At 36.2% G+C, this 71288-nt stretch overlaps 6 protein-coding genes and 3 long non-coding RNA genes across 23 annotated transcripts in view; 3 read left to right on the top strand and 6 right to left on the bottom strand.

Annotated features, from left to right (window-relative positions):
* Positions 1 to 401, top strand: part of LOC103494414 (cytochrome c oxidase assembly protein COX11, mitochondrial) — a 9311-nt gene extending 8910 nt beyond the window's left edge. For all 14 annotated transcript variants that reach the window (XM_008455565.3, XM_051087220.1, XM_051087215.1 and 11 more), the window contains 2 exons: positions 1 to 8; positions 82 to 401. The exon at positions 1 to 8 is cut by the window's left edge and continues 73 nt beyond it. In XM_008455565.3, coding sequence (XP_008453787.2) covers positions 1 to 8; positions 82 to 183 — 110 coding nt within the window. In that variant the 3' untranslated portion in view covers positions 184 to 401. The remainder of the gene's footprint in view (positions 9 to 81) is intronic.
* Positions 402 to 1154: 753 nt separating this feature from the next.
* On the top strand, positions 1155 to 5038 carry LOC103494416 (acyl-coenzyme A oxidase, peroxisomal). The gene is made up of 7 exons (XM_008455576.3): positions 1155 to 1807; positions 2382 to 2497; positions 2749 to 3629; positions 3818 to 3997; positions 4090 to 4256; positions 4336 to 4459; positions 4566 to 5038. Exons 1-7 carry the CDS (start codon positions 1353 to 1355, stop codon positions 4719 to 4721), a joined length of 2079 nt encoding a protein of 692 aa, XP_008453798.2. The 5' UTR covers positions 1155 to 1352; the 3' UTR covers positions 4722 to 5038.
* Positions 5039 to 5511: 473 nt separating this feature from the next.
* Positions 5512 to 9466, bottom strand: LOC103494417 (protein ALTERED PHOSPHATE STARVATION RESPONSE 1). Its single transcript, XM_008455577.3, has 6 exons — positions 8778 to 9466; positions 7417 to 8586; positions 7214 to 7300; positions 6907 to 7106; positions 6395 to 6618; positions 5512 to 6277 (listed from the first exon to the last, which is right to left on the bottom strand). The coding sequence occupies exons 2-6, from the start codon at positions 8396 to 8398 to the stop codon at positions 5626 to 5628; spliced, it is 2145 nt and encodes a 714-aa protein (XP_008453799.2). The 5' UTR covers positions 8399 to 8586; positions 8778 to 9466; the 3' UTR covers positions 5512 to 5625.
* A 14837-nt stretch (positions 9467 to 24303) lies between these two features.
* LOC103494418 (putative ETHYLENE INSENSITIVE 3-like 4 protein) lies at positions 24304 to 26069 on the top strand. The gene has a single exon (XM_008455578.3). The coding sequence runs from the start codon at positions 24469 to 24471 to the stop codon at positions 25810 to 25812; it is 1344 nt and encodes a 447-aa protein (XP_008453800.3). The 5' UTR covers positions 24304 to 24468; the 3' UTR covers positions 25813 to 26069.
* An 862-nt stretch (positions 26070 to 26931) lies between these two features.
* On the bottom strand, positions 26932 to 28024 carry LOC103494419 (major pollen allergen Lol p 11-like). Its single transcript, XM_008455579.3, has 2 exons — positions 27749 to 28024; positions 26932 to 27665 (listed from the first exon to the last, which is right to left on the bottom strand). Exons 1-2 carry the CDS (start codon positions 27906 to 27908, stop codon positions 27334 to 27336), a joined length of 492 nt encoding a protein of 163 aa, XP_008453801.1. The 5' UTR covers positions 27909 to 28024; the 3' UTR covers positions 26932 to 27333.
* A 4595-nt stretch (positions 28025 to 32619) lies between these two features.
* On the bottom strand, positions 32620 to 41168 carry LOC127150174 (uncharacterized). Its single transcript, XR_007822208.1, has 3 exons — positions 41014 to 41168; positions 40878 to 40945; positions 32620 to 32819 (listed from the first exon to the last, which is right to left on the bottom strand). It is a non-coding gene; the product is annotated as an uncharacterized LOC127150174 (long non-coding RNA).
* A 3236-nt stretch (positions 41169 to 44404) lies between these two features.
* LOC127150185 (uncharacterized) lies at positions 44405 to 45288 on the bottom strand. The gene is made up of 2 exons (XR_007822224.1): positions 44986 to 45288; positions 44405 to 44662 (listed from the first exon to the last, which is right to left on the bottom strand). It is a non-coding gene; the product is annotated as an uncharacterized LOC127150185 (long non-coding RNA).
* A 13065-nt stretch (positions 45289 to 58353) lies between these two features.
* Positions 58354 to 59587, bottom strand: LOC127150179 (egg cell-secreted protein 1.2-like). Of its 2 annotated transcripts, none has more exons than XR_007822221.1 (2): positions 59305 to 59587; positions 58354 to 58864 (listed from the first exon to the last, which is right to left on the bottom strand). XR_007822221.1 is itself a non-coding variant. In XM_051087232.1 (2 exons), exons 1-2 carry the CDS (start codon positions 59255 to 59257, stop codon positions 58572 to 58574), a joined length of 363 nt encoding a protein of 120 aa, XP_050943189.1. In that variant the 5' UTR covers positions 59258 to 59514; the 3' UTR covers positions 58354 to 58571. The 2 variants fall into 2 exon arrangements, 1 of the variants encoding a protein (XP_050943189.1); XM_051087232.1 differs by having other exon boundaries at positions 59188 to 59514.
* A 10433-nt stretch (positions 59588 to 70020) lies between these two features.
* On the bottom strand, positions 70021 to 71051 carry LOC127150186 (uncharacterized). Its single transcript, XR_007822225.1, has 3 exons — positions 70899 to 71051; positions 70724 to 70800; positions 70021 to 70650 (listed from the first exon to the last, which is right to left on the bottom strand). It is a non-coding gene; the product is annotated as an uncharacterized LOC127150186 (long non-coding RNA).
* Between the last annotated feature and the right edge of the window lie 237 nt (positions 71052 to 71288).

Below are 71288 nucleotides of genomic sequence, written 5' to 3' on the forward strand. Positions count from 1 at the left end.
ACATGCCTGTAAGTTTATAAATTTCATTTTTCTAGTTGGAGTTCTTAGGGAAATCGTATGATTCATGACCTGATTCTGCAGGTGTTCTTCTACATTGATCCTGAGTTTGAAACTGACCCAAAAATGGACGGCATCAACAATTTGATTCTGTCCTACACTTTTTTCAAGGTTTCAGAAGAATAGGTGAATGAACACCGAACAGGGTCCAGAGATCCAAATTTTTGCCATTGATAAAGAATTGTCCAAGAAAATCATTATTGTGATTCTATCATACGCCATTACTTTAGATTATGGAAATAATAGAAATTCGAGATTGAGATATGCGAGGGACTGATGATTGATTATTGTCCATTGCACCACATTTTCATTAAGTAATTATCAGAATAATTTTAATGTGGAAATTGTCAATCTTATTCTTATTTGATTATAGTTTTCCATTCACGTCCTTTTGATTTGGAAATTTTGAAGAGTAAAACACGGTAAGGTCTTTCTAAAATTTTAAATTCCTAAGATTAAAATTATAATTTAGCCGGTAAGTTATAATAATAATTAATTGGATATATTGTATTATTCCTTTTATATTGCTTACCGTGTAATGTAATTTATAATCTAAATTAGTAATTTACTGATTTTGTTCACTACAGTTAGAAATCGTAATAGGAATTAAACATTGTAATTAATTGAATAACTTTGTCCTATGCTTAATTTATTAACCGAAAATACAATTTTAATTTATTTCACAGCAATATTTTTTATTCTAATTATTTATTTAATATTAACAGATAATAACTAATCAAAACGGGAAAATATCTAATTACAAAATAAATAAAATCATACCCATTTGGAGAAAGTATAATATGAAAGTAAAAGTGAACAACTATTTATTTTTGATTTATTAACTCTCAATAAGTCTTAAATATAAGTTAATTTTTGATTGAATAATAATAATAATAATAATAATAATAATAATAATAATAATAATAATAATAATAATAATAATAATTTTGATGTGAGATATATTTTTTAAAGAAAAAATTGAATGAAATTATTACAAGTTTGGATAAAAATGTTTATTTCTTTTGTTTTGTTTAATTTCTATGTGGTTATAAGTTAAAGATTGAAATTTGAAGTTTGGTAAAGATATGTTATAAAATGTCAATGTCCAAAGCTTCTCCTTTATCCAAAATGCTTTGAGAAACGCGCCAATTCAACTGCCAGCCACATACCCCAATCACATTTCGACACGTAACGCCACGTCTGCTCCCCTCCCTCTTTTAATCAATCGCCCAACCGCCCTCCGGTTGCTTACCTTCTATCTCCTTCTCTACGTGTTTGCGATCGTCGTCCGAGAGATGGCATCAGCAAGAGAATCGAATCGGACGGTGGATGATGAATCTCATGCAGCCTCCCGCCGGATCGAGCGGCTGTCCTTGCACCTGACTCCGATGATTCCCCTTCCCGTAGACGGTTCGTACAGAATGGAAATCGTAACGTGCGCGGGAAATTCGAAGGTGAAAATGGATGTCGACATGGGAAGTTTATCTATGTTTATGAGGGGGAAACATAGGGAAATTCAAGAGCGCGTTTTTGAGTTCTTCAATTCGAGGCCTGAATTGCAAACGCCGGTAGAGATCTCTATGAACGATCATCGGGAGCTTTGTATGAAGCAATTGATTGGTATGGTGAGAGAGGCCGGAATTAAGCCGTTTAGGTTTGTGAATCAAGATCCTGGTAAATATTTCGCCATTATGGAAGCTGTTGGAAGCGTCGATGTCTCTCTCGCCATTAAAATGGGTGTCCAGTTCAGGTATCTTTATTTTCATATCATCTCGTTCTTGAATGTTGAATCTTGAATCAATTTGGTTCGTTTCTTCCTTAATTAGGATTTAGCTGAACGAGTTAAAATATTGTTTGGAGTTATTCTATTTTTGTCCATATCTGTTTCTTTAGACCTTTTTACTATGGTTTTTTGTACCCAATATTTCATTAATATAAAATAAAACAGATTATCTAGATTCTCGCAAGAAACTTGGAGAACATATGAGAATAAGTTTCTCAATGTTGGAACTAATTTGAGAATTTATGTATTGGATGTAAGTTCTAACAACGAACTAGAGTTTCTTGGGTAGCGTGTTTTAAGTTTTAATCTTTAATTTTGATTAGTTTAATAAGGAAAATCCTTTTGCCCCAAAACATTTGCTCACCATGAATTTAACTGGACTCTCTTCCAAACTTTTGAGTTTTTCTTCTCTAGAGTGATGAAAATTTGCTGACCGTGAATTTGATTTAAGTTTAGTTATGTTATGTTGATCTGTTACTCAATAGGAACAATGATATTTTTTCTTAATTGAAATTTGGCATCTTTATGTTTCATCTTGCAGTCTTTGGGGCGGCTCTGTTCTCAATTTAGGAACCAAAAAGCACAGAGACAAATTCTTTGATGGTATTGACAATGTGGATTATCCTGGCTGTTTTGCTATGACTGAACTTCATCATGGTAAGTTTAGAGTGTAGATTTTTGTTGTTTATTTTGAATTTTTTAAGAAGTTTAGCCTTATCTGTAGCATAAACAACTTGTTTTCCACTATGTTCACAACTCATCTTATGTTGTATGCTATACAACTTGTATGGTAATTTATATGCTTAACTTTAGGGAATCTAATTAATCTTGTGAGCTTATTTTAGATCTTCTTCAGTACTATAGGTTTGCATTTTGATATAGAATCTTTTCCTTTTAATTCTTTGTAGGCTCAAACGTTCAGGGTCTACAAACAACAGCTACATTTGATCTGATCACTGATGAATTCATTATCAATACACCAAATGATGGAGCCATCAAATGGTGGATTGGCAATGCTGCAGTTCATGGAAAATTTGCCACTGTTTTCGCTAAGCTGGTGTTGCCAACTCACGGTTCTAAGAAGACTGCTGATATGGGTGTTCATGCATTCATTGTTCCAATAAGAGATCTTAAGACTCATAAAACTCTTCCTGGAATTGAAATACACGATTGTGGCCACAAGGTAGGCCTCAATGGGGTGGATAATGGAGCATTGAGATTCCGTTCAGTGAGAATTCCACGAGATAATCTCCTTGATCGATTTGGACAGGTTTCCCGAGATGGGAAGTATAAGAGTAGTCTACCATCGATCAATAAAAGATTTGCAGCCACGTTAGGAGAACTTGTGGGTGGAAGAGTTGGCCTGGCATATTCGTCAGCTAGTGTTCTTAAGATTGCTTCTACAATTGCAATTCGATATTCACTGTTACGTCAGCAGTTCGGTCCTCCAAAGCAGCCTGAAGTCAGTATTCTGGATTACCAATCTCAACAACACAAGCTAATGCCTATGCTGGCATCAACATACGCCTTCCAATTTGCTACTATACAACTAGTGGAGAAGTATGCACAGATGAAGAAGACTCATGATGAAGAACTAGTTGGAGATGTGCATGCATTATCAGCAGGGCTTAAGGCTTATATTACTTCATACACAGCGAAGTCATTGAGTACCTGCAGGGAAGCCTGTGGTGGCCATGGATATGCTGCTGTAAATCGCTTTGGTACTCTTAGGAACGATCATGATATTTTTCAGACTTTTGAAGGAGACAATACAGTTCTTCTACAACAGGTTTCGCTAACATAATCATTTGCTTGTTGGCCATTGGTTTTTCCTTAGATGATAGTATATTTATACTTCAATTCATTCATTCTGGGTTCTTGCTATTAGTTATTAGGCTCATCCCTATGATGTAAAAGAACTTCCAACAATTTTTAACCGTTGGATGATTAGAGCTGAACTTTTCTCTTTTTGTATAGGTCGCAGCATACCTCTTGAAGCAATACAAAGAGAAATTTCAAGGTGGGACACTTGCAGTTACATGGAACTACTTGCGAGAATCCATGAATACGTATCTGTCTCAGCCAAATCCTGTCACTGCACGCTGGGAAAGTACAGACCATCTGCGAGATCCTAAGTTTCAGCTAGATGCCTTCCAAGTGAGTATAAGAACAGTTGCTTCCTGAAAATGAAAATGCTTCTATCGTTCAAACTCAAAGAGTCCTTATTCTTCATGGTATTCATCTCACAGTATCGAACATCTCGGTTACTTCAAAGTGTGGCTGTTCGTCTTCGCAAGCATACTAAAACCCTTGGGGGGTTTGGTGCATGGAATAGATGCCTGAATCACCTCCTAACTCTTGCAGAATCTCATATCGAATCTGTAATCCTTGCTCAGTTTATTGAAGCTATACAAAGGTTCCTCTCATTCCAACACCTGTAGTTGCTTCATATTGTTTTCAGTTCTTGAGTTTAACAAATTGTTATTTTACATCAGATGTCCCAATGCGAATACACAGGCTACTCTGAAACTCGTATGCGATCTTTATGCCTTGGATCGAATCTGGAACGACATCGGAACGTACCGAAATGTTGACTATGTAGCTCCCAACAAAGCAAAGGTATTTTTAGCCAGCATCAAATGGTGTATAAATAATTAAATATCATACAACTGTCCCCCATTCCCTCGAGTTGAATTCATCTGCTAATTTTCCTTCTGCCCTGCAGGCAATTCACAAGCTCACCGAATATCTATGTTTTCAAGTGAGAAACATTGCACAAGAACTAGTTGATGCATTTGATCTTCCAGATCATGTAACTCGGGCTCCCATTGCAATGCAGTCGAATGCTTACTCCCAATACACACAATACGTCGGGTTCTGATTGTCAACCCACTCAAATTGTATTCAAACTCGAAGGCAATTGGAGGTGGTTAGGCTTCCAAGACCTCGTATGAGTTCTATTATCATACAAATTATTGACTGCCAATTCTTGAAAGCTCCAATGATTCTGGTGTACCAATTATCATTGTGGTGTCTTTTCTCCTCTGTATTGGAAAATATGGAGATCACAAGATGTCGATAGAAATGTCAATGATTAAATATTGGTTGCAATTGATATTTACGTTAAGAAATGACATTATCTAAAAGGATTTGTTCTCTCAAAGAAGTTTGGCTAAAGGAATGGTTACTGTTACTCAATGTTTGCTTTTCTTCTACCATTTTGTTTTATATTCTTTTACATCTTAATGATTATTAGATAATGGAAAAATCAAAGGAAGAATAAAGCAAGATACACTTTAATACTTTCAATTCCAATTAAGGTGTTAAATTTTTGTTGACAATTTTCATCAAACATGCTTTATGATGATATAATGAAAAATTAAAGGAAGAATAAAGCGAGAAGCACTTTATGCTTTCAACCTCGATTAAGGTGTTAAATTGTCATGGTCTCAACCATATTTTTTTTTCAACATTTTTCATATTCAAGAATTTGATTATGGACTTTGTACAAATAGGAGTTCCTAATAGATATTGAGGCCTTTTGTTAGAACTAAAACACGTTTCCTTAGGAAAGGAATTCAATGGTCCTAAATTGATTAGATTCTGCCTATGATCACAATAATGAAGAAAAAAGAAAAGAAAAAGAATTGACTTTCAAGAAATCAACAAGATTTCAGGAAGCAGAATAAAATGAGCATCATCATGCAACAAATTCCTCAAAACTATACAAATATTCAATCTCAGCCAAACTTGAGACATATTTGCACTTCCCCTTAATTACATGGTTAATATCTAACTGGCTTATAATTCAAATATGTTGATTGTGCGGCCTCGCTTTTCTGTCTAACATCTTCGTACATTTTGAGTGAGGCCTCGGAAAATTTCGTTAGTCGATCGAGAACTTTTGTTAAACTTGAATGTATGCAACTTAAGTTTGAAGAGAATGTGTTGTTTTCGTTGCCTTTCCCTTCTAGTTCTTCACCAGTGTTTGCTTCAACAAGCTTCTGTTTCCTCTGTAGTTCAGCTTGTTGGGATATTGAACAGTTCAATTCTGCCAAGAAGGCTCTGATGGCATTGCTGAGTTCATTGGATGGAAGGTCATCAATTCCGATTAACCAATCGCGACAGAGGACAAAGATAGGTGGGGCAATGACACGGCGAGGAGAGAATGGCCTTCTGCTCTTTGAACGTTCCTGTGGCTGAATACAATGTTGTAGCCAGCCATTCAGAGCACCAACATACGATGCAAGGCTATTGATCCAGTTTGCAAAGCTTAGGCCAAAACATTCGATTTCTTGTTGAAGTTGAACCGATATCTGCCTCTGTGCATCTGCTCGAGGTGTACCCATGGCAGTACTCTTTGAATGATATGCCAATGATATTGTTATGTACTGTGCGTGATGACATTCAAGCATCGCCTTCCACATCCTGATCAACCTGCACCGAGACAAAACGTACTGACAAAACAGCAAACAATCTATAATAACCAGCTACAAAATGAGTAGTATCGCCTAATCACTTCGGTTGTGAAGAAGAAAATAAGATCCTTCTTACCCCTGAATGAGCTCAATGAGTTGTGGCTGCATCTCTTCATCCCTCATTTTCTCAATGCGTTTTGATATTGAATCAACAGAATAAATTGCAACTCGTATTCGGGAGTGCAGATCCTTGACAACTGCCCTCGTTTTGTCGATGACTTGTGTACTATAATCCTTTGCAAATAGATATCTGAGTTGATCACACTTACGATCATACTCCTTCCTAATGGATTCGCTTGCCTAAAAGCACGTGTGATATGAAAAGAAAAACCTTATTCAAAATCAGGTCAACATGCAAATTGATCACCAAAATCTTATTCTAGATTTCAATAACCTAAACCATCAGCTCAAGATATCATCTATATGATAAACTTTTGCTAATGATACTTCACCAATGTATATCATAAAAATGGTTCATCAATCTATAAGATTTAAGCTAGAATGCAATTACCAAAACGATCAGCTCAAGATATCATCTATATGATAAACTTTTGCCAATGATACTTCACCATGAAATCATTGACGTACCTTGACTTCATCGTAGAGTTTCCTCTCCCACGCGTAAAGCCGATCCAATGTAGAGGAATGACTTCCAGAGATCATACAGAACTCTTCTACAAACTCACTTCCACTGTCGTCGTCATCTTTGGCAGCAAGAGGATTCCTTGATGAAGATGACCGAGTTGATGTTGACCGTTTCCATGTAATCACTTTTGTCTTCTGAGGTTCTATATATACATTATGACTCTATTAATACAGCAAGTTTAACAAGGAAAGGGCTATCTCAGAATATTAAATTCAAGGGTTCTATCTCTTTCATCCAAAAGAACTTTACCATGAGAAAAGAGGGCAGGTTTTGCAGGACAACAAACAAGACGTAATCGACGTAAAGGGTCGAGAAAAGCAAAACCAGATATACTTCCTGCAACAGTTGAGATACAACAGCGAAAATTAATGAACTAATCAAATACACATATGAACAGCTATAATTAACTCAAGCAATTTAGTCAGTTAATTGACATTTTCTCGTCAATGTACCGTTTTCTTCAAGGTATCCAACTCTGATTTTATTGGCTTCAAGCATTCTAGAGATCTCCCTCCCAGATTCCGAAGCTCTCTGAAACCGATTATCGATCTCCTTAATGCTGGAAAGAAAATCTTTAGCTCTATGAGTAATAAACTCTGAGGGATCCTCTTGTTCAGTACACAATCTCTTCTCCAACTCCATCCCGCCTCTTGAACCAGATTGTTCAAGTACGACTTTGTTCGATATACTTGCCGAATTAACCTCTTTATCTTCCCGTCTCGTCATCTCCAAATTTCTTTCTTCAACAGCCTCAAAGGAACTCAAATTCTCACAATTATCACCAGCTTTTTGCACTGCTTCTAGCTTTGAAGTTCCTTCATGAGATTTATCTTTCGTGGGATCTATAATTTCTCCCTTAAATTGCTTCCACATTCTCTCATCCTCAAAGTTCACATCCATTCCACCAGTCCCCGAAAACCTAAAGCTCTCAATTTCATCGTTGGTATCAAAGTAATCCCAAGATGGCCCCGACTCGTGGAGCGGCGGTGGGGGTGGTGGAGGCAATGGGGAAGAATCAGCAACTGATTCTTCATACACCAAACTATGGTTACTTGGCCGGACCTTGACGGTAAGAGGGGTTCCACCTCCGGCGACCATGTAACTAATAGTGGCTATCGGCGGGGAAATGGGGCTTTCTTGCAATGGAGACTCCGAAGCATCGGCAGTGTGCGACGGACATGGAGACGGATAAGAGGAATGCGACGGCGTTTTGTCGATCTCGGTAGCCGATGTTGACAAAGACGATTCTATCAACACCTCAGCCTCGGCGTATCGCCGGAGAGAAACGCCGACGTTTCTGAGGGCCTGAACGTAACAGACATGGGCGGCGGCTAGAGCGTATCTCGAATCGATGGCCTGTTTGATGTACCGTTTTCGCTCCTTACAAAGGCGTAGGGCTTCGTTGTTGTCGATTTTGGAGTTCGTACCACCCATTTCTCGCCAAAAATTTCACTACCCAGTTCATGAAATTGAGGTCGGAGCCATAAAATACTAATTATAAGAACACCCACTTCGTAATCAATGGCTTCCGGACTCGATTTTCAAAGAAATCCACCAGCATCAGACATTGTAGAGCATCGAGATGAATATATTTCGAGAAACAGAGCAAAACAAAGCGAAACCTGTAGAGAAAAACAGAGCAGCCTCTTTTCAACGAACAACTCGAAAACTCACCACGAAATCAAGAACCCACTACAGGAAAGCGTGTTTGTAAAGAAAAGGACAAGACCCACAAAAGGGAATGTGCTCAAGAAGACAGAGTTTTCTTCGCATTACATTCACAATATGACAAAAGAAAACAGAGGATTATTACCTTGTTTTGAAGCACGAAAGAGAGCAAAGCTAGAAAGTCCAGTGACCAAGAGCTCATAAATTCAAACCCATCAAATACAAAACTTGAAGAGAATGAAAGAGAAGAAACGAAACGAGCTCTGAGATTATCAGTCTTCAATGAACCTCCGAAACGAAGATTTTTGCAGGAATAGAGAGGTAAAGGCAGTAATGATGAAGCAAAATGGAGATCAAGAAAACCTAAGAAGGAAAGAAAGAGAGAGCTTCGTGGGAATCTGCTTACACAATCACCATGGCAAGAAACTCCTCGAAAAATGTGTAGATTTTCACAACAAAATTCAAAAGAAAAAACATAAGTAATTAGAAAACATTCATACTTCACTGTTTCTATTAAAGAATTATAATGGCCATTCCTTTTTATGGGAAGGACAAAAAAAAAATGAAAGAAAAACTAAAGCAAAAACCTTTCACACTAAAACCGAACAGAGGAAATTAGTGTCAGAAAAGGGAGAGAGAGAACATTTATTGGAAAAGATGAGTAGATGACGGAATTGCCCTTGATTTTCCCAAGAGAAAGTGTAACGGCTCCTTAAAATCCGGTTTTTAGGGAAATTGCGTTTTGTTTTGTAGCAACTTTCGCCAGCTAACTTCGCCATTTTTACACTAATGGAGCTCTCTGTACTGCTCTGTTTCTCTGTTTAGTGGAATGAAAGAGAAAGGAAAAAAAAAAAAGAGAAATTGAATTTTGAATATTCCTTTTTCTTTTTTCTACTTTTTATTCTATTATTGAATGAAAAAGGTTTTTCTTTTGAAAGTTTTAAAAGATATTTGATCTAATTTATTTAAATATATGCAAATTTTAGATTATCAAGTCTGGAAATTTAGTATAAATTTGAGTATGGCAGAGAATCTTTGGTACATGATGACAACTTAGTGACATGGAAAGGAATGTTTACTTTTTTACATTGTTATAAATATTTGAGTAAATTTTATGGTAGATTTTTCCTTCTTTAATCTCTCTTTTTCTTTTCTCGTAAAAAATTAACAAAGTCTTAGTTTAGTCCAGGAGCCAACTTCTTAATTGTTTTATTGGTTAAAATCTTATGTTTTCAAATAGTTAGATAAGAAGTTTGAATCATCATATCTACGTTGATTCACACTAAAAAGAATAAAGTCTAATGCCTAAAAAGTAGATAATATCATACAACTGTGAAAATTCTTGTCTCAGTATGTAACGACCCAACTCCTTATACTGAATCGAAGTCATTACTAAATATAGAACAAGTGGTTTAAGTCATGAAATTTATTAAAGACGCATAAGGTTTAAGAAATTTTATTTATGAAAATTTAAACAAGGTAGTTATGCAAAAAAGGGTAATGCATTCTAAAGTCCTACTCGGGCCCTGTCTACATGAAAAGATGATAAGTAATGAAAAGTACTCAAACTCAATTACGAAAGTCTAAAATAAGGATAAGCGGAAGCAGTAGTCCCTATGGCCCTCCACGGTCACTTCGGGTCGCTCGCCAGCTTGCCCTTGCCCTTGCCTCGTCCTCTACCTGAAAACATGAAATGAAGAGAGTGAGTATAAAATACTCAGTAAGGGACCCACTACTAGTCCCACTAGGTGCCTGTTAACTTCCTATCAGAGTCCTGTAACTGGTACCCAATCTCTGGCACGTTCCCGAACACGTGCAACATGCGCTCCCGTAGGAACGTATCTCTGGTCTTCGGAGCCCCGGGGGACACCTAGGACAGTCGGGATGCGAGGACCCCGTCGAGTCACTCGAGTCATATCTATATCCATGCTAGACTGGTGTCCCGTCGGACCACACAGTCCTCAATAGGTGGTGATCCCGAAGGACACCCATGCAGGTACGACTCTAACAGATTAAGCTAACAGGTACCCTAATTGCAGTATACATACACATGGCATCAGCATATAACATATCACATAAATCATCTCTACCCTCTCCGTCTCGACATTTGTCGTATAGCTATAACAGCTCTCGCCACACATAACAGGCTATAGTATAACCATATCGTCATTTACATCATACTAACATTGATTTCAGGCATCGTACCGTCTAATCCTCAACATGCAAAATTGGAGTATACATAGTCTCATATTTCTAAGCATGGAGCTAGTAGTAGAATCTCTTACCTGGAGATTTACTTGACGAGTCCTAACCGCGAGGCAGTACGCTTTCCAAGCGATGAGGTCCTAACTGTGTAATATGCCAAGATTCGTAATTAGGTCACCAACGACTAACGGTTCAAGACTCATTTGAAATGGCTTACCCTAGAGGGAGGTTGCAGTGCTCGAGCCCCTACTGAAGAAATCCCGCGCTGCCGCGATTACTTGGTCCAAGACGTCCCTTAAGGAAAATAACTTAATTTAGTCCCAAATTAATTTAATTAACGTCCGAAACATGGAGTCTTACTGGGAAATGCCACAATAATTAATTAAATTACCAAAATTTAGGTGGATGGAGCCAAATTAGTCTTGGCGGCTCGGCTGGAAGAGGACAGGGACCGGCTCGGCTTGGCGCAGGCGCGGCTCGGCTCGGTACAGGGATTTACGCGTGCGGCTCGGCTTGCAACAGGAGGGAGACGCGGCTCGGCTACGCAGAAGCGCGCGGCGCGGCTTCACGCGCGGACGCGGCTCACACGCGGATTCGGCTCCGGGTTCGGGCGCGCGGATGTGGAGCGGCTCCGGGTTCGGGTTCGACGGCTGGAGGCACGCTCGACGTTGGCTGCTGGGCTTCAGTCGGCGGACGGCTGGCTGATGGACGTTCCGGCTGCGTCAGATCTAAGCGGCTCCTTTCGGCTTGGTCGGAGCGGCACGACGCGGCTCGACTATCCTCCTTAGATCGAAGCGGCGCGGCGTCGGCTGTCCTCCTTAGATCGAAGCGGCGCTGCGTCGGCTGTCCTCCTTAGATCGAAGCGGCGCGGCGTCGGCTGTCCTCTTTAGATTGAAGCGGCACGGCGAGTTCCGGCTCCGGCTGGCGGCTACGGGTTCGGCTTGCAGACGCGCGGTGGATCGGCTTCGGGTAGCGGCTGCGGGTTCGGCTTTGCGATGGATGCCCGGCGTGCGCGGATCGGCTTGGACGGATTTCCGGCGCGGCTGGGAGGGTGGTTCGGCTTCTACTGCGGCCGGCTCCGGCGCTTGTGCTTGAAGCTGGCGGCGGCGGCGTGGAGAGTGGCAGCGGCTAGGGTTTTTCTTCTTTGGGGAGATGAGGAGTCTCACGTCTCCCAATGCCTCCTTTTTAAAAGAATTTAAAATAATAAAAGAATTTAATAAACCCTCTTTTCTCTCTCTTCAATTACCCTCTTTTCTCTCTCTTCAATTAAACCACCCTTGACCCTTTCCAAGGCAAATAATTAATTTGCTAATCATCATTAATTAAATTATTTCCCCCTAACTTCAATAATTAAAAAAAAAATAACCAAGGAAAACTTTACCCTTACATTAAGCATAAGGTCCACAATAATCAAATCCATAACAATTTGAAGAAAAGAAAAGAAAGAAAAAAACTCTAGAGGTGAAACTCTAATTTGCTGGGGCGTTACACAGTATTATTAAATAAGTGTTAACAGAATCATGTCTGTGACTTAGTCGTGCTGGTTGATCATCAAACATCAAACCAATAAGTTGTGAGCCACAATGATATATAGCCATGTTCAAATTCATGGTTATGCTCTACATACAATATTAGGTCAAGAAATGCTTGAGGAGGTTTCTTTGTTTCCATGGAAATCAAACTGCTCCAACACTATTATAAACGAGTGCAAAGTTAATTTGCAAATAATTGAATTAGCATGTAAAAATTTAGTTTGAGTCATTCTTATAGATGTAAACATGTTATAGATAGTCTAAGGACAAAGATAAAGGCTTGCAATGGATGAGCCAAGGTTGATAAAATCGTACCCATGACTAATCATTGCTTTAAAAGACTGATTCGAATTGTAGGCGTTCTGTAAGACCTAAGAGGATCTTTACACTTTGTCAAACCAAGTGATTCTAGATGAGCTAAAAGAAAAACCGCATCGAGAGTTGAGTTGACACATAATTTGATTGGTTATGAGAGTAAGTTGTAGCAATGTAATCATTCAAACAATAACTCGATGCTTCCAAAAATTAAAAGGAGAGCAAAATGGTGACAGTTTGGGTGCCAACTACATAACACTAAGCACTATATATAAACAATAATATAGATCAATCACTATGGGTACACAAAAAATTCGATACTCTTATTTATTAGCAAATTACTTACTTAGTAACCTATTAACGTTTGATTTGAGTTAGACATCAAAATATTGGTGGCTTGACATTACACTAACTTTTGTTTTTAATATTTTGCAATGCATTCGTATCATCTAAGAAAAAATATGTCTTAACATTGATTTTCTTTTTCTATATGAATGCAATGCCTTAGCTTGACAAAGAATTTTACGTTAAAAAATATTCCTTGAAATACAATAACTATATTACAAAATTTAAACTATGCAAAAACTATATTGTTACATCTTAAAAATAATGAATAATAAATAAATAAACTATATGGTTACAAAATTCTATCAAAGCTGCATTGGGAGTATGGACAAAATGTGCTCTTTCACCCTAAAAACTTTTTGTACTAAAGAAATAATAATATTAAATTAGAATAAGTTTTTTACAAACAAAACCATTTTTTTTTCTCAGAATAAAAAAAAAAGTTAAGAAACTAATTATACTTCATAATAGTTAAAAACACAAAATTTATTACACTTCATTTTTCTACGAAGTGAAATAAATATTTTGTCAAATATTCTATTTTACAATTTTTCTTTTTTCTAGGTATGGTATATCTCACAACTCTTGTTAAAAAAAAAAGATCAGGCTAAATTAGTAGTTCCAGTTGTTTCAAAAGTCGTTGAAATTCTTGTTGAAAAGTTATCATTATAATCGATCATATATGAACTCATATTCCTATTAATAGGAGAAATGTTGGCTTTGAATGAAAGGTTTCAAAATACTTTGTTTTCATAGGAAGACAACAAATCTAACCCTCTTTTCTCTTCATTTTCATGTAAAAAGCTGTCATGAGACTACATTTGGTGTAATGAATGGATTTTTTTCGATCGAGCTTACCTATCTAAAAATATATACATCTGTCACATTTTAATGTTACCATTAACTGTTATTGTTTGACTATAACATTAATGATAACGATAACAATAAACATGACAAATTCATAATCTTTCATATTGTTATAGTAACAATATCTGTAATTGTAACGACAAAAGTAGTGGATCTCGTGTAATCTTCAATTTCAATTTGATTGAACACCTTTTATTTTTCTCAATAAAAAATTACAAATTTCAAAATTAATGGCCCCACATTTTATTAAGATTACAAAAAATAAGTAAGCAACAAAAGTAATATCCAACCGGGTCTACTTTTTACATTACTAATGATGGATTACTTTTTCAAGAATAAATATAGGCCTTAGAATGCACTTCAACCAGAGTCCTTATTAATTATTACATTTTAAATGGTTAGAAGAGGATAAATAAATCAACTTAATCCTCGTCCTCTATTACTTATGATTATGCTCTCAATCAAGAATGAAAGATTTTGAATCTATTCGTCTCAACTGTGGTGTTAAACACGAAAAATGAAAGACTAAACAAATCAAATGTGTGGAGAAAAAGTCCAAAATAATTATATATATATATATATATATATATATATATATATATATATATAAAAGGCAACATAAATAATTTGTTGATGAAAGACATTATTGTTAAAGCTTAAAGACATGTTTTGCTATGCACGTGATAAAAAAAGGGTTAAAAGCAATTTGGGAAAGGATTCAACTTTATGTGGGTAATAGCAATGATCTCCTCATCTCCAATTCTGACTCATGTTCGAGTTAAAAGGGAGAGGAGAATATTCTCAAATACTTTTCCACCAAACAAGTGTAGTTTAATAGTTTGATTTTGTTTAGTTCAAACAATATGCATAAGAGATTTGAAGTGAGGTTATTTAATTTCATCCATCTACACAATAATGAATGTATACTCTTTTTTTAAAAAAGATTAAAGTTTAAATTCTATATCATAATCGTGAAGGTAAGGGTATTAATGACACAATCTTGACGTCATCTAAACGTATTTAACAACAAACTTTCCAAAGTATCATTAAATAGTCTTTTTTGACAGAGACTTCCATAACACAAAAATGTATCGTTGAAACTCTTTACGACGTAAATTTTGCATCGTTAAACCCAAGTTTCTAGTAGTAGTTGTGTATATGAATGTAATATAATAGTTGAAAACATCGAGTAAATCCAAATAACTCCAAATGATTTTATCAAAATGTGGTTTACTTAAATAGTTTTATAAAAGAATGGAAGAGAGAAAAAGGTGGCTAAGTGTGAGGCACTTAATGCCATAAGAAATATTCTTTACTTGGTAAAGTAGATCACGAGACTATGTAATGACAACTTTGAGCAAAGAATATTGAAGTTTTTTTTTTCCCTCGAGTAACATAATTTTAGACACTTACACAACTTATGAAACTTATTATTTTAATTATTTTAGTTTAAATAAAAAAATCATAAAGATTATAATAAAGAGATTTTTAAATAGTATTCGGTCGCTAATTGTATATTATAATGGTTATAAACATCATTATTATTAATTTTATTTTAGATATTTGTATATATTTTACATCTTTAGGTTGCATTTTGAATGTTGAGAATCGAAAAGTTAATTAGCATGAAACTTTTTTAAACAATGATGTTGTTCTTTGTTCAATTTCTTAGTTTGGTTTGCTTTGATTCATTTTAATTCTTTTCATCATTAGTGTACGTACATTTATCATCTATATTATTATACAAGAATTGGGTCTTATTAATTAACACTAAAATGTTAATAAAATATAGCCTTTTAAAAAAATTTGAAAATAGAACTTTTGATAAAATATTTATATTTTATACAAAAATCAAGCGAATAAATTTTGTCTTCTAAGAGTTTCGTTTTATAAAATGCAAATAATTTATCAAATTTTTCTATTTTAGAAAAAACCAAACTTTTAAGAAAAAGACAAACTTTTAGGACCAAATGATTATATTATGTTTTTAATTATCTAACTTCACACATTAATTAGCCATCAATATACAAATTTGGTTAAATTATAAAAAAGAAAAAAAACCCTAAAATCTTTTTTCATTTGTTTCAAAATTTTACATCCTTGTATATTTTCAAAAGTTACTGATAATTAACTGTACACTCTTTAAGCGTTTTATATATATATTTGAAGTAGAAATTCTTTAAATTAATTTAAACAAAACTTACAAATAACGATATAAACACTAACGCAAAACAAAAATTTTGAATCACCACATCGTACGTTCTAAATTCTAATTTAGGTTTTCAAAATCAGCAACTAAATGCATTAATCAAACGTGCATGCATGGCTCACGTAACTCCTTGCGCAACTATTTCTAATTAGTAAAGTGGCACTTTATAAATAATATATTTTAATGCATGAGTGGTGGAAAATATAATATAAAAACTTACATATACATGAATTAAATATATAGTACAAAAGTTTACACCGTTTAAGATCAAGAAACCAACTTCAGCTGTTGAATCAGTGTCACCAAAAAGCTTCCCCAAATCTGTTAACAGTAATACTAGGGGCCTCTTTTTCAATTAATAAATGGCAATAAGTAGCAAATAAAAACAAAAACAATCATAAATAATATTGAAGCTGCTTAACTCTTAAGGCTACGTAAAATTTGATTATATTGATCAGTAGTCGGTTCAAAAGAACAAACTCCATCCATGGATGTTGGAACACTGTCTCAAAGAAATTAAGAAAGGGTAGAAATATATGAGTTTCGACGACGACATAAGTGACATCATGGGTATAGCATTTAATGTGAGGGTAAACAATATAATTTAAAATTCGAACTCTGTGGATTTAACCTAAATTTAGTTCCCTACAAAATAATAATACTCTCCTACGACTGTTTTCTCAAATTACCATCTACATAACTCAAAACCCCTTCCTTTTTTTGGTTTATCAAACTGTAATGAAAATTATTAATGAAGTAATGGTAACTAAATTTCATTGATGGATATGGTAAACGGAGCTTCGATCGCAAACGTAACTAAATTATTTTTATTATAAATTTTGTAAATTTATTGTTATCGTTACCGTTACCTCTACTTTTGAGAGTCAAATAGAATTAGTATAGTTGATAGTCACCATAAAAATGTCAAAATTGAAAATTTTCAATTGTGACTGTAACAATATATAATACTGATAATCGCAACAATAACTATATATATCGATAACGGTAACGATTGGATGTGAATTTTAGGTGTAATCAAATTGAGTATTCTCATCACTCATCGATCGAATTGTGTTATTTCATCAAAAATTTGGATATAATTGAACCATCCTATGTAAGTAGAATTGCATAACATTAGTAAACATCTTCAAAAGTAATTAAATGAAACCCACTTTTTTAATTTCCATTAATCTATTACGTTTCCCACTAAAATAAACGTGACCTTAATTAAATCTTTTTTTAGTAGTCTAGGAAGCACTTCTGGAATGTTTTAGGACTATATATATATATATATATATATATTCATGATAGTGTGCTTCTGGAATGTTTTAGTACTATATATATATATATATTCATGATAGCCTGAACTTTATGTTGTAAAAGTTAAAATGGTAGCTTGCAAGACTAAATTTTGATCAAATAATATAACCAACGTTTGATAAAGTCTATAATAAATGAGACGAGTAAAAATGAGTGAGATGTGAGTTATTTAATAAATGGAGCATGCTTAATTCAACTTAGATGACTAGCAACTCAACATATAATTATATATGTTATGAAATTATAATATAATTGTTTTTATCCAAACTCTTTTCTACAAATATATACATCATTAACACTCCAAAATTCATCCTTTCACACTCTTTTTCATTACTTATATACACTTACATAACGTTTAGATTCCATAACTAAAATTGAAATGCATGATGAATTACATCATTGTCATTTGACTAAAAACTAGAAAATTACTAAGCAATGTTGGCCCAAATTTAGGAGCTTAAGGTATTTAGGTCTAAATGTAAAGGAGAATAGTTATAGATATTATAACTAAATTTAAAATATTAGCATATATAACAACATTTAAAAAAAAATGTAAATATATCTAAGTCTTATGGTAAGTTCTATCAATAAATTTTATTATATTTACCATTTTTAAAATATCTTATTATTTGTAAAGGTGTTATCTAACATAATTATCCAAAAAGCCAACTTAAATGATTGATTGAATCATCCAACTAAATTATTACTTTTTTAATTTAAAAAAATATCAGCAAATGGTTGCCAATTAATTTGTCTAATATATAAATAACATCATTCACAAAATGATTTAATTTACTAATACATACATAATAGCATTCACAAGATGATTTATATAAATTAACGTTCTAATAAAATTGATTTAGATTATGATTTCAATAACATTATTTTAGATGAATAACAAATGATAACATCTTTTTATTCAGCTCCAATATCCTTTTAAATATTTGTTAAAACACCCTTTTAATTTATTTAATTTTCAAATGCGAAGTATAATTTAAAATTTAAAACTTTTGATTGATTTTTGAAGTGTTTAATTTTTAAAATAATTTATTGTCAATTAAATTGAGGTGTTTGACGTTAGTTTGAAATAACTTTTAGAAAAATGAGATTTTGAAATAAATCATTTTAGAGAAAATATGTTCAACCAAATTTTTTTAGAATAAATGTTTATTTGGTGTTTAACGGGGAATCCCCTCCAAATATTTATTTTTCTTCCTCTATTTTTTCTATTTCTTTTTACTATCTATTTTTCACTCCATTTTTATTTTTTATTTTTAAATACTTTAAATATTTTTTCAATGTGTGTTCATTTACATTTAAATAAAGGTATTTGCAAATATTTCTCTCTAAGCCAAATCTACTTCGTTTTAACATCAATGAAAGAAATCATGACAACGTCAATGAAGAACACGATCATTTGGTTCGTGAAATAAAGATGAGTGAAGAACATGATTGAATTGCATATCTTTTTACCTAGTTGATATTACATTGTCTTGAAAAAATTATTATTTTATTTATATTTTGTTGTTGGAAATCAATTATTTTTTTTATATAGTTATGTATTTACATTTCAAGATATTCGTACTTCCAAAATTAAATTGTAAAAAACCAATACAAAAAAGTGAAATTAATGTTTAATTTGAAGAAACTAAAAAATTGATAATTTCAAAATAACGTTGGATTGGTTTTAAAATATATTTTTGAAAAAAGATTCAAAATATGTATATTTGTTTATGAAATTAGTTCATAGTGCTAAATAGTTTTTTTTTTTTTTTTATGATAATTTGATCTATAAACATTATTAATATATTACAAATCATACATAATTTTACATATAAACATTTATAAAGCGGTGAAACCAAATATTTGAGTGTTTAGATTTTAAACTCATTTTGGGAAAAAAAAGATATTTTTTAAAAATGTATTAGTAAAAATTCATAGATAATCAATAAGGTTTTGTATAAGTAATGTAATTTTTTTCTCTTTTTTATGGGATGGCCAAGAATATGTGGGTAAGTGAATAAATTGAATTGATTTTGGAAGTGATAAAATTAAAATAAAAAAAAAATGTTTTATTTTGTCTGAGACAGAGTCAGAATCAAAAGAAAGCAATAATTGGTCAAATATAGGAAAAGAAAATATTGTTATTTTCTAGAGTAAAAATAAATATTGCAATGGCAAATTGAAGACAAATTCATTTCAATTACATTCAAAGAAAAATACAGTATTTAAAGTCTTAAAAATAACTACCCACTAACATCATGACCCTAAACTTTCTCCACTAACATCATGACCCTAAACTTTCTCCACTAATCAACATGACCCTAGACTTTCTCCATGATTACAAATCATGAATGACTAATTCCTAAGAAATAGGAATAAACTTGGACTAAATTAACTTAACAAAGATAAACACACATGAGCATGTTTCAATCCTAAAGCACTTTCTTAACACTCCTCCTTGCTTTAGGAGTTGCAAACACCAAGTTTTGACCTTAGAAACTCGAACTTGCAAGTAGGCAACAGTTTAGTTAATATGTCTGCAACTTGATCTTCTGTTTTGCAGTAGACAAGAATCACCTCTCCACTTTTCTGCACTTCCCTTAAAAAAAATAACTTGATGTTAAAATGTTTAGTCTTCTTATAAAACACAGGATTATGAGAAATAACAATAGCCGCTTTGTTATTAACAAGAATCTCCGTGCTTTTCTTCTGCTCCAGATCAAGGTCAAAGTAAAATTTTTCTCAGCCATAAAGCTTGATTGGCAGTAGCTGTTGCAGCAATAAATTCTGCTTCAGCAGTGGATTGGGCTACAATCTCTTGCTTTTTCGAGCTCCAAGAGAAAACACCAGAGCTAAGAGTAAAACAGTAACCTAAAGTGCTTCTCATATCATCAATGGAACCTCCCCAATCACTATCAGAAAAAACAATCAGTTTGAACTCCTTGCCCCTAGTGAACTTAACACCAAAATCACTTGTGCCTTTGACATATCGTATCACTCTTTTTGCTGCCTTAAGATGTAATTCACTTGCACAATGCATGAAACGAGACAAAATACTCACAACATTCAAAATATCAGGTCTTGTTGTTGTGAGATACATCAAGCAACCAATTAAACTCCTAAAATATCCTTCATCGACTTTGTCAGCACCATCTTCTTTGCACAACTTCTCTTTTTGATTCATTGGAGTGCTTACAGCCTTACACTCATCCATCTTAAACTTCTTTAGTATTTCCTTTGCATATTTTTTCTGACAAATGAAAACTTCACCTTGCCCTTGCTTGATCTCTATGCCAAGGAAGTAGGACATGAGCCCGAGATCTGTCATTTCAAACATCTTCATCATCTCCCATTTGAAATTTTGAATATGATCTGCATTGTTTCCTGTAACCAGTAGGTCATCAACATACAGTGAAACAATAAGAATGTTAGTACCATTGTGCTTAACATATAAGGTTGATTCTGATAGACTTTTCAAAAATCCCAAGCTCAGTAAATGTTCATCAATTTTGCTATACCAAGCTCTTGAAGCTTGTTTTAAACCATAAAGAGCCTTCTTGAGAAGATAGACTTTATTTCTTTCACCTTGCTTCTCACATCCTTCGGGCTGCTCAACATAAATTTCTTCTTGTAAGACACCATTCAAAAAAGCTGATTTGACATCCAACTGATACAATTTCCACCCCTTTTGTGCAGCTATTGCAAATAGTAACCTGATTGTGTCCATTCTAGCAACAGGAGCAAAAGTATCAGAGTAATCAACACCAAAGATTTGAGCATACCCTTTAACCACAAGCCTGGCTTTGTGCTTGTTAATCGAGCCATCAGCATTAACTCCAATTACCTTCCTATCTTGAGGTCTGTCAACAAGGATCCAAGTTTTGTTCTTCTCTATCATTGACAACTCCTCCTCCATTGCAACTATCCACCTTTGATCTTTCTTTGCTTCTGCATAGTTTGCAGGTTCACACACAGCAACATTGCACCTTTCATAAATATCAGAAAGCAACCTTGTTCCTCTCACGGAAGCATCATCTACTATTTCATTCTGCCTGTCATCTTCCTCTTCAATGCTTGAATCAAAAAACTTGAATTTCATCTTTTCCAAGGTCTGACCTTTCTTCTCTGCATCATCAAAGTTCCACTCTTCATCTTCCTCGAAGTGAACATCCCTGCTCACGACAATCTTTCCAGTTTGTGGCTGGAAAATTTTATAGGCTTTGCTGATAGAACTATAGCCTATAAAGACACCCGGTGAAGCTCTCCTATCAAGTTTGTCACGCTTGCTCTGTGGAACATGAGTGAAACACAAACAACCAAATACTTTGAGAAATTTCAATGATGGTTTGTACCCATACCATGCCTCAAATGGTGTCTTTTCCTTCAATGCTTTTGTGGGAAGCCTATTTTGAAGAAATACAGCTGTATTTGCTGCCTCTGCCTAAAACTTCTTTGGCAAACTCTTTTCATGCAGCATGCATCTTGTCATCTCCATGATGTATCTATTTCTCCTCTCACTAACTCCATTTTTTTGAGGAGTGTAAGGAGCTGTAAGTTGATGTTTTATGCCTGAATCTTCACAAAACTTGTCAAATTCTGCCGAAACATACTCCTTCCCATTGTCAGACCTTACCATTTGAATTTTGCAACCACTTTCATTTTCAACTCTTGTCTTGAACTTCCAAAAGACATGAGCAACCTCTGATTTAAACTTCAAGAAAAAAATTCAGCACATTCTGGTGAAGTCATCAATAAAAGCAATATAATAGAGACTGCCTTTTAAAGAAGGTGTTCTCTGAGGACCTGCAACATCTGTGTGAATGAGCTGCAATTTTTGAGTGGCTCTCCAAGATGACTTGGGAAATGACTTCCTATTTTGCTTTCCAAAATGACACGCTTTGCATCTTGAGATTTCTTCACTAAGCTTGGGAAAATCAAGTGCCAACTCCGTTAGTTGTAGCAGCCCTTGATGATGATAGTGACCGACTCTTTTGTGCCAAAGCTGTGTTTCATCTTCTTTGAGAGCAAAAACAGATTGCTCCTCCTCTAAAGGATTAAGTGAAAAACTTTTTCCTTTCATTTTTACTTTGAAAATATCTTGATTTGCTGCATCCTTAATCAAGCAATATTCATTTTCAAAAGTAACTTTAAAACCTTTTTCAATAAGTTGACCCACACTCAACAAATTTTGGTTAATGTCAGGTACAAAAAGAACATCTTGTATATGTTTTGTACCTTTACAACTGGCAATCGCAATAGTCCCTTTCCTTTGACTGAGATGTAGTCTCCATTGCCAATTCTGACTTTGGTGATATTTGTTGGCTTCAGATCTTTAAACAACTCCTTGTCATGAGTCATATGGTTGGTACATCCACTGTCAATCAGCCAGCTTTCATTTGACTCACCACCCACGAAGCATGTTGCCATAAACAATTGATCCTCCTCCTCCTCCTGATAAGCAATTTTGGCCTCTACACCTTGTTGTTGATTATTGTTCCTGCAAATTACAGCTTCATGCCCCATTTGGTTACATTTGGTGCACTTGGCGTTTGGTCTCCTCCAGCATTTAAAAGGAGGATGACCCTGTTTATTGCAATGTGAACAGGGAGGATAGAATCCCTTCTTGACTCCTGCTTTGTTGTAAGTTGAAGATTCTCTAGTAGAAATTTGATTCTTCTTGAAAAACTTCTTCTTCTTATTGTTCCTAACGTTCTCATGATGCTTCGCTGGCAAGGCTCCTTTAACAGCACCTTCTTGCCTCATGGCTCTTCTTTGTTCCTGCGCTTGCAAAGCATTGAGTATCTCTGCAAGAGTGATTTGAGTCAAATCTTTGGTATTTTCTAAGGCAGAAATAGATGCCTCAAATTTTTCAGGCACTGATACAAGAATTTTTTCTACAATTCTTGAGTCCTTGAACACAGAACCAAGTAATCTGATTTGGTTTGCAATGTCCAATAACCTAACAGAATACTCTTTAATTGATTCTGTTTCCTTCATCTTTTGCAACTCGAATTCTCGAATCAAGTTTAGCACACGCATTCCTTTGATTCTTTCATCTCCCTCATATTCTGACTTGAGATAATTCCATATCTCATATGCTGATCTCAGAGTCATAATTCTAGTGAAGATAGTAGATGAGACTGCAGCAAACAGACATGCCTTTGCCTTGGATTTCTTTGTCTTCTTCTCCTTTTGCGCTTTGATTTGTGCCATGGTAGGATTGTCTGGAAGAGCAAGAATTTCATAATCCTCTTCCACTGCTTCCCAAATATCCAAAGCTTCCATATAAGCTTCCATACGAACTGTCCAAACTTGGTAGTTGTCTCCATCAAATATCAATGGAGAAATTGAAGTGAAACTAGAACTTGTTATGGCGTCCATGACACAACAACTCACACTCACAGATCCCTTAAGAAGAGAGCTCCGATACCAATTGTTATTTTCTAGAGTAAAAATAAATATTGCAATGGTAAATTGAAGACAAATTCATTTCAATTACATTCAAAGAAAAATACAGTATTTAAAGTCTTAAAAATAACTACCCACTAACATCATGACCCTAAACTTTCTCCACTAACATCATGACCCTAAACTTTCTCCACTAATCAACATGACCCTAGACTTTCTCCATGATTACAAATCATGAATGACTAATTCCTAAGAAATAGGAACAAACTTGGACTAAATTAACTTAACAAAGATAAACACACATGAGCATGTTTCAATCCTAAAGCACTTTCTTAACTAAGAGAAGATAAGTTGGTTTGTGTAAAAAAGAAATAAAATGATAAGTTAGTGAGTGATGTAATGAAATGGTATATGTGTTCAACATGCAAACCCCCCTACACTACACCCATCTTCAACCATCTCTTTCAAAAACCTCCAAAGTCAAATTTCACTCCTCGTTAATGGCAACTTTGTCTCCAACCTTCAATCACCGCCATTCTCAACTTCTTCCCATTATATATATATTCCCCTTTCCAACAATGGGCCCAATTCAGTGTATCTCAATTTTCCATTATCCATTTTAAAAACTACATATGATGGTGGAGTTCCATGGAGAAATCCGATCCCATAACAACGATGAAGACGACCGAGATCAAGAACCAGAAGAGGAAATTAGCTACGATGATCTCAAGAAACGAATGTGGAGAGATCGACAACGGTTGAAGAAGATGAAGGAGAGGCATGATGAAGAAGAGCCTGAATCTGCTGCAAGAGAAGAAGCTTCTCGCCGGAAGAAAATGGCTCGAGCTCAAGATTCCATTCTTAAGTGCATGGATAAAAACATGGAAGCTTGTAAAGCTCAAGGGTTTGTTTATGGAATCGTTCCGGAAAAAGGAAAACCGGTCACTGGTTCTTCCGAGAGCCTCCGTGAATGGTGGAAAGATGATGTCCGATTCGAACAAGATGCTCCGATGGCCATAGCGAAATTTCTCCCCAAAGTAATTGAAGAATCAGGAATCGATCCCAATTCGTTTTTGCATTTACTCACCGATTTACAGGACACAACATTGGGATCCATTCTCTCCGCCTTGATGCATCACTGTATTCCTCCACAGAGGAAATTCCCATTGGAAAAGGGTTTAGCGCCGCCATGGTGGCCGACGGGTAACGAGCTTTGGTGGGGTGAACAGGGCGCCGCCGGTGGTCATGGTGTTCCCCCGTATAAAAAGCCCCACGATCTCAAAAAGGCGTGGAAAATCAGTGTCTTGGCGGCGGTGATTAAACACATGTTACCTGATTTAGACAACATGAGGAAATTAATTCGGCAATCGAAGAATTTACAAGCGAAAATGACAGCGAAAGAGACACTCACTTGGGCTAAAGTTGTGAATCAAGAAGAAGCTCTGTTAAAATTAACAAAAAAGAGCTTAAGAATCACCGACGAAGAAGAAGAAGAAGAAGAACACAACAAAAACAGAGATAAACAGTGCAGCGATGAAATTATGACGAAACGAAAGTGTGTATTCGAACAAGAACCCGTATCGGATTCGATGTTATACCCTTGCCAGAATCAATGGTGTCCACAGAGTGAAGTGCTAATGGGATTCATAGACAAGAGAGCAAGAACAGAGCATGAGACACAGTGCATTTGCAGAGGAGAGAGGTCAGAGGAATTCTCGGACGAGCAATCGATAGACACACATTTGAAGAGCGTGGTGGAGTGGATGAACTGGGAGCTGGGGAGGGCGGAGGCGGGGAGTGAGGAGGCGAGGATAGAAGATGCCGGAGATGGGTCGGGGAGCAGCACGGTGGAGGATTACGGGAGTGGATACTGGAATATGGATCTGAATGCGAGTCCCGGGGAGGATTTGAGTGGGCAACAACAAGATGCTACTTCTATTTGGGATTTGAGATATGAATGGGGAGCTGAAGAATGAAGTAAGCATCATCAATCACCGCCTTTTATTTCTCAATTTTGATGCTTCCAACGGAAAAAACTATTTTTGAAGAAGTTTTGAATTTTGAATTTCTAAATCTTTTCTTGGGGTAGAAGTTAATTGGATTTTAGGTTTGAATACTGAGGTTGGTTTTATCTTCTTCCATTATGATTATGATTATATGATCAGAATGATAATATGATTGTGATTCATATTGATATATACTATTTAATTTGTAGTGTGTTCCCTGATGTCGGAATTGGATTTTGTTACTAATTAATGTTATCTTTACTTTTAATGTATTGGATTTATTTATCAAGACTGTACCTGTTCTTACTACACTTTTTGGAAGAAAATAATTCTTTCACTGGGTAGCTTTGAATTCGAATTCATTTGAAGGTTGAGATTGTCTTCTTCAATCTTCTTCTTTAGCCACGAAAATTGGCGCTTATGACCTTTAAATCCAAGTAAAATTTGACTCTCAATGTTCGTTTTCTTTTACACTTCTGTTTGTTTATGTATCGTTTATTGAAATTGCTAAATTGGCCAAAAATGGACGTGTAATGGCCTTGGACTTCTTCATTCTCCCTCCCTATTGCTTTTTTATTCTTATCTTCCTTCTCCAGTTTTTACCTAAACAACACTCACTAAACACTAACTATTCTAGATGTTATTTATTTAAGTATCTACAATAGTATCTGCATGCAATATAACATACACATAAATATAAATATGTAAATTAGTATTAAATAAACATTTCAAAAGAAAAAAAAAAATCTAAAAATATCGTAAGTTTTATTTAGGTTAAAATTTATTTTATTTAGATTAAGGAATTGTAGAGAGTTTTTTTAGATTAAGCATAAACTAAGAAGAGTTAAAATTTTGGAGAAAATCATTCTGTTTAACGATATTATACACTTTTATATAAATAGAGGTTATGTCTTCATTTGTGAACCAAGCCAAGCAAGTAGAACAAGTCGGTGAGAAATGGGTGTTTTGAAAGTAAAAGTTGTTCTGTCAGTGAGAAATGGGTGTTTTGAAAGTAAAAGTTGTTCTTTCTAAAAGTGGCCAATCCTTTTGTAAATTTTCTTAATAAATGGCAAGGAGAGGGAGCTTGAATTAAAGACCAGATCAGAAGGCAAGAAGATTTCTGACCATATGAAGAATAACAAATATATTATTTATTAAATTTATATGCTTTGGACATTTAAATACATAACCTCAAACTAGGTAGAACACCAAAAAAATATAACAAAGTACATACTCGATGGATCGAGCTTCCAAGAAAATGGAACTCAAGCTAATTTAACAAGAGGTTAATACATTACCACCATCATATCCATTTTCCAAGAAGTAGTTAAAAAGAAGGGAGAAAAAAAAAACTATAATGCAATGCATGAAAGCAATCAAACCCTGAAAAACCAATCATTTGTAGTGACCTTTAACAACTTTATTCTTCTTAAATTACTATTTCTAATAGCTAGATATATATATTCGACATTGTTAAGAGAAAGACGGCTTTCACAATGATTCATCGAAGTCGAGATATTGTTTGAGAATGGTGGGACAAAAAGCGAGAGGACGTCGAATCAAGAAGCCCATGGCATTTGCATAGCGGGAGATACTAGTGAGACCATTGTTGTTGGTGAGAATGACAGTAGCACTGTTTCGGCCTATATCGGGACGGTCGCATCCACGATGAGGACTACTCACAAGAACTACCTTACAACTCTCATCCTTGTGGTCTTCATACACATCAATTTTGTATTTTCCTTTAGAATTGGTAGTAGCTTCTTTGGTGAACTTCAACACCCATGTGGCTCTATCTCTGCACTCCAACCTCACTTTCGCCCCTGTTTCATTTTCATTGATTAATTTTCTAGTAAAACAAACGTTCGTTCATTCATTCATTACTTGTTATAAAAAGAAGCATTACCAGAAACGGGAGTGGAGACGTTGGTCTCGAAACCACACCGACAAGTGTCGCAGTAGACACAACCATTGACGACGAAAAGCTGCGCCGAGGCAGGAAGGCCGTGAAGAAGCACGAGAAAACAAACACCAATCAATAACTTGAAAAGATTGGAAGTAGCCATGATTAGGAAGAAGAATGGAAAGAAAGATTAAGGGGGGCAAGGTCTCATATTTCCAATGGTTTGTTCATATTTAAAAGGGGAGCTTTGAAGATTGGGAACTTGGATTTGTGTGAGACATTAATGATACAACGTGCTCTTTCCCTTCTCTTCCGCATATTCTCACAACTTCTATTATTCATCACTTTATCAACACGTACTCACATGCCCTTAATTCTTTCATTTTTCTTTGTTTAAAAAATTAGAATGATTCGAAAATCGCACATATATCAACTCAACTCGATTGGTATGACGTTTAAGTTGGATAATATATAAAGAGTTAAATGTAGATTGTGAATAAAGAGTTAAATAAAAGAGGTAAAAAGAAAGGAAAAATGAAAGTGTGGGAATGGAGTATACTTAGGCAGATCCAATGGAGGAATAGTGGGAGGTTGACTTTAAATTGAAGTGAGACAAGTCCACGCGTTATCTACGGATCTTGTCCTCCCTTTTGAGATTTTTTTTTAAATAAATTTATCTATCCATCCAACGGTCAAGACGAAATCTTCCAACTGATCTAATGGCTGAGATTGTTTTGGGAGAGGTATTGTTATTTTGTGTAATATGCACTCCTTACTATCACTCCCATGCATGGGTATATACTGAACTTGACTTGATTGTTTATAGTTCCTACTGAACTTGGCTCGGCTGTTTATCGATTAATATATAATTCCTTTGGTTCGTTTGGTCGACTCTTAACTCGAAGGTTTGACTTCTCTCATTTTTGGCCGGTGGTCTCCCCTCAATTTTCTTTGGGCTTCAACCTATCCATGGCCTTTGGGTCTATATATTTTGATATATGGTTTAAGACTTGCGAGATGAGGTTGAGATATAATTTTTGGAAGGTGATGATTAAAAGCTTGATTTGAATCAAGTTATTACGGTTATTTTGTTTAATAATTATTTGTGTCATACTTGATAATTGTTTTCTTTTTCTTCCAAAAAATTAACTTAATAGTCACTTATGTCATTCAATTTGTTTTGTTATTTAGGGCTTGTTTGATAATATTCATGTTTTCCGTTTCATGTTTCTTGTTTTTTTTTGGAACAAAAAGGGATTATGTTTGATAATTATTTTTGTTTTTTGTTTTTTTTGGAACAAAAAGGGGATTATGTTTAATAATTATTTTTGTTTCTTGTTTTTTTTAAAGAAGATAAAAAAAAAAAAAAGAAATAGAAACATGAATATGTTTGATAATTATTTCTTGTTTCACCTTATGTTATTTTTCTAACATTTTTACTTATTAATTTAATTAGAGGTCTTTTAAAAATTATAACAAAGCGGCAAAATATTTACACTGTATAGAACAATTCAAAAAATGGAAAAAGCCTAACCGTAGAAAATACAAAAAATGCCCCATCAACAACGCACATAATATATTTGGTACACGACTATCGTTTAATTTGGTTAAGTTTAAATTTGGTTATAGGATCGTTTAGATTTAAACCCAAATCTAAAAGATTTTTTTTCAAAATTTGGTACACAATCGTATAGATTTAGTTAAACGATTTTTTTAAATTCTTTTGGTACACGATCTTTTTTTTTACACGATCGTTTTTTTTTACACAATCGTTTATTTTTCCAAGATTGTTCAGTACACGATCGTTTAGATTTGGCTAAACGATTTTTTTAATTCTTTTGGTACGCGATCATTTAGATTTGTCTACACGATGGTTTATTTTTTTTACACGATCGTGATTTTGCTATTTTTTGTACATGGTCGTTTAGATTTGGTTACCCAAATTTAAACGATATAAAAAAAAGAGGAAAAGAAGAAAAACATGGAAAGATTAAACGACGTAAAAAAAGAATAGGAAAAGAAGAAAGACAATGGAAATAAATCGCAGAGGAAAAAAAAAGGAAAAGAAGAAAGACAATGAAAAAAATCGCGCAACGAGGAGGAAGACGATGAAAGAAATTGTAGGGAGGAGGGGAAGAAAGACGGAAGGGTAAACTTGAAATATTTATAAAATAGCTAACTTCATGGACTTTGTTACACGGGCTGTAAATAGTTTGACGTTTTGTTACATTTATGAAAATTAATCATTTAACTATGTAAAATATAAAAAAGTTATATAGAATTCATTAAAATATGAAAAAAATAATTATAAAACATTAACATTATCAAATACACATAAATCTCGTTGTAAAATTAATAACTTAATTATAATACAATAGTTTTCATTATATACCGTCAAAATTTGATTTAAAATATTATTTTTCATTCAATTCATTTCTCTTAAATGAACATTGGTTCAAATTTAGCTCAAATATATTATTATATAAATATCGTGGTCGTAAAATATTAAAGATAACCCATAAGATTTTCTAAGAGAAGAAAAAAATAAAACCAAATTAAAAAAAATATATTAAGCGTATAGATATGAAAAATTAACAAAGGAAGAAAAAATAAACATATAAATATGATAAATTAATAAAGGGAGAAAAAGAAAATAAAACAAGTTAAAGAAATGTTAAAAAGAAAGAAATAAAAAAAAAATCGTCAAAGTTGGGAATTGAATCCAAGACCGTTAGTTTCTCTATTTTTGTCCAATTTCTGGAAACGTTTTTTAAATTTTGATAATGGGAAATAGAAATGATTATCAAACAAATCCGTTTCTTAAAATAAGAAACAGAAATGAAGTTATCAAATGGGTTCTTAATTTTCACCATTGTTTTACAAAATCATTTTCGAAATCTAAAAAATAGTTTTTGACCTTTTTTAGAATTGGACTAAAATTCAAAATTAAAACCGTAAAATACTTAAACCTAGGAGCCAAATTGAAGCAAAACTCAAACTTTAAGGATAGACTTCGTAATAAATCAGAACTTAGGAACTAAAATAAAACCAAACTTACGCAATAAATAGTAATAAATATATAACATTTTTAAATTTAGAAACCAAATAAAAACCGATCCAAATTTTAATTTTTCAATCTTGTACCATCACCATTGTATCTAAAGCTTAACTTTGAGTTAAGTTTGGACAAACTCAATTACACACAACAAGAATATAGAACATGTACATTGTAATTCTTAGTAGTAAATTATAATTTTATAAATATAAAGAGTAAACATTTAAAGCATTATGTCTAAGATGTATCTGTCCTTCAAATTTTTGTCACGATCGAGATCACAAAATATATAGCCAAGAAGCAATCATTGTGCAAATAAAACCAACTCTTAGAAAATACAAACTTTGGAAGAAAAACAGTTAGTGCTTGCCAATGTTAAGGGTAGATATGTTTTAACTAAAAACAAAACTTGAACAAAGCTTCTTGGGTTGCTTTGATGAGGTTGAGGTTAATATCATGAGAGGAAGGCACCTTCCTTTGATCCCACCATTCTCAGTCTCTTCATCTTCATCTTTTTTTTCTTCCGATTCTTCCCTTTTGCTCCTAAATATAAAATCTCTTAATTAATATTCTTAACATTCATAAATATTCAAATTGACATACAGTAAACAAACCTATATGTTGTGACATTTTGATAGTTATTGTGTATAACAATTTTGGTACTCATCAATATGAATAATTTAGTTCTAACAAATGTCATTCTTTTGCTTTTTATTTTTTATTTATTTTTTAATGGTGTGACTGTTTTATTAAATGATTCTTGAATACAATTTAGGTTACACCTAATCTCACCATTCCCTCTACTCCACACACATCAAAATAGTGCTAGTCGAGCTGCACGAAAGATGGGGTCTCATTTGAGTTTTTTTGAAGTTCTATTATACAAGGGATTTTCATCAATCCTAAGGCCAAATTTAAAAAAACATTACAAACTTTTATTTCTTTTAAAGATTTTGACTTTGTAAACGTTAAAAAAAAAAAAAAGGAAAATTGTAAAAGAAAAAAAAAAAGGCAAAATGGACATAATATTTTAGTCTTTCGTTGGGTTGGGTTTTTTATTAAGGGTAAATAATTTGGTTTTTTTTACTATTTTTGAAAAATTACAAAAAAAAATTAAGTAAACAAAGAAACTCATAGTTAAAAAAGGATCTATAGCCCAATTTTGAAAAATTAAAACTAGAAAGGCAACAAAAAAAAAAAAAAAAAAAACAATGTCATGGATGACTATTTGATTTTTGATCACTGAGTTCATAAACATTAGGTTCATGTATAGCTTTTATATGTCCTTTTATAATTTTTATAAACCAAACCAATTTTTGAAAAAACTAAAAAAAGAATGACCCTGTGTTTTCTTTTTTTAACCATTTACAGGACCAAGAATAGAGGAAGGGCATGGCATTTGACTCTGATAACAGCGAACCGATCCAAAACATCTGTCAGTCAAAATTCACATTGAATACGATGAGGCCCAAAAGCACTTGCCGTTTGAAATAGTAGAAGAAGCGTACCTTTGAGACGAAGAGGGTGGTTGGGGAGGAGAGGGATTTAAAGGAAATGGGGTTGTTCCTGACGGCCGTTTCTGGAGATCTAGTAAAACACTTGGGCTTTCTTCATAGGAGTTGGAGAGTTGCGGCGACGGTGGTGACAGTGGTCTCTGTCTTTCTCCTCCATGTTTATGCCTGAGAGAGAGAGTTTGTGTAACGACCCAACTCCTTATACTGAGTTGAAGTCATTACTAAATGTAGAACAAGTGGTTTAAGTCATAAAATTTAGTAAAACGCATAAGGTTTGAGAAATTTGTTTATGAAAATCCAATAAAATAATATGCAAAGATGAAATTTCGTTCTAAAGTCCTACTCGGGCCCTATCTACTTTAAAAAAAATGGTAAATAGTGAAAAATACTCAAACTCAGGTACCAAAGTCAAAACAAGAATAAGCGGAAACAAAAGTCCCTAAGGCTCGCCACGGTCACTTCGGGTCGCTCGCCAGCTTGCCTTTGCCCTTGCCTCGTCCTCTACCTGAAAACATGACATGAAGAGAGTGAGTATAAAATACTCAGTAAGGGACCCACTACTAGTCCCACTAGGTGCCTGTTAGCTTTCTATAAGAGTCCTGTAACTGGTACCCAATCTCTGGCACGTTCCCGAACATGTGCAATCATGCGCTCCCGTAGGAACGTAACTCTGGCCTTCGGTGTCCCGGGGGACACCTAGGACAATCGGGATGCGAGGACCCCGTCGAGTCACTCGAGTCATATCTATATACATGCTAGACTGGTGTCCCGTCGGACCACACAGTCCTAAATAGGTGGTGATCCCGAAGGACACCCATGCAGGTACGACTCTAATAGGTTAAGCTAACAGGTACCCTAATCACAGCATACATACACATGGCATCATCATATAATCATAACAGATTAATCATCATTTCACTCTCCATCTCAACATCCATCGTACAGCCATAACGGTTCTCGTCATCACAACATCATGCTATAATATAATTGTATCATCAATGGCATCATACTATCATAAATTTTATGCATCGTACAGTCTAGCCCTCAACATGCACCATTGGAGGTATACGTGACCTCATAACTCTAAACGTGGAGCTAGTAGTAGAAATCTCTTACCTGGAGATTTACTTGACGAGTCCTAACCGCGAGGCAAGTATGCTTTCCAAGCGACGAGGTCCTAACTGTTTAATACGCCAAAATTCGTAATTAGATCACCAACGACTAACGGTTCAAAACTCAGATGAAATGACTTACCCTAGAAAGAGGTTGCAATGGTTGAGCCCCTACTGAAGAAATCTCACGCTGCAGCAGTTACTTGGTCCAAGACGTCCCTTAAGGAAATTATCTAATTTAATTCCAAATTAAATTATTTAGTGCCCAAAAACATTGAATCTTACTGAGTAATGCTAAAATAATTAATTTAATTACCTAAAATTAGGTGGAAGGAGCCAAATTAGGCTTGGCGGCTCGGCTGGAAAGAGAACAGGGATCGGCTCGGCTCGGCTTGGCGTAGGGATCTTGCGCGTGCGGCTCGGCTTGCGACAGCAAGGAGGCGCGACTCGGTTTGCGACTCGGGGCGGTATGTGGATGTGGGTTCGGTTTGCGACTCGGGGCGGCGCGCGGACACGGAGCGGTGAGCGGACGCGGTTTCGGCTTCGAGTTCGGGCGACGGCCGAAGCGCAGGTTCGGGTTTCCGACGGATGGAGACGTGCGGCTGACGACCGACGGTCGCTGCTGTTCGACGACGCGACAGACGACGTTTCACGCGGCGGCTACGAACGGAACGGCTGCGGATCGGCTGCGGATCACGAAGGGTGACGCGGGTGGTTCGGCTTCTACTGCGGCTGGTCCCGAACGCTTGTGCTTGAAACTGGCGGCGAAGGCGGCGGCGCGGGTCGACGGCTAGGGTTTCGGCGGCTAGGGTTTCAAGAAAGACTTTAGTTGCTCCTCTTTTTTTTTTTGTTTTTCTTATGCACGGGTCCCAAGCTGCTTTATATAAGAAAATATCCTTTTTTTCTATTTCCTTTAATTAATTTGAAAACCAACCACCTCCTATGTCTCCAAATCTCATGAAATTTTCCTTATTAACCCCAACTAGGTCCCCACATTTCTCCCTTAACCAACCAACTTTAATTTAATAATAACTTCACCAATTATTTCCAAATAAAATACTTATTATCTAAACAAAATAAAGATTCCAAACCTTATTTAATCGCAAATTTCAAAATGATAAGGTTCTTCCAATAAATTTGAATTTTCCATAACCACACTTAAATATTAATGACAATGAACAAAAAAATCGAATTTGTTGGGGCGTTACAGTTTGTTCAGTAGAGGAACAAGAAAGTATTTTATGGGAAAGAGATGGGATTTGGGAGAATCGGAAGAACCTGAGGGTAATTATAGAAATTTGACTTTTTAGAGAAGCGGAAAAGGCTCGAATCCCTATGAATGAGGGAGGAAGAAGTTACTTTTCAAGCATGATTCATTTCATATTTTGTCTTTCTTATTTTTCGATTTCTTTTCATCCTCTTTCTACTATTAATTCTTCTTCTTATTTTCGCTGCGATTTCTTTCCATCGTTTTTTTTTTTCTCTTTTTTACGTTATTTACGTTTGGTTAACCAAATCTAGATGACTGTACAAAAAAAAATAGTAAAATCTGTGTAAAAATAATAAAATATCGTGTAAAATGTAAATAAAGTAAATGATCGTGTAAAAAAAATTGTATATAAACAATCTTGAAAAAAAAATCATTTAGATTGGAGTAGCCAAATGTAAACGAACTGTGTAAAAGAAATAAAAGATCGTATATAAAAAATCTTTTAAAAAAATCATTTTGTATTGAAGTAGCCAAATTTGTGTACAAAAAAAATTAAAAAATCGTGTATAAGTTTTGAAAAAAAACCTAACCAAATTTAAACGTAACCAAATTAAATGATCGTGTAAAAAAATAAAAGATCGTGTATAAAGAATATTAAAAAAATCATTTGGATTGAAGTAGGTAAATATAAACGATCGTGTAAAAAAGTAAATGATCACGTTTAGAAAAATCTAAACAATAAGCAAATCTAAACGATTGCAAATATATTTCGTGCACGTTGTTTACGGTATGGTTGATGAGACATTTTTTGCATTTTACACGGTGAGCTTCTGGCCTTTTTTTCGTTTTCAGAATTATTATATAAATTGTAAATATTTTGCCGATTTTTATATTTTTTAAAAGACCCCTAAAATTAAAACACAATATGATAGAAAAAATTAGATTAGAATGGGGCCGGACATTTTATAATAAATAAATAAATAAGCTAACAAAATAAATAAACTAATTGTTGACATTGAGATTCTAGCAACAACAATATGCAAGGGAAATTTGCCTCATTTCCATTACCTCTAAGGTGTCTTAGAGTACTTATCTATAGACCGTAGTATTTGATGTTATTCAATGCTATGGAAAGTATTATTTGTGGTAGTGTGAAAAAATTCTCTGGTTATATATGACCATGCAAAATTGAAACACAAATTTTCCTTAAATTTTTTTTTAACTGATTTAGATATTTTTGTTTAAATCTATACCAATTTTTAAAAAGATTTCTTTTTAAACATTACTAAGAAGAGATTTTGTTTTTGTTTTTTTCTCTTTAATTCTTTGTCTTGCTTTTAGTTTTCTTTTCCCTTTTCTTTTAGTATTGTTTCTCATCTGTTCAATGTTTCCATTTTATTTTTGATATACACATTTGTTTTTTAACTCTTTGGTTTTTATTTTCAATATTGATAATGACAAATGTATTATTGAATATGGTATCTCATCTCTTTGTTTTAGTGTTGTTTGTCATCAATACGTGTCTAGATTTTTTTCTCATTTCATTTTGTTATACAATCAATCATTTTATTTTGAGATATCCATTTGTGTGGGTTGGAAATGGGAACAAAAAGATAGATTCTATATTGAAAAATATTCTATTTTATTTAAGAAATTGATCGATTCATTTTATATCTTTTAAAACCATCACGTGTTTAGTTTAAAGATTTTATTGTGAAAAAGTGGATAAATAAGATTTACTATTTTTTTTCTTCAAATCTATTTTTTATAGTTAAAAATATTTCATTCCACGAAAAAGATTAGTTTTAGTGTTTAGTAAAAAAGTATTTTAGTCCATCGAGAAAAATCAATAAAACCAATTTTTAAAGTGTAAAAGTTGGAGAAACAATGAGTTAAAATAAGAGAAATTGCACTAAAAAGGAGATACTAAAGAGAATAAAAGAGGGTGAATCAGCCTTTGAGATGGATGATGGTGGAGAAATGGTAGAAGAGAATTTTGGTCAATATTCCTATAGGATGAGGTGAACTGGTGAAGGTGAATTCCACTTATTTTTTTTCAATTCCTTAAGTAATAGAGATCTTTCACTATTACTAGCACATGACGCATACGAAAAGGATGGAAAGTTTGTGGAATAATCATGAGGGATGTTTTTTAGTCGATGTCCAGCTTTTTCTTTCAATCTTTGCAAAATTACTATTCTCCATTTTTTGTTTGGTAAATAACATTATTTCTCACTACACTTGATATAGAATCTTAAACCAAATTGTAACGCTCCGAAATTTTTTTAAGGTAAAATTTTTCTCGTTTTATTTAAAGTGCAAATTGATATAATAATGATATAATATTGATTATATTATTATTATTAATATTTATTTTATTTGTTATAATATTAATATTATAGTTATTATTATTAATTAATATTATAGAAATATTGTTATTTCTAAAACAATAAAATAAATTATTATTTATTTAATATTAATATTATTAATATATTATTGTTATTACTTTATTATTATTATATTATTTGTATTTAATATATATATTATTATTTAATTTAAATTATTAATATTATAAATTTATTAAGAATTATATATATATATATTTATTACAAAAAAAAAATAAAAGAGAGAGAAAAACCCTACCTCGCACGCGCACAGCCCCCTCCATCTCCGTTTTCTCTCCCGCACGCCGCCGGCCATCTATTCCCCTTCATTCTCTTCTCCTTCGTCTTCTTCTCTTCGGCTTCTTCATCCGGCACTCAGACGTCGCCCGCGCGCTTTCGTCGGCCGTCCACTTCGGTGTTCGCACATCACCGGCGGGAGGCATCAGCGACGGCCGTCCCCGACTACCCTTCTTCTCAGTTCCGCGTGCACGGCCAGCCGTCGGCCGTTTCTGCCTTGGTGGTAAAACGTCAGCCGTCGTATTACCGTCGTCGACGAAAGAAACCGGGCAAACCATCTCTGCCATCGCCGCCGCGTTCCGCCGCCGGGAGTGTGAAGATTAAATCGGCTCCAAGCCGGCTGTCCAAGCCGAGCCGAGATCGCTGTCCAAGCCGAGCCGAGATCGCTGTCCAAGCCGAGCCGAGATCGCTGCCCAAGCCGAGCCGCAATCCCTGTCCAAGCCGAGCCGCGATACTTGTTCGAGCCGAGCCGCCATCCTTGTCCAAGTCGAGCCGAGCGAGCCGAGCCACGAGCCGAGTGAGCCGAGCCACGAGCCGAGTGAGCCGAGCCGCGAGCCGAGTGAGCCGAGCCGCGAGCCGAACCAAGCCGAGCCGAGCCGAGCCACGAGCCGAGTGAGCCGAGCCGCGAGCCGAGTGAGCCGAGCCGCGAGCCGAACCAAGCCGAGCCGAGCCGAGCCGAGCCGAGCCGAGCCGAGAACCGAGCCGAGCCGAGCCGAGTCGAGCTGAGCCGAGCCGAGCCGAGCCACCTAAGCCTTCTTTCCTCCACTTCGGTTCACGGTGAGTCTTCGGTAAGGATTGTTCTGATGAATTCCCTAATGTTACCTCGTCCGATTCGAGTTTGAATGTTGGATTAAGATATGGCCCTGCTTTTCTCCCTTGAAGGTAGTACAGAGTTGACGCTTAAGTTCTCGGGTTCCGCGGCAGGCTTGTTTGGAGATAACTTTCCTTTCCTTGGGTAAGTCAACGGGTGTCGTTTCGGACCTTTCAAAACGACTTCTACTAGAGTCATCAACTAAAACCTTTGTGTTTTCGTTTAGGTTGATCCGTTGAGCGTGGATTCGATCGAGTGGCATAACCGAGTATCAGGTAAGGGTCTTCCTACTACTGGACCCCGAGTCCAGGCTGAAACCGTAGTAATCCACAGGAGATTACACGTTTGTGACTGTACTGAATATCTGAATGCGTGTTGACTGTTAAGTACTAATACTATATTTTGTCTGACGAAAATATACTGTGACTGCTATTTGTGGATTGAGAATTTATGTTGATGGACCCTAAACTTACGGTTCAGTATGTAGTAAAACACTGGTCTGGATGTGGTTCATGAATTTGGACGGGGATGGACCGTGAGTCCGGTTTTGGTTGGTTAGTCGATTGGACCTAGGGTTTTCCCTATTGGTGTGCGAATCGGTAATGCATATAGCAACTGAGGGTGTAGATGTTTAAACTTATACTATCTGACTGATAAAGCCTATGGCGGGACTGTGATATGAATGCCGTTGGGATGTGATTGATGTAGACAGTTTAGTTTGGACTGAGGGGTAACGGTTAGCTTCATCTATGGGGTAGTGTGCCTTACGGATATGTGCATCCTTCGGGAGCACTAGACTGATATGTGCATCCTTCGGGAGCGCAAGACTGATATGTGCATCCTTCGGGAGCACTAGACTGATATGTGCGTCCTTCGGGAGCACTAGACTGATATGTGCGTCCTTCGGGAGCACTAGACTGATATGTGCATCCTTCGGGGGCACTAGACTGATATGTGCATCCTTCGGGAGCACTAGACTGATATGTGCATCCTTCGGGAGCACTAGACTGATATGTGCATCCTTCGGGAGCACTAGACTGATATGTAGGGTACCCCCGAATAGGAAGTTAACTGTTGTCCCCTAACGGGCCCAGTAGTGGGTCCCTTACTGGGTATGTTTATACTCACCCTTTCTCTTCTTTAACTTTTCAGGTAGGGGTACAGCGAGGGGCAGACCGACGAGAGGCAGGAAGGTTGCGTGAAGGCCATATGGACGCGTCTGATTTTCTTTCGCTTCCGCTATGTATTTTGTCAGAATATTTTGATTGTGGTTTTTGGACTGGTGACTTGACATTTTATCTTGTGATTTTTTTTGAATTATTTAAAATAGGGCCCGAAACTGTCTTTTGTAAGGTTTATACTGTTTTAATGAATCGTATCTGGTCCGTTTTGAATTTTACGTTGAATGGTCGAGTTTTGGTATTTGGTAGTGACCTCAGCTTAGTCCGGAAAAGTTGGGTCGTTACACAAATACTCCTCTATATAAACCCTCAATGACACAATACATCGACTTAAACGTAGAAGCTTTAATTACTTTCTTCTCATATAGCTAATCAAATTTCTTTATGAGATGACTCACACTATAAAGCTCCTTATTCTTATTTTTCTTTTAGCTATGACTTTCTCATCCATAATAAAAGCAAGTCAAGATGATTTGGAAGTGAGTCTAGCAACAAAATTTAATTAGATGATACAACATTCAATTGTTTTGGATCTTTATTGATCTCAAATTGATACATGTATTAATGTAGATGAAAATTAAGTTTAAACTGTTGCAATGCAATTAAGACCATAGATCATGTGTTGGTCAAATTAAAATTGTGTAATCTCATGAGCTTCACACCAAAACAAGTCAAGATTATTGATGTCCATTGCAATATTTGGGACCAATATTAATTCCGACTTTTTTGATGCAAAGCTATGAGATTCAGCAATTTTGGCCAACACTCACGTTTTATGGTCTTAATTGCATGACAACAGTTGAAACTTAATTTTCATTTATGATCATTTCAAAATAATATTTGAATATCATTGATACATGTACCAATTTGAGATAAAGATCCCAAATTAAACAATCGAATATCGTGTCATCCAACTTAAGTTGTGTTATTAAACTCCATTCTAGATCATCTTGACTTGTTTATATTGTGGATGAGAAAGTCATAGCTAAAAGAAAAATAAGAATACAAAGCTTTTACGAATATAAGTCATGAAAAATTTTGATTCGTATAGTAGGTATATGAGAAGAAAATAATTAAAGCTTTTACGTGTGTCGATGTATTGTGTTATTGAGGATTTATATAAGACAATATTTGGTTTATATTTTATATAAACTATGATATTTACCAAACAAAGAGGGGATAATAATAATTTTGCAAGAATTGAAAGAAAGAAATGTACATGGACGAAAAAACATCACTAGTATTCCACTAACTTCCCATCTTTTTTCCTACTAATGGTCAGAGATATGTTAGATAAGTAATTGAAAAAAAATTAAAGAAATTCACCTAATAATGGTGAGAGACATGTTAGGTAAATAATTGGAAAAAATGAAAGAAATTCACCTAGTAATGGTGAGAGATATGTTAAGTAAGTAATTGAAAAAAAATGAAAGAAATTCACCTTCGCCAGTTTACCTCATACGTAAGAACATCGTCCAAAACCCTCTTCCACCAAACAGAAGAATTTAAAAAGAAAAAGAACCCTAAAACTCGCTAAACCAGAACCCGTGTTTTTTTTTTTTTTTTACCTTTTAGGACCAAGGATAGAGGAAGGGCATGGGGTTGCCTCTGAGAACAGCCAGCCAATCCGAAACATCTGTCAATCATATTGAATACGATGAGACCCAAAACCACACGCCGTTCGAAATAGTAGAAGAAGCGTACCTTTAAGACGAAGAGGGTGGTCGGGGAAGAGAGGGATTTCGAGGAAATGGGGTTGTTCCAAACGGCCGTTTCTGGAGATGTAGTAGGCTTTTTTCATCGGAGTCGGAGAGTCGCGATGACAGTGGTGACGGTGGTCTCTGTCTTTCTCCTCCATGGTTATGGCTGAGAGCGAGAGAGGTTGTTCAGTAGAAGTAGAGTATTTTATGGGAAAGAGATGGGATTTTGGGAATTGAAAGAACCTAAGGGTAATTATTGAAATTTGAATTTTTAGAGAATGGACAAAGGCTCAGATTCCTATGAATGAAGGAGGGAAAAGTTACTTTTTAATCAATGATTCTAGATTCACAGATATGATTTTACATGGTTACATTGTTACATCTTACAAAACAAAGCAATTTGTGCAAATCTATTCATTTTCTTTTTTCTTTTCATCAAATTGTTTGAGTTGTAAGTTTTCTTTCAAACAATTAAAGTTAGTGGAGTTCATAGGACTCAAGAAAATAATGTAGTAAAGAAAACAACGACAACGATAACGACGTTAACAACAACGATAAAATTTTCTCTATCCCTTATTATTTCTCTCTATATTTTATTGAAAAGGAAACAACGGTTAAGAGTAGAAATTTTAAAAAATAATGACAATCACGATAAATAGAAAAAAAGGTTAATTTTTTTTAAGAAAAGAATAATGATATAAAAGAAAAGTGGCAAAAAAAATTTTCTTATACATTTTTTTTCTCTCTACCTTAGAAAAAGAGAAGAAAAAAAACTTTAGAAAAAACGAATTAAGATCTAAAAGAAAATTATTTGTTATATGAGGTGCGATTGCTTGAGAGTAGGGTGTTGAGGATAAAGGAAAAGAAAAAGAGAAATAATAATTCTTTTCCTTGTAGAGATTTAAACAAATTTTTCTCCCCTTCCAAATTGTCTCAGTTTATAGATACAGGTGTACCACAGATTAGGAAAATTCAATAGGTATAAAATCAAATTAAATATTATGTGATTTTATTAATTTTATTTTTTTCTAAAATAATAAAAATAAATAAAGTTTGATATTAAATTTTTTTGTCCAAAATAAATTGATTTGTTTTTTCCTAAAACTGATAAAAATAAGTTAAATGTGATATTAAAATATTTTGTCTAAAATAAATTGATTTTTTTAAATGATAGATATACTCATTAATGGTTTTTATTTTCAATTTTATAAAAGATTAAAAAAAATTATTATAAAATTTTATATTATTACAAATTTTTTACTGCGGTCTTTTAAAAAATATAAAAAAATGGCAAAATATTTACGTTCTATAAAACAATTCAAAAAACAGAAAAAGCCTATAGACTCACTGTGTAAAATGTCAAAAATGTCCTATCAACCACGTCGTCAACAACACGCACTTGATATATGAATTTTATTATACGAGCTGTAAATAGTTTGATGTTTTATTACATTTACAAAAGTTTACATTTTTTTAAAAAAAAATCTTAACCATTATTACTATTATTATATATTTTTAAAAAAATAAAAAATTGTAGGATAAAAATACCTAAATAAAAAAAGCAATGAAAATTTGTATTTCAATTTTCCATGGCTAGTTAATTGTTTTTACACTATGACAAATAATACTTTCTATAGCATCGATTTACAACAAATTCTACTGCTACTCTAAGACACCTTCATAGGTAAAGTAAATGTCATTTGCGTATTGTTGTTGCTTGAATCTCTATGTCAACAATTGGTTTATTTATTTTGTTGGTTTATTTAGTTATTTATTTTTTATAAAACATCCAGCCCCGTCCTAATCTAATTTTTTCAATCATATTGTGTTTTATTTAAATTGTCTATAATAACCATTTGATATATGTGTCCTAAATTCTAAATAATGCAATACCTAAGTGAACAAAATTATATATAATTATAAGGTTATTCCATATCACTAATTTAAGAAAATTTAGAAATATAATAGAGAAATTTTCATAAATATAACAAACTACTAAAATAGTGTAAAAAAACTGGTAAAGTTAGCTATTTTTTAAATATTTCAAGTTTGTTCTTCCCTATTTCTTCTTTTCTCTGCGATTTTTTTATCGTTTTTCTTCTTTTACTCTTCTTTTTTCCTCTACGATTTCTTTTCGTCTTTCTTCTTTTCATCTTTCTTCTTTTCATCTTCTTTTTTTATGTCGTTCAAATTTAGGTAGCCAAATCTGATTTCTTTCTATCGTCTTTTTTCTTTTTTTCTTTTTCTTTCGCTGCGTGCATCGTCTTTCTTCTTTTCCTCTCTTTTTTACGTCGTGTATCCAAATCTGATTTCTTTCTATCGTCTTTTTTCTTTTTCTTTCGCTGCGTGCATCGTTTTTTTTTTTTTTACGATGTGTAACCAAATCTAAACGATCATGTCACCCAATTAATTAAACGATACAATTGAAAAAATAATCGTTTAGATTTGGCTATCCAAATCTAAACGAACAAATCTAAACGATCGTGTACCGAATAATAGCCAAATGTAAACGATCGTGTACCAAATATATTACGCGCGTTGTTGACGGGGCATTTTTTTAGTATTTTTCAAGGTGGGCCTGTGAGCTTTTTCTATTTTTAGAATTGTTTTATATAGTATAAATATTTTTCTTTTTTATTAAATATTTTTCCAAATTTCAATTTCAAATTTTCAAAAATATATTATCTTATTAAATATATTTTCAAATTTCAAATTCCAATCTCCAAATTTTTAAAAGAAATATATATTTACAAAATATGTTATTAAATATTTAAATCTCCAAATTCCAATTTTGTAAAATATATTTCCTTATTAAATATATTTTCAAATTTCAATTTTTAATTTTTAAAAATATCTTTCCTTATTAAATATATTTTAAAAATTTATGGACCAAATTGGTCTATTTTTATTAACCTAAGAATTTTTATTAAATATATTAAATATTTAAATCTCCAAATCTCCAAATTTCTCCCTTGATATATCCTTCACCAATTTCCTAATTTTCTCGACCAATCTCCCAGTTTTCTCTTTATTTTTTTTCCATCTAAAGACAAATTTTCTATCATCTCGACGAACATTGTCTTTTTCACTTCACAGTGTATGAAATTCCATTTAAAAATAAACTTATCTCAAACTTGTAATTAATAAAAACAATAAAACATATTAATGACCATAAAACTTATCTCTTTAATAATATATCAAACACTGCAGACAAAGATGGAACAAACATATGTGACAAAAGAAACTCACAACTTGAATAATAATGTGATATTGTCGCAAAATTTCTTCTACACATTAGGATTAAAAATAATGTGATATTGTAGCAAAATTTCTTCTACACACTAGGATTAAAAATAATTAAATGTAAGACATAAATAATTATGTGAACAAACACAAAAATTAGATGAATTTTATTGATCTCGTTGTTGAAAATAATGATGAAAGAAGACCGGTCCGATACATAACATAAAACCTTTATATAAAGAAGCCACCAATTGGATGACAAAAATGAAAGAGACGAGGGTCAAGGAATTTAGATTTTCCTCTCTGAAATGTTAATTATCCAGATAATTTATACTTGATCCGACCATTTTCCACGTCCTAACTTTAATTTCATGGTTAATTACGAATGCCTAGTTTGTCGCTGATTTTATCTGCAAAACAGACGAATAAAAAATCAAGTTAATACACACACAAAAAGAAAAAGATCAATAAGTTGGGAGAATTAAACAACTAAATTTTCCTTAAATTTTGACATGAGTTCTCATTCTAAATTTTCAATTATCTCATATCCCTTCAAATTCTAGCAGCAAAACTATATTAAAGTATGGAACACGTACCGACCTTACCTTACAAAACTCACTAATTTCCATAATAAAAGTGAAGTTTGCCTCGCAACTAAAATTGACCGCACAAAAAAAAAATTATTTATCGTCTTGGTTAAAAAAAACATTTCTCCAAAGAATCAAGACAATACCAACAACTTCCTTTTTCATGCAATCTTTATCACATGTAGAATGACACGATGTGTTGGCACTGTCTTTTGCGATGCATGCTTTCGCGCAGGTTTCTACACATGATTTGAATTGAGGCATTACGTTGGATATTTCGCTCTGCAACAACTTAGATCTCATCTCAATCTCAGTGTCCCTTTCAGCAGTCATGTCTGCCCTAGAGAATTGCAGTGATCCCACCACAACAACAATGCACATAAAGAAAACAATCGTACTGGATTTTGCCATTTTTTAGTTTTAGCTTTTAGTAAACCTATTTTTTTCCTTATGGGTTGATCGTATGAGGAAAGCGAGAGAACACCATTTTATAGCAATTTTAGTTGTTAAATTTAGATCATTGAGCGAAAACTAGGTTTTTCTCTCTCTATACATATTTGTAACAAGTGGTGAATATTTGTTTGTCCTCTAAATACAAGTTTGGGAAGAATGGGCCTTGATTGCAAATAAAATGGTTGTGTTGACTAAAAATGATGTCTCAAAGGAGAATATGTAGAAAATAAAATTAAAACATATAACTCAAAGTTCTTGATATTAATTTTATGATTTCAAGAACAAATAAGTGATGAAAACATTCCTTTTGCCTTTTCCATAATGTGGTTAATAAGTGATGGAAAATTAATTTACTTATAAATATTTACTTTTCACCTTCTTAACATCATTTTCATATTTTGAATTATTTTTTATTTACTAATTTAATTTGATATGCATTTACTCTTGGATGTCTCAAATTGATTCCTTCCTTTTATTAGATTTTATTTAGGGAAAATGATCATTTTGATCTCAAGTTCTGAAAAATATGTATGTTTGGTTACTGAATTTTGAAAGTGTACTTTTTTAGTCTCTAGGTTTATAAGAATGAGTTTATTTGAGTGAGATAATGATTATGGTTGCAACCAAGTGATGGCAAAGAATAATAATGCAATATCCTAGTAGGAAGAAAATGAGAGAGAAGCCAAAGTATGAGAGTTATAGGGTATTTATTCATAATTATAAATTGCAAGGGGAGAGGGGGCTTTCGTTAAAAAGGAGAGAGAGAAACCCCGATTTCGGGTATGTATCTTTAAATTTGAAACCTAATTAAACAACATACGTCAAACAATAAATCTTAATACCAAGAATTAGCATAAAACAAAAGCAAGAAAGAGAGGATTATAATATTTGATTAACTATTTTTGGTATAGATCATCTCTCAATGAATTACTTTTAAAACAAAAATATGAAAATCAATCTAAAATACAGGCAGACCTCTGGTCGTCCTATGTCTTGCAATAACCCATCTTCTTGTATTCCTTTCTTAGCTTTTGATCCTAATATATTATTGAAGAGATGTCTTCCATAATGATACATTTTTTTTAATTATTATTTCATAAAGTTATTAATTCTTGAAGGCAGTGACTTCGGAGGGGAGAAAAAGAAAGCCAATTATTTTTGTTAGAGATCATAGGGGGAAAATTATTGTTGTTTTATTTATTTGAATAATAATGTGATATTGTCGCAAAATTTCTTCTACACATTAGGATTAAAAATAATTAAATGTAAGTGTAACGACCCAACTTTCCGGACTAAGCTGAGGTCATTACTCAATACTACGACTCGACCACACAACACAAAGTTTATAATGAACCAGCTACGATTTCTTAAAACATTAGGAATATAACAACAAAACGGTATCGGGCCCTGTTTAAAAACACAGTTGCAAAAGTTTTGAATAAAATCTCAAGTCATCAAATCCAAAATTCACAATGGTTTCAAATAAAATTTGTAAGTTATCAACAGAAAATCACCAAAACAGATATTCTGACAAAATACATCAGCGGAAGCGAAAATAAAATCAGACACGTCCATATGGCCTTCACGCATCCTTTCTGCCCCTCGTCGGTCTGCTCCTAGCCGTGCCCTTACCTGAAAGTTAAGAAGAAAAAGGGTGAGTATAAACATACCCAGTAAGGGACCCACTACTGGGCCCGTTAGGGGACAACAGTTAACTTCCTATTCGGGGGTGCCCTACGTAACAGTCTAGTGGTCCCGTAGAACGCACATATCAGTCCAGTGCTCCCGAAGGATGCACATATCAGTCTAATGCTCCCGAAGGATGCACACATCAGTCTAGTGCTCCCGAAGGATGCACACATCAGTCTAGTGCTCCCGAAGGATGCACATATCAGTCTAGTGCTCCCGAAGGATGCACATATCAGTCTAGTGCTCCCGAAGGATGCACATATCCGTAAGGCACACTACCCCATAGATGAAGCTAACCGTTACCCCTCAGTCCATACTAAACCGTCCACAACAGTCACACCCCAACGGCATTCATATTACAGTTCCGCCATAGGCTTTGTCAGTCAGATAGTATAGGTTTAAACAATTACACCCTCAGTTACTATACGCGTCACTAATTCGCACACCATTAGGGAAAACCCTAGACCCAATCAACTAACCAACCAAAACCGGACTCGCTGTCCTTCCCCGTCCAAACTCCATGATCAACATCCAGACCAATGATTACTACATACTGAACCGTAACTTCAAGGTCCATCAATATAGAATCCCGATCTACAATTAGCAGTCACAGTACCTTTACATCAGACAAAATATAATAACAGTGCTTAACAGTCAACACACATACAGTTATTCAGTACAGTCACTAACGTGTAATCCCCTGTGGATTACTACGTTTTCAGCCTCGATCCGAGGTCCAGTAGTAGGAAAACCCTTACCTGATACTCGGTTATGCCCCTCGATCGAATCCACGCTCAACAGATCCACCTAAACGAAACACGAAGGTTTTAGTTGATGACTTTAGTAGAAGTCGTTTTAAAAAGGTCAGAAGCGACATCCGTTGACTTACCCAAGGAAAGGAAAACTACCTCCAAACAAGCCTACCGCGAGACCCAAGAACTCAAGCGTCAACTCTGTACTACCTTCAAGGGAGAAAAGTAGGGCCACATCTTATTCCAATATTCAAACTCTAATCGGATGTAGCAACATTAGGGAATTCATCGAAAACAATCCTTACCGAAGACTCACCGTGACCCGGAGCGGAGGAAGGAAGGCTTAGGTGGCTTGGTGAAACAAGGAGCTCGGCTCGGCTTGAAGGCGTTCGGCTCGGCTCGGCTCGGCTCCACCTCGGCTTGGCCTCGGCTCGGCTCGGCTTATGGCTCGGCTCCAGTCGGCTCGCGGCTCGGCTCACTCGGCTCGCGGCTCGGCTCACTCGGCTCACTCGGCTCGACTCACTCGGATCACTCGGCTCGGCTCACCCGGATTCGTGTGTGGCTCGGACTGGAAGCGGGTTTTGGGTCGGGTCAGCTTGGAACCGGGTCGGGTTTTGCAGCGCGAAACGGGCAACACGAACGACGGCTCTCCAGCGTCCGACGACCGTGACGAACGGCAGCTGGGAGGCGTTCGACTACCGGCCTTGCTCCCACACGGCGAACGACTGACGGAGGGCGCACGCCGGTGGCTAGCGTTGTGAACCCGAGAGGAGATCGAAACGGACGGTCGTGGCGGCTGTTCGATTTCGGAGACGGAGACGACGACAGAGGAAGAGAGATGAAGGCGACGTCGCTGTCGGATGGAGAAGAGAATGAAGAAGAAGGAGATGACCGTCGGGAAAAATGAAGAAGAAAAACTCGAGGGGGGGTGCGGCGGCGCAAGGAGGAGAAACGAAATTGGATTGAGGGGTGGGGGGGGTAGCCGCGCGGTTTAGGGTTAAATTTAAAAAAAAAAAATTTATTATTATATATATATATATAACTTTTAATAATAATAATAAATAGAATATTATTATATATATATATATATTAATTTTTAATTATTATAACTAATAATAAAAATATATAAAATATTATTATATACATATATATATATTAACTTTTAAAAATTAATTAATAATAATAATACTAATAATAATAATAATAAAAGAAAATATTAATATTAAATTATATATAAGGATAATAATAAATACTAATAATAATAATAATATAATTACTATTATATTATTATTATATAAATTTACAAATATTAATTCAGAGTTTCATAAATTAATCCAAGATTTAACATTCCCGAAAAATTATATAAAACGGTAAAAGTTTACTTCGAAAATTCGGGGCGTTACATTCTTCCCTCCTTAGGGAACTTTCGTCCTCGAAAGTTTTATTCCTCGAACAGATCGGGATAACGGGACCTCATGTCATCTTCACGCTCCCATGTAGCCTCTTCTACCCGGTGATTCCGCCATAAGACTTTAACCAGAGGGATTTCTTTATTCCTCAACGTTTTCACCTCTCTAGCAAGCACCTCAACGGGTTGTTCAGCATAGCTCAAGTTTTCATCAATCTCCAGTGGCTCGTAATCCACTACATGGGATGGATCTGGCACGTACTTCCTCAACATAGAAACATGAAACACATCATGAACTGTCGAGAGTGATGGTGGCAACGCCAAGCGATAAGCTACAGGGCCAATCCGCTCCAGAATCTCAAATGGCCCAACAAAACGGGGACTCAGCTTTCCCCTCCTTTCAAATCGTAAGACACCTCTCATAGGTGCTACCTTTAGGAACACCTTGTCCCCTACCTCAAATTCGAGATCCTTCCGCCTCACATCTGCGTAACTCTTCTGCCTACTCTGAGCGGTATGCATGCGTGATCTAATCTTCTGTATCGCTTCGTTAGTAGACTGAACTAACTCAGGACCCATCAATCTTTGCTCACCCACCTCACCCCAGCAAACCGGGGATCTACAACATTTGCCGTACAAGGCCTCAAATGGTGCCATGCCGATGGTAGCCTGATAGCTGTTATTATAGGCAAATTCCATCAAATGTAAGTGGGAGTCCCAGCTACCTGGAAATTCCAATGCACACGCTCGCAACATATCCTCTAAAACCTGGTTCAGGCGCTCAGTCTGACCGTCAGTCTGTGGATGGAAAGCCGTACTAAAGTCCAACCTCGTGCCCATAGCAGTCTGCAAACCCTTCCAGAATTTGGAAGTGAAACGGGCATCTCTATCAGAAACAATCGACACTGGCACTCCATGTAATCTCACTATCTCCGACATATACAGCTGTGCCCACTTACTAGCAGTATAGGTGGATTTACCCGGAACGAAGTGCGCTGACTTGGTAAGCCTGTCCACCACAACCCAAATCACTGTGAACCCCTCAGAGTCCTCGGCAGTCCTGTAATGAAATCCATGGACACGTTTTCCCACTTCATATATAAAACGGTAAAAGTTTACCTCGAAAATTCGGGGCGTTACAGTAAGACATAAATAAATATGTGAACAAACACAAAGTTAGATGACTTTTATTGATCCGTTGTTGAAAATAATGATGAAAAAGACCACAACGATACATAACATAAAACCTTTGTATAAAGAAGCAACCAATTGGATGACAAAAACGAAAGATAGGGTCAAGGAATTTAATTGGATTTTCCTATCTGAAATATTAATTATCCAAATAATTTATACTTGATCTGACCATTTTCCACGTCCCAACTTTAATTTCATGGTCAATTACGAATGCCTAGTTTGTCGCTGATTTTATCTGCAAAACAGACGAATAAAAAATCGAAGTTAACACACAAATAAAAAGAAAACGATCAATAAGTTGGGAGAAATAAACAACTAAATTTTCGTTAAATTTTGACATGAGTTTTCATTCTAAAATTTCAATTGTGTCATATCCCTTCAAATTCTAGCGTCAAAACTATATTAAAGTATGGAACACGTACCGACCTTACCTTACTAAAACTCACTAATTTCCATAACAAAAGTGAAGTTTGCCTCGCAACTAAAATTGACCGCACACAAAAAAACTATTTATCGTCTTGATTAAAAAAAAAAACATATCTTCAAAGATTCAAGACGATACCAACAACTTCCTTTTTCATGCAATCTTTATCACATGTAGAATGACACGATGTGTTGGCACCGTCTTTTGCGATGCATGCTTTCTCACAGGTTTCCACACATGATTTGAATTGAGGCATTACGCTGGATATTTCGCTCTGCAACAACTTAGATCTCATCTCAATCTCAGTGTCCCTGTCAGCAGTCATGTCTGCCCTAGAGAATTGCAGTGATCCCACCACAACAACAATGCACATAAAGAAAACTACCGTACTGGTTTTTGCCATTTTTTAGTTTTAGCTTTTAGTAAGCCTATTTTTTTCCTTATGGGTTGATCGTATGAGCTGGAAAGCGAGAGAACACCATTTTATAGCAATTTTAGTTGTTAAATTTAGATCATTGAGCGAAAACTAGGGTTTTCTCTCTATATACGTATTTGTAACAAGTGGTGAATATTTGTTTGTCCTTTAAACACAAGTTTGGGAAGAATGGGCCTTGATTGCAAATAAAATGGTTGGGTTGACTAAAAATTATGTCTCAAAGGAGAATATGTAGAAAATGAAAACATATACAGCTTAGCGTGTGTAACTCAAAGTTCTCGATGTTAATTTTATGATTTCAAGAATAAATAAGTGATGAAAACATTCCTTTTATGAACGCCTATATAGTTAAAAGAAGTTCTTGTGCCTTTTCCATAATGTGGTTAATAAGTGATGGAAAATTAATTTACTTATAAATATTTACTTTTCACCTTCTTAACATCATTTTCATTTTTTGAATTTTATTTTTATTATTTACTAATTTAATTTGATGTTCATTTACTCTTGGATGCCTCAAATTGATTCCTTCCTTTTATTAGATTTTGTTTAAGGAAAATGATCATTTTGATCTCAAGTTCTGAAAAATATGTGTGTTTGGTTACTGAATTTTGAAAGTGTACTTTTTTAGTCTCTAGGTTTATAAGAATGAGTTTATTTGATCCCGAGTTTTCAAAATGTACCTTTTCGATCCCAAGTTTTTTAAAATATGTTTAAAAGGTCCCTCAAATAACTATATAATTTTATTTTAATTAATTATATAACATTTTCAATTAAATAAATTATTTCTAAAAATCATATCATCTCTAAAACTATTTTTTTCTAATTTTATATATCATATAATTATTTTTTTTTAAAAAAAAAGTACTTCTTTGACCTTTTAAACTTATTTTTAAAATCAGATGGAAAAGATATACATTTTGAAAATCTAGGGACCAAATTGGTCTATTTTTATAAACTTAAGAATAAAAAATGTACATTTTTTAAACTTTTGGACTAAAAGCATAAATTTATCAAAATAAAATGGTTGTGTTGACTAAAAATGATATATCAAAGGAGAATATATAGAAAATGAAAACATCAATAGCTTAGCGTGTGTAACTCACAACTATGAAGTTCTCGATATTAATTTTATGATTTGAAGAAGAAATAAGTGATGGAAACATTCCTTTTATGAACTCATATATATTTAAAAGAAGTCCCCGAGTCTTTTCCATAATGTGGTTAATTAGCCTTACCAAACAATAAAATTATACTAAGTATTTTGAAATAGTCTTATGCTGTAAAAAAGTAAAGTAAAGAAAAGAATGAATGAATGAAGGTGTGAATAGAGAGCGCATGAGTCAATTCTAGAATTTAAACGGCCATGACAAATATAGTCATAAACATAGCTCAAAACCATCTTAGTATTGAGGGCATTAATATAATTTAAATTTGACCGAAATAAAATACAATCAAGTTACTGTTTTGTTTTAGGTAATTAACAAGAATTCATTATGAAGGATGTTAATGACAAACGCGGGGTTGAGTGAGATAATGATTATGGTTGCAACCAAGTGATGGCAAAGAATAATAATGCAATACACAAATTGGGATGCAAATGCGTTGTAGGTTAAAGGTTGTGCATTAGAGTAAGCCAACATGTACTGAATAGGTTCGAACTTTAAGCCTTACTAGTGATGAAAACATAAGGTTACTTCTTTTATCTCAAAAAGATAAATATCATTCGATTCATGTCCAGCAGCCTTGATAGCAGCTAGAATTGCAACATTCAAGCCAACAACCATGATAGTAGAATTGCAACTTTCGGTAAGTTTGGTCGATCATTAGATTCGTAAAGCTTCAAAAATCCACCACAATTGCCAAGATTACGCAAGAACTCATCAAAAGTCACACAACTTCCTGTCTAGTTATTAATTCCCTCTAACGATCTTAATCTTTATATGTTTCAGAAATCTCAACTTATGTTTATCTTCCCCTTCTCTTCTTCCTTTCCCTATTGAATGTTAAAAAATCACAAGAAAATGTAAAAAAAAAAAAAAAGTCAATATCTTTTTTATTCTCTAAACAACCAAGTAAGCTAAAAAAAAAAAAAATGCAAATGTTGCATACACATTGATTCATTACTAACATACTCCAAAAACCCAGAAAAATATACTAAAAGAGAAACATATTTTCTAACTCATCAGGATCTTATATTTGAAGTGTTGGTTCATAAAAACTATTTGTGTTTGAAACATACCTGTTGCACCCAGTGGATGTACAATGGTGATTGCTCCTCCATTGACATTAATCTTTTCTGGATGTAGCCCCAACTTATTACAGCAATACACAAATTGGGATGCAAATGCCTTGTAGGTTATAGGTTGTGCATTAGAGTAAGCCAACATGTACTGAATAGGTTCGGACTTTAAGCCTTACTAGTGATGAAAACATAAGGTTACTTCTTTTATCTCAAAAAGATAAATATCATTCGATTCATGTCCAGCAGCCTTGATAGCAGCTAGAATTGCAACATTCAGGCCAACAACCATGATAGTAGGATCCATACCTACAGCAGAAAAGGTCCTGCAAAACCAACAGCAGCAAATGCTGAGAAAAGAAAGTACTTTATGCTCAAGAAATCCCGAATTCAAATGATGGTCATTGTTATCACCCTCAAATAGTCCAATGATCTTTATTTTTTAGAAGCCCGGAACCAGTACCCAAAAGAAAGCATTTATTTTGCCAAACTATGCTTAATCTTCCTCAATGTTTCATGAAGGAGTGCGTTTCAAGAGAAATTATGGATAATGGAAAGCATGTTGCACTACTATAATATTTCAACCAAAAACTTCAATATTCAAGGAATCCATCTGCAACAAAATGAGATATGCAATGCATTATGATATGATATGTATGGTGTCAAGAAAGTTTTGCACTTGTCCAAAAAAGAAAGAAACTCACAACTTGAATAATAATGTGATATTGTCGCAAAATTTCTTCTACACATTAGGATTAAAAATAATGTGATATTGTAGCAAAATTTCTTCTACACATTAGGATTAAAAATAATTAAATGTAAGACATAAATAATTATGTGAACAAACACAAAAATTAGATGAATTTTATTGATCTCGTTGTTGAAAATAATGATGAAAGAAGACCGGTCCGATACATAACATAAAACCTTTATATAAAGAAGCAACCAATTGGATGACAAAAATGAAAGAGAGGGTCAAGGAATTTAGATTTTCCTCTCTGAAATGTTAATTATCCAGATAATTTATACTTGATCCGACCATTTTCCACGTCCTAACTTTAATTTCATGGTCAATTACGAATGCCTAGTTTGTCGCTGATTTTATATGCAAAACAAACAAATAAAAAATCAAGTTAATACACACACAAAAAGAAAAAGATCAATAAGTTGGGAGAATTAAACAACTAAATTTTCCTTAAATTTTGACATGAGTTCTCATTCTAAATTTTCAATTATCTCATATCCCTTCAAATTCTAGCAGCAAAACTATATTAAAGTATGGAACACGTACCGACCTTAGCTAAAAATGAGATCATCAACTCACCATCATAATGAATTTTTTGCTTTCCAAATAACTAGTAAGACACAATTTTCCTTCCAATAAATGGGGTTCTTGAGCTAACCTAGACGCTTAATGACACATAGCAAATGTCCGAACAGAATTGAGAAAGTTGGTGCGCTCGCTCAGCCAGCCAAGATGGAAATCCGACTAAGTAGACTCATCAACACGACAATCCAGTTAGAAAGTGTCAAAACTATGGAGTTCAATTTGTCAACCCTAGATTATTGAACAAAATTTCTTCTCCAAAATACAAACAAGAACAAAATCAGTACAACGAATCATTATAAAATTAAAGTTCTAGATGTTAATTAAGGGAATCAAATTAATATCAAAAGCTGGAGAAGTCAACATCTAATTGTAACATTAAAAAAAAAACAACGAATTAAAACAACAAAGGAAAACGCAAACGAAATCATACAACAATTAATAAAGGAAAAGAAACAGGGGGGAAATGAAGAGAGAGTGAAGTGGGATTCATCGCCGATGGAGTAGATCTCCTTACTGGCCTTCTGGTTGAACCAATAATAACCAACTTTGTTTATAATCTGATCCATTTGGAGCTTTCAACTTAACGAAAAAAGCAGTAGAAAGCTTAGAGAGAGATGAAGTTGTATCGTCTTCCTCTTCACGCGTTCTTCTGTACAAATTTTCTAAAATAAAAAATTGAAATAGGGAAATCGAATTAGGAAGGATCTGCGAGAAAAGGGAGATTGGGGAAATTTGAAACCAAAGAAAAAAAGGGATTTGGGGTTGAGAAAGGTAACGCGAAAAACCTAAAAATAAGGAGGGGCTTTTTCGCGCTACCGATATTTCATCTTCCGCCTTTTTTTTCCTTTTATTTTTATAGCCTAAATATTAAAAAGTTATGGTTAGATGCTATTAAAAGTCACATTTGTTGTAGTGGTATGAAATTCCAACTAAAAATAAACTTATCTCAAAATTGTAATTAATAAAAAAAAAACATATTAATGACCATAAAACTTGATCTCTTTAATAATATGGACCAAACATATGTGACAAAAGAAACTCACAACTTGAATAATAATGTGATATTGTTGCAAAATTTCTTCTACACATTAGGATTAAAAATAATGTGATATTGTAGCAAAATTTCTTCTACACACTAGGATTAAAAATAATTAAATGTAAGACATAAATAATTATGTGAACAAACACAAAAATTAGATGAATTTTATTGATCTCGTTGTTGAAAATAATGATGAAAGAAGACCGGTCCGATACATAACATAAAACCTTTATATAAAGAAGCAACCAATTGGATGACAAAAATGAAAGAGACGAGGGTCAAGGAATTTAGATTTTCCTCTCTGAAATGTTAATTATCCAGATAATTTATACTTGATCCGACCATTTTCCACGTCCTAACTTTAATTTCATGGTCAATTACGAATGCCTAGTTTGTCGCTGATTTTATCTGCAAAACAGACAAATAAAAAATCAAGTTAATACACACATAAAAAGAAAAAGATCAATAAGTTGGGAGAATTAAACAACTAAATTTTCCTTAAATTTTGACATGAGTTCTCATTCTAAATTTTCAATTACCTCATATCCCTTCAAATTCTAGCAGCAAAACTATATTAAAGTATGGAACACGTACCGACCTTACCTTACAAAACTCACTAATTTCCATAATAAAAGTGAAGTTTGCCTCGCAACTAAAATTGACCGCACACAAAAAAAATTATTTATCGTCTTGGTTAAAAAAAAAACATTTCTCCAAAGATTCAAGACAATACCAACAACTTCCTTTTTCATGCAATCTTTATCACATGTAGAATGACACGATGTGTTGGCACTGTCTTTTGCAATGCATGCTTTCGCGCAGGTTTCTACACATGATTTGAATTGAGGCATTACGTTGGATATTTCGCTCTGCAACAACTTAGATCTCATCTCAATCTCAATGTCCCTTTCAGCTGTCATGTCTGCCCTAGAGAATTGCAGTGATCCCACCACAACAACAATGCACATAAAGAAAACAACCGTACTAGTTTTTGCCATTTTTTAGTTTTAGCTTTTAGTAAGCCTATTTTTTTCCTTATGGGTTGATCGTATGAGGAAAGCGAGAGAACACCATTTTATAGCAATTTTAGTTGTTAAATTTAGATCATTGAGCGAAAACTAGGGTTTTCTCTCTCTATACATATTTGTAACAAGTGGTGAATATTTGTTTGTCCTCTAAATACAAGTTTGGGAAGAATGGGTCTTGATTGCAAATAAAATGGTTGTGTTGACTAAAAATGATGTCTCAAAGGAGAATATGTAGAAAACAAAATTAAAACATATAACTCAAAGTTCTTGATATTAATTTTATGATTTCAAGAACAAATAAGTGATGAAAACATTCCTTTTGCCTTTTCCATAATGTGGTTAATAAGTGATGGAAAATTAATTTACTTATAAATATTTACTTTTCACCTTCTTAACATCATTTTCATATTTTGAATTATTTTTTATTTACTAATTTAATTTGATATGCATTTACTCTTGGATGTCTCAAATTGATTCCTTCCTTTTATTAGATTTTATTTAGGGAAAATGATCATTTTGATCTCAAGTTCTGAAAAATATGTATGTTTGGTTACTGAATTTTGAAAGTGTACTTTTTTAGTCTCTAGGTTTATAAGAATGAGTTTATTTGAGTGAGATAATGATTATGGTTGCAACCAAGTGATGGCAAAGAATAATAATGCAATATCCTAGTAGGAAGAAAATGAGAGAGAAGCCAAAGTATGAGAGTTATAGGGTATTTATTCATAATTATAAATTGCAAGGGGAGAGGGGGCTTTCGTTAAAAAGGAGAGAGAGAAACCCCGATTTCGGGTATGTATCTTTAAATTTGAAACCTAATTAAACAACATACGTCAAATAATAAATCTTAATACCAAGAATTAGCATAAAACAAAAGCAAGAAAGAGAGGATTATAATATTTGATTAACTATTTTTGGTATAGATCATCTCTCAATGAATTACTTTTAAAACAAAAAATATGAAAATCAATCTAAAATACAGGCAGACCTCTGGTCGTCCTATGTCTTGCAATAACCCATCTTCTTGTATTCCCCTCTTAGCTTTTGATCCTAATATATTATTGAAGAGATGTCTTCGATAATGATACATTTTTTTTAATTATTATTTCATAAAGTTATTAATTCTTGAAGGCAGTGACTTCGGAGGGGAGAAAAAGAAAGCCAATTATTTTTGTTAGAGATCATAGGGGGAAAATTATTGTTGTTTTATTTATTTATTTATTTTATAAAACCTCCAGCCCCATCCTAATCTAATTTTTTTCCAATCATATTGTGTTTTATTTAAATTGTCTATAATAACCATTTGATATATATATATATATATATATATATATATATATATATATATATGTGTGCCCTACATTCTAAATAATACAATACCTAAGTGAACAATAATATTATACATAGTTATAAAGTTATTCTATTTCATTAATTTTAGAATATTTAGCAGTATAATATTTATGCTGTATAAAAGAAAAAAAAAAGAAAAGAAAAAAAGAGAAAAGAAAGAAAGAAGAGAATGTTAAGAGAGAGTACATGAGTCAATTATATTAAAAGTAGCATAGCTTAAACCCCCTAATTAATTATCGAGGGCATTAATATGATATAACTTTGACAGAAAATAAAATTCAATGAAGCATCTCAGTCATCTTCATCACAAACACTCAGGAAATTCAACATATAACAACATGAAAACCCACACATTATTTTATTTAAATAGATTAACTTGGTTTCCAAAGCTTAGTTGATCTTGCAATTCTCATCAATAATCCCAATTTCTTTTGCTGTGAAGCCCATCAGATTCAGATATTCTGGCCAACACTCATGTTCTGTATTCTTAATTGCATGGCAGCAGTTCAAACTTATTTTCCATTTATGCCGATTTCGAAATATAGCTCGAATATCATCGATACATTTACCCAGTTGAGGCAGAGATCTCAAACAATCGAAGGCACCATCCAACTTAATTCGTGCTGCAGGGCTCACTTCCGCATCACCTCGGCTTGCTTCTACCGTGGATGAGAAAACCATTGCTAAAAGAAAAAGAACACAGAATTTTGTAAGAAGAGTCATGGTGGGAAAGAAATTCGAGAAGGAAACAATTAAAGCTTATGTCTATGTATTGTGTCATTGGGGGTTTATATAGGGGAGTATTTGGTTTAGATTCTATACATATTTACCAAACAAAAGAGAGGGAAGAGTAGTAATTTTGCAAAGATTGCAAGAAATTGAAAAAAAAAATAAGAGAAATTCATCTTCAGCAGTTCACATCATCCCCTTCCACCAAACAGAAAAACTAAAGAAGAAAAAGAACAGAGAACCCCTGTGTTTATTTATTTTATTTTATTTTTTTTACCTTTTACAGGACCAAGAATAGAGGAAGGGCATGGCCTTGCCGCTGAGAATAGCGAGCCGATCCAAAACATCTGAGACCCAAAACGACATGCCGTTGGAAATAGTAGAAGAAGCGTACCTTTGAGACGAGGAGGGTGGTTGGGGAAGGGAAGGATTTCGAGGAAATGGGGTTGTTCCAGACGGCCGTTTCTGGAGATGGAGAGTCACGGCGACGGTGGTCTCTGTCTTTCTCTTCCATGGTTATGGCTGAGAGCGGCAGTTGTTCAGTAGAAGAAGAATATGAAGAAGAACAGTCATTTACGGGGAAGAGTTGAGATTTTTGGGGAATTGAAAGAATCTTAGAAATTTGACTTTTTAGAAAAGGGTAAAGGAGGAAAAATGACTTTTAATTAATGATTTTGGATTAACGTGATAGGAATAAGATTTTACATGCTTATATTATTATATCTTTACAAAACAAAGTAATTTGTGCAAATTTTTTTTTTGTTCATCCAATTTTTTGAATTGTAAGTTTTTCTCAAACAATTAGTGGAGTTTAAAGGACTCGAGAAGATAACTTAGTAAAGAAAACAACGACGACAACCACAACAACAACGATAAGATTTTCTCTATCCCTCGTTCTTTCTCTCTCTATTTTAGAGAAAAGAAAAGAAGGGTTAAGAGTTAGAGATTTAAAAAATAATAATGATGATAATCACGATCAATAGCACAAACATTTTACTTATGGTTAAAATGTTTTTTTTAAGAAAAGAATAATTAAATAAAAGGAAAGTGGCAAAAGAAAATAGTAAGTTTTTCCTTACACATTTTTGTTTTAAAAAAATGAGAATAAGAAACTTTATAAAAAAAGGAACAAAAAATAAGAATTCAAATTCCGAAAGAAATTATTTGTTATATGCGGTGCCAATCCTTGGGAGTAGGTTGTTGAGGATAAAGAAAAAAAAAGACACGTTCAGAGGTACAAGAAATGTCCTTTGCGTATAGTTGTTGCTAGAATCTCCGTGTCAACAATTGGTTTATTTATTTTGATGGTTTATTTAGTTATTCGTCCAGCCCCATACCCTAATCTAATTTTTCCAATCATACTGTGTTTTATATAAATTGTCTATAATAATCATTTGATATATGCATGTGTCCTAAATTCTAAATAATACAATACCTAAGTGAACAAAATTATATATAAGTATAAGGTTATTCCATTCCACTAATGGAAGAAAATTTAGAAATATAATATTATTTTGTAGAAAACAAATACAAGCTAAGAATATTTATATTATTGAAATAAAAATAGAGGAAGAATGAAAACAATCATGATTAGAATAGAATGGAAATTTAAAAACAAAAATATGAAATTAAAAAATTAAACAAAAACACATAAATATTCAGAGTTAAAAATGGAAATTTCTCCCTTGATATATTCTTCACCAATTTCCTAATTTTCTCGACCCATCTCCCAGTTTTCTCTTTATTTTTTTCCATCCAAACACAATTTTTCTATCATCTCGACAAACATTGTTTTTTCACTTTACAGTATCAAATTCCAATTAAAAATAAACTTATCTCAAAATTGTAATTAATAAAAACAATAAAACATATTAATAACCATAAAACTTGATCTCTTTAATGATATATCAAACACTGCAGACAAAGATGGAACAAACATATGTGACAAAATAAACTCACAACTTGAATAATAATGTGATATTGTCGCAAAATTTCTTCTACACATTAGGATTAAAAATAATTAAATGTAAGACATAAATAAATATGTGAACAAACACAAAGTTAGATGACTTTTATTGATCCGTTGTTGAAAATAATGATGAAAAAGACCACAACGATACATAACATAAAACCTTTGTATAAAGAAGCAACCAATTGGATGACAAAAACGAAAGACAGGGTCAAGGAATTTAATTGGATTTTCCTATCTGAAATATTAATTATCCAAATAATTTATACTTGATCTGACCATTTTCCACGTCCCAACTTTAATTTCATGGTCAATTACGAATGCCTAGTTTGTCGCTGATTTTATCTGCAAAACAGACGAATAAAAAATCGAAGTTAACACACAAATAAAAAGAAAACGATCAATAAGTTGGGAGAAATAAACAACTAAATTTTCGTTAAATTTTGACATGAGTTTTCGTTCTAAAATTTCAATTGTCATATCCCTTCAAATTCTAGCGTCAAAACTATATTAAAGTATGGAACACGTACCGACCTTACCTTACTAAAACTCACTAATTTCCATAACAAAAGTGAAGTTTGCCTCGCAACTAAAATTGACCGCACACAAAAAAACTATTTATCGTCTTGATTAAAAAAAAAAAACATATCTTCAAAGATTCAAGACGATACCAACAACTTCCTTTTTCATGCAATCTTTATCACATGTAGAATGACACGATGTGTTGGCACCGTCTTTTGCGATGCATGCTTTCTCACAGGTTTCCACACATGATTTGAATTGAGGCATTACGCTGGATATTTCGCTCTGCAACAACTTAGATCTCATCTCAATCTCAGTGTCCCTGTCAGCAGTCATGTCTGCCCTAGAGAATTGCAGTGATCCCACCACAACAACAATGCACATAAAGAAAACTACCGTACTGGTTTTTGCCATTTTTTAGTTTTAGCTTTTAGTAAGCCTATTTTTTTCCTTATGGGTTGATCGTATGAGCTGGAAAGCGAGAGAACACCATTTTATAGCAATTTTAGTTGTTAAATTTAGATCATTGAGCGAAAACTAGGGTTTTCTCTCTATATACGTATTTGTAACAAGTGGTGAATATTTGTTTGTCCTTTAAACACAAGTTTGGGAAGAATGGGCCTTGATTGCAAATAAAATGGTTGGGTTGACTAAAAATTATGTCTCAAAGGAGAATATGTAGAAAATGAAAACATATACAGCTTAGCGTGTGTAACTCAAAGTTCTCGATGTTAATTTTATGATTTCAAGAATAAATAAGTGATGAAAACATTATTTTTATGAACGCCTATATAGTTAAAAGAAGTCCTTGTGCCTTTTCCATAATGTGGTTAATAAGTGATGGAAAATTAATTTACTTATAAATATTTACTTTTCACCTTCTTAACATCATTTTCATTTTTTGAATTTTATTTTTATTATTTACTAATTTAATTTGATGTTCATTTACTCTTGGATGCCTCAAATTGATTCCTTCCTTTTATTAGATTTTGTTTAAGGAAAATGATCATTTTTGTAACGACCCAACTCCTTATACTGAATCGAAGTCATTACCAATATAGAACAAGTGGTTTAAGTCATGAAAAAAAATTTCAAAACGCATACGGTTTAAGAAATTTTATTTATAAAATTCAAACAAGGTAGTCATGCAGAAATGTAAAAGCAATCTGAAATCCTACTCGGGCCCTATCTACATAAAAGATGGTAAGTGATGAAAAGTACTCAAATTCAAATGCGAAAATCTGAAATAAGAATAAGCGGAAGCGGTAGTCCCTATGGCCCTCCACGGTCTCACTTCGGGTCGCTCGCCAGCTTGCCCTTGCCCTTGCCCCGTCCTCTACCTGAAAACATTAAACGAAGAGAGTGAGTATAAAAATACTCAGTAAGGGACCCACTACTAGTTCCACTAGGTGCCTGTTAACTTCCTGTTAGAGTCCTGATAACTGGTACCCAATCTCTGGCACGTTCCCGAACACGTGCAATCATGCGCTCCCGTAGGAACGTAACTCTGGTCTTCGGTGCCCCGAGGGACACCTAGGACAGTCGGGATGCGAGGACCCCGTCGAGTCACTCGAGTCATATCTATATCCATGCTAGACTGGCGTCCCGTCGGACCACACAGTCCTCAATAGGTGGTGATCCCGAAGGACACCCATGCAGGTACGACTCTAACAGATCGAGCTAACAGGTACCCTAAGTGCAGTATACATACACATGGCATCAGCATATAACATATCATATAAATCATCTCTGCCCTCTCCGTCTCGACATTCGTCGTATAACTATAACGGCTCTCGCCACACATAACAGGCTATAGTATAGCCATACCGTCATTTACATCATACTAACATTGATTTCAGGCATCGTACCGTCCAATCCCCAACATGCAAAATTGGAGTATACATCATCTCATATTTCTAAGCGTGGAGCTAGTAGTAGAATCTCTTACCTGGAGATTTACTTGACGAGTCCTAACCGCGAGGCAGTACGCTTTCCAAGCGACGAGGTCCACGCTTAATATGCCAAAATTCGTAATTAGGTCGCCCACGATTAACGGTTCAAAACTCATTCGAAATGACTTACCCTAGAAGGAGATTGCAGTGCTCAAGCCCCTACTGAAGAAATCCCCCGCTGCAGCAGTTACTTGGTCCAAGACGTCCCTTAAGGAAAAATGATCCAATTTAATTCCAAATTAAATTAACTAGTGCCCAAAATATTGAATCTTACTGGATAATGCCAAAATAATTGATTTAATTACCAAAAATTAGGTGGAAGGAGCCAAATTAGGCTTGGCGGCTCGGCTGGAAGGAGACAGAGATCGGCTCGGCTCGGCTTGGCGCAAGGATCTTGCGCGTGCGGCTCGGCTCGCGTCAGCAAGGAGGCGCGGCTCGGCTTGCAGTGCAGGCGGCGCGGCGCGGCTCGTGGTGCAGACCGGCGCGGCTCGTGGCGTGGGATGGGCGCGCGCGGGCTCGGCTTGCGACTCGGAGCGGGCGTGCGCGAGCGTGGAGCGGGTTCGGTTTCGGGCGAGCGGGCGCGGGTCGGTTTCGGGCGAGCGGGCGTGGATCGGTTTCGGGTTCGGGCGTCGGCCGAAACGTGGGTTCGGCTTCGACGGCTGGAGGCACGCGCGGCAGATCGGCTTCTAGTGGCGGCTGCGGGAGACGGCTGTGCGCGGATCGAAGCGGCTCCCTTCGGCTTCGATCGGAGCGGCGCGGCTGGCTGGCTTCGGCTGTCTCGACGAGTTCCGGCTGCGCTGCGTCGGATCTACGCGGCGCGGCGTGGCTGGCTGCAGATACGGCGCTCGGCTGCGCGGATGAAGGGCGGCTCCGGATTCGGCTTGCAGACGCGGCGCGGCTGGGATGGTGGTTCGGCTCTACTACGGCCGGCTCCGAGGGTTATTTTCGCAGCTGGCGGCGGTGGCGTGCGGTGGCGTGCGGCGGCGTGCGGCGGCGGCGGAGAGTGGCGGCGGCTATGGTGGTAGCAAGGTGGGGCTAGGGTTTTTCTTGGGAAGGTGATGAGTTTCACGCCTCCCAATGCCCCCCTTTTAAAAGGATAAAAGAATAATAAAAAAAGATATAAAAATAAAATAAAATCCACACCAAATTACTTTCTTTTCTCCTTTTATTATTAATTACTTTTCTACTTTAGTCCAATGGCAACTCTCCTCTCTCTCTCTTCATTAAGGCCACCATTGACCCTTTCCAAGGCATTAATTAATTTGTTGCTTCACAATTAATTAATTTATTTCACCCTTAAACCTCAACAATTAAATACCCAACCAAGGAAAATTTTAACCTTAATTAAGTGTAAGTCAAAATAAATCTCATTTCATAACCACTTTTAAAAAAAATAAAATACTCTTGAGGTGAACAATGGAACTCAAATCTACTGGGGCGTTACAACCTTCCCTCAAAAAAAAAAACTTTCGTCCTCGAAAGTTCTAATCCTCGAACAGCTCGGGGTACTGGGCTCTCATATCCTCTTCTTTCTCCCACGTGGCCTCTTCCACTCCATGGTTCTGCCAAAGGATTTTGACCAGTGGAATTTCTCGACTGCGAAGCTTCTTGACCTCCCTTGCCAAGACCTCGACAGGCTGCTCCTCGTAGCTCAAGTTCTCGCTAATCTGCAGTGGTTCGAAGTCCACCACATGTGTTGGGTCTGCGACATATTTCCTCAGCATGGAGATATGGAATACGTCGTGCACTGCAGCAAAAGATGGGGGTAGCGCCAAGCGGTACGCCACGGGGCCAATCCGCTCCAATATCTCGAACGGCCCTACGAAGCGTGGACTCAGCTTCCCCTTCTTCGCGAACCTCAGAACACCCTTCATGGGTGCAACCTTCAGAAAGACCATATCTCCCACTTCAAACTCGAGGTCCTTACGTCGTACATCAGCGTAACTCTTCTGTCTGCTCTGGGCTGTCAGCATACGAGCTCGGATCTTCTGTATGGCTGCGTTGGTCGTCTGCACTAACTCGGGGCCTAGCATCCTCTGCTCTCCAACCTCGCCCCAGCAGACAGGGGATCTACAGCACTTGCCATACAGAGCCTCGAACGGTGCCATACCGATGGTAGCCTGGTAGCTGTTGTTATAGGCAAACTCCATTAGATGCAGATGGGAGTCCCAACTTCCTGAAAACTCTAGTACGCAGGCTCGCAGCATGTCCTCCAAAATCTGGTTCAATCTCTCTGTCTGACCATCAGTCTGAGGGTGGAATGCCGTGCTGAAGTCCAACCTCGTACCTAATGCAAGTTGAAGTCCTTTCCAGAACTTCGATGTGAAACGGGCGTCTCTGTCTGAAATGATGGATACGGGTACTCCATGTAGTCTCACAATCTCTGTCATATATAGCTGCCCCCACTTACTGGCAGTGTAAGTGGATTTCCCTGGCACGAAATGGGCCGACTTCGTGAGTCTGTCGACCACAACCCAGATCACCGTGTAGCCCCTTAGGGTCTTGGGCAGTCCCGTAATAAAATCCATCGACACACTCTCCCACTTCCACTCTGGCACACTCAAGGGTTGCAACAACCCTGCTGGATGCTGCCTAGGTGCCTTCACCTGCTGGCACACCAAGCATCTACTGACAAAGTCTGCCACATCCCTCTTCATGCCCCTCCACCAATAGACACTCCTTAAGTCCTGGTACATCTTCGTACTCCCAGGGTGCATGGTAAACGGGGAACTGTGGGCCTCAGTCAAAAGCTCCGTCTTAACTGCGCTGTCTTCCGGCACACACAGGCGTCCCTCAAACATAAGGCCACCGTCAGAGGATATGGAGAAGTCTTCACCTTCCTCTGTCTCTACCACGTGACGCTTCTCTGCCAAGTAAGGATCATTCAGCTGAGCAGCAATGATCTTTTGCCTCAAGGTTGGCTGAACTGTCAACTGAGCCAACTGTGCGGTAACCTCACCTACTGAGACTGCAATCTCGGCTCTCTCAAAATCTCTGAGTAAGGGGGTCTGTTTGGTGATTAGCGCTGCTGAATGTGCCACTTTCCTACTCAGCGCGTCAGCCACTACATTTGCTTTGCCTGGGTGGTATAGGATCTCGCAGTCGTAGTCTTTCACCAACTCGAGCCACCTCCTCTGCCTCATGTTCAACTCCTTCTGAGTGAAGAAGTACTTCAGGCTCTTATGGTCGGTGTAAATCTGAATCTTCTCACCGTACAGATAGTGCCTCCATATCTTCAGTGCAAAGACTACAGCTGCCAACTCCAAGTCATGGGTAGGGTAGTTCTGCTCATGGATCTTCAACTGGCGGGAGGCATAAGCAACTACCTTACCTTGCTGCATCAGGACACAGCCCAGTCCCTTCTTGGAGGCGTCACTATAAATTACAAAGTTTCCCGAACCATCGGGCACTGTCAGGACCGGTGCAGTCACTAGCTTCTGTTTGAGCTCCTGAAAGCTCCTCTCGCATGCTGGGCTCCAGACAAAAGGGGTTCCCTTTCTGGTCAACTGGGTCAACGGGCTGGCTATACGTGAGAAGTCTTCCACGAACCTCCTGTAGTAACCTGCCAAGCCCAGAAAACTTCGAATTTCACTAACCGTGGACGGTCGAGTCCAGTTGGTCACCGCTTCAATCTTTGCGGGATCTACTGAAACTCCCTCACTGGAAACCACGTGGCCAAGAAACGTCACCTTCCTTAACCAGAATTCACACTTGGAGAATTTGGCATACAACTTGTTGGCTCGAAGGGTCTCCAAAACCTGGTGTAAGTGCTTCTCGTGCTCCGCCTCAGTTTTTGAGTAAATGAGGATGTCGTCAATGAAGACTATGACGAACGAGTCTAGAAAGTCCTTAAACACCCTGTTCATCAAATCCATGAATACTGCAGGAGCGTTAGTCAAGCCGAAAGACATCACAACGAATTCGTAATGTCCGTACCTCGATCGAAAGGCCGTCTTGGGAATGTCACCGTCCCTAATCCTCAACTGGTGATAGCCTGATCGCAGGTCGATCTTGGAAAAGACAGTGGCTCCCTGCAACTGATCGAACAGGTCGTCAATCCTGGGCAAGGGGTAGCGGTTTTTGACTGTCACCTTGTTCAGCTCTCGGTAGTCAATACAAAGGCGCATCGACCCATCCTTCTTCTTCACGAACAATACTGGGGCTCCCCAAGGCGACACACTGGGCCGGATGAAGCCTTTGTCCAGCAACTCCTGTAACTGGACCTTCAACTCCTTTAGCTCGGCTGGAGCCATTCTGTAAGGGGCCCTCGAGATAGGGGCAGTGCCCGGCTCTAACTCGATGGCGAAGTCTACTTCTCTGGGAGGCGGAAGTCCTGGGAGTTCGTCTGGGAAAACGTCGGGGTACTCCCTCACCACTGGTTCAGACGATAGGGAAACTTCTGGCTCTCTAATATCCACTACGCTTGCCAAGATGCCCCAAGTTCCCTGGCTGAGCAGTTTACTAGCCTTCATGGCTGAGATGATCTTGGGTATACATACCATGCCTGCCCCCCTGAACTTGAAGCTAGCCTCGGAGGGAGGGTTAAAGACATCTTCCTTGCCAAAACAGTCTATATTTGCATGGTTGGCTGACAGCCAATCCATGCCTAGTATCACATCAAAATCCTGCATGTCTAACACTAGCAAGGTCACGTCTAACATACGATTCGCTATCTCTACCCGACATGCCTTTATCTGTTCTTTGGACAACAGGACCTCCCCAGATGGAGTAGAAACCGATAAAACACTACCCAAAGGCTCTACCTCCAAACCCACATGCTGAACGAAAACGGAGGATATAAACGAGTGGGATGACCCAGAGTCAAATAGCACAAAAGCATAATGCCCCAAAATTGGGAGCGTACCTGTCACCACTGTGCCAGCTCGCTCGGCCTCCTGCCGGGTGGTGGCGAAAACTCTCCCCTGTTGGGGAGCAGAAGGCTGGGGCGGTGTCGTCTCAAAGGGTTTCCGAGGACACACATCAGCAGTGTGCCCCGGCTGTCTACATCTGAAGCAGACTCCACTTCCAGCTAAGCAACGACCTCCGTGGACTCTCCCGCAGGTAGTACAAGCGGGTAGCTCTCTCAGAGTCCTCCCGGCTGCTGCAAGCTCCCGTCGGTGTCTCTGGAAGACACCTCCTGACCTCAGTGTTCGCTGCGGTGCTACGTCAGGCTGCGTCTCCACCTTTCTCTTCTGTCCCAAGGCTGACCCTCTGCCGGCGGCCTTAGACGGATCGGCTCTCTCAGGCAGGCTCAAATCCAGTGCTATACGTAGTGCATCAGCATGCGTGGCTGGGCGGAGGGCTCTGACAATGCCCTGAAGGTCTAGCCTGAGTCCTCTAACGAATTTCTCCGTCCTGGCAGCCTCATCCCTTACCATATCGGGAGCAAAGCGGGACAGCATATCGAACTCGGCGTCGTACTGCTCCACCGTCATGTCGCCTTGCTCCAAGTTTAGGAACTCTTGCAGCTTGGCGTGCTTCACATTTGCAGAGAAGAACTTAGCATAGAAGTTCTCCTTGAACTGCTCCCAAGTTATTTTGCTGACATCGCCCCCCAGCATTCTCTCAGCGGTCTCCCACCAGGCGGTGCCCCTGTCCTCCAAGAAGAAGACTGCACACTGCACCTTCTGGTCTTCTGGGCACTTCATGTACCGGAAAATAGTCTCTATGGACGTCAACCACATTTGGGCCTTTGTGGGGTTGTCCATGGATCCGTCAAAGGTCTTGGGATTATACTTCCTGAAATCCCGTAAGTGTTTCGCCTCGGCCGACAGTTGAACTGGTACTGGTTGAGCTTCCTCAGGGGCTGGAGGAGCGACGGCCTGAGCCGGAACAGGGGCGGCCTGGGCCTGAGCAGGGGCGGCCTGGTTCTACTGGGCGGCAAGGAAGGGCGCCAAAGCAGCTTGCAGCATGTCCTGATAACGCTGCTCCATCGCGGCGAGATCCGCCTGGGTGACCGGTGCGTTTGGGTCGACTGCCGGTGCAACAGGTGGCGCCTCCGGCTGGCCACGACCGGCTCCTCTGCCTCCCCTACCACCTCCTCGGCGTGCACCCCTACGTGGCGGCATTCTCCCTAAAATTCACCAACAAACTTTTCACCACAAGAACTTAACACCCTATATCTAGGTCTTAGACTATTCAGGCAAAATTGTAATCTTAACATTAGCAAGGCTTTAGACATACCTGGCGAGTGCCGAAGGACCGTATAGCCATAGGGTGAAGTAAAACCAAAACAAAAAAAATGACTTACATCGTAGGTCAGTCTACAGAACCTAAAACACTGTGCTCTGATACCAACTGTAACGACCCAACTCCTTATACTGAATCGAAGTCATTACCAATATAGAACAAGTGGTTTAAGTCATGAAAAAAAATTTCAAAACGCATACGGTTTAAGAAATTTTATTTATAAAATTCAAACAAGGTAGTCATGCAGAAATGTAAAAGCAATCTGAAATCCTACTCGGGCCCTATCTACATAAAAGATGGTAAGTGATGAAAAGTACTCAAATTCAAATGCGAAAATCTGAAATAAGAATAAGCGGAAGCGGTAGTCCCTATGGCCCTCCACGGTCTCACTTCGGGTCGCTCGCCAGCTTGCCCTTGCCCTTGCCCCGTCCTCTACCTGAAAACATTAAACGAAGAGAGTGAGTATAAAAATACTCAGTAAGGGACCCACTACTAGTCCCACTAGGTGCCTGTTAACTTCCTGTTAGAGTCCTGATAACTGGTACCCAATCTCTGGCACGTTCCCGAACACGTGCAATCATGCGCTCCCGTAGGAACGTAACTCTGGTCTTCGGTGCCCCGAGGGACACCTAGGACAGTCGGGATGCGAGGACCCCGTCGAGTCACTCGAGTCATATCTATATCCATGCTAGACTGGCGTCCCGTCGGACCACACAGTCCTCAATAGGTGGTGATCCCGAAGGACACCCATGCAGGTACGACTCTAACAGATCGAGCTAACAGGTACCCTAAGTGCAGTATACATACACATGGCATCAGCATATAACATATCATATAAATCATCTCTGCCCTCTCCGTCTCGACATTCGTCGTATAACTATAACGGCTCTCGCCACACATAACAGGCTATAGTATAGCCATACCGTCATTTACATCATACTAACATTGATTTCAGGCATCGTACCGTCCAATCCCCAACATGCAAAATTGGAGTATACATCATCTCATATTTCTAAGCGTGGAGCTAGTAGTAGAATCTCTTACCTGGAGATTTACTTGACGAGTCCTAACCGCGAGGCAGTACGCTTTCCAAGCGACGAGGTCCTAACTGTTTAATATGCCAAAATTCGTAATTAGGTCGCCCACGATTAACGGTTCAAAACTCATTCGAAATGACTTACCCTAGAAGGAGATTGCAGTGCTCAAGCCCCTACTGAAGAAATCCCCCGCTGCAGCAGTTACTTGGTCCAAGACGTCCCTTAAGGAAAAATGATCCAATTTAATTCCAAATTAAATTAACTAGTGCCCAAAATATTGAATCTTACTGGATAATGCCAAAATAATTGATTTAATTACCAAAAATTAGGTGGAAGGAGCCAAATTAGGCTTGGCGGCTCGGCTGGAAGGAGACAGAGATCGGCTCGGCTCGGCTTGGCGCAAGGATCTTGCGCGTGCGGCTCGGCTCGCGTCAGCAAGGAGGCGCGGCTCGGCTTGCAGTGCAGGCGGCGCGGCGCGGCTCGTGGTGCAGACCGGCGCGGCTCGTGGCGTGGGATGGGCGCGCGCGGGCTCGGCTTGCGACTCGGAGCGGGCGTGCGCGAGCGTGGAGCGGGTTCGGTTTCGGGCGAGCGGGCGCGGGTCGGTTTCGGGCGAGCGGGCGTGGATCGGTTTCGGGTTCGGGCGTCGGCCGAAACGTGGGTTCGGCTTCGACGGCTGGAGGCACGCGCGGCGGATCGGCTTCGAGTGGCG

The sequence above is a fragment of the Cucumis melo genome, chromosome 7, assembly GCF_025177605.1.
Source record: "Cucumis melo cultivar AY chromosome 7, USDA_Cmelo_AY_1.0, whole genome shotgun sequence".
Lineage (NCBI taxonomy): Eukaryota > Viridiplantae > Streptophyta > Magnoliopsida > Cucurbitales > Cucurbitaceae > Cucumis > Cucumis melo.

Excerpts from the sequence above, each read along its gene's own strand:
- LOC103494417 (XM_008455577.3), bottom strand. The coding sequence starts at position 8,398 with ATGGGTGGTACGAACTCCAAAATCGACAACAACGAAGCCCTACGCCTT. Across the intron at positions 7,301-7,416 it reads TGGATACCTTGAAGAAAACG|GAAGTATATCTGGTTTTGCT; the intron begins GTACATTGACGA and ends CAACTGTTGCAG. Across the intron at positions 6,619-6,906 it reads AACTCTACGATGAAGTCAAG|GCAAGCGAATCCATTAGGAA; the intron begins GTACGTCAATGA and ends ACGTGCTTTTAG.
- LOC103494418 (XM_008455578.3), top strand. The coding sequence starts at position 24,469 with ATGATGGTGGAGTTCCATGGAGAAATCCGATCCCATAACAACGATGAA.
- LOC127150179 (XM_051087232.1), bottom strand. The coding sequence starts at position 59,257 with ATGTTTTGGATCGGCTCGCTATTCTCAGCGGCAAGGCCATGCCCTTCC. Across the intron at positions 58,865-59,187 it reads TATTCTTGGTCCTGTAAAAG|CAATGGTTTTCTCATCCACG; the intron begins GTAAAAAAAATA and ends TTTTTCTTTTAG.
- LOC103494416 (XM_008455576.3), top strand. The coding sequence starts at position 1,353 with ATGGCATCAGCAAGAGAATCGAATCGGACGGTGGATGATGAATCTCAT. Across the intron at positions 2,498-2,748 it reads TATGACTGAACTTCATCATG|GCTCAAACGTTCAGGGTCTA; the intron begins GTAAGTTTAGAG and ends AATTCTTTGTAG. Across the intron at positions 4,257-4,335 it reads TTTATTGAAGCTATACAAAG|ATGTCCCAATGCGAATACAC; the intron begins GTTCCTCTCATT and ends ATTTTACATCAG.
- LOC103494419 (XM_008455579.3), bottom strand. The coding sequence starts at position 27,908 with ATGGCTACTTCCAATCTTTTCAAGTTATTGATTGGTGTTTGTTTTCTC. Across the intron at positions 27,666-27,748 it reads CGTCTCCACTCCCGTTTCTG|GGGCGAAAGTGAGGTTGGAG; the intron begins GTAATGCTTCTT and ends AAAATGAAACAG.